At 51.8% G+C, this 70028-nt stretch overlaps 5 protein-coding genes and 1 non-coding gene across 6 annotated transcripts in view; 1 reads left to right on the forward strand and 5 right to left on the reverse strand.

Moving 5' to 3' along the window:
* Positions 1-5169: 5169 nt before the first annotated feature.
* LOC100909208 (adiponectin receptor protein-like) lies at positions 5170-6634 on the reverse strand. Its single transcript, XM_003741580.2, has one exon. The coding sequence runs from the start codon at positions 6632-6634 to the stop codon at positions 5504-5506; it is 1131 nt and encodes a 376-aa protein (XP_003741628.1). The 3' UTR covers positions 5170-5503.
* Positions 6635-8257: 1623 nt separating this feature from the next.
* Positions 8258-12212, reverse strand: LOC100905327 (probable lysosomal cobalamin transporter). The gene is made up of 10 exons (XM_003741555.1): positions 12054-12212; positions 11272-11512; positions 11015-11185; positions 10759-10910; positions 10413-10624; positions 10042-10270; positions 9778-9882; positions 9506-9656; positions 9181-9320; positions 8258-9067 (listed from the first exon to the last, which is right to left on the reverse strand). The coding sequence occupies exons 1-10, from the start codon at positions 12117-12119 to the stop codon at positions 8975-8977; spliced, it is 1560 nt and encodes a 519-aa protein (XP_003741603.1). The 5' UTR covers positions 12120-12212; the 3' UTR covers positions 8258-8974.
* A 373-nt stretch (positions 12213-12585) lies between these two features.
* LOC100909351 (uncharacterized) lies at positions 12586-15109 on the forward strand. Its single transcript, XR_003777091.1, has 7 exons — positions 12586-12807; positions 12905-13068; positions 13196-13361; positions 13454-13668; positions 13769-14218; positions 14327-14738; positions 14927-15109. It is a non-coding gene; the product is annotated as an uncharacterized LOC100909351 (transcript).
* A 490-nt stretch (positions 15110-15599) lies between these two features.
* Positions 15600-16492, reverse strand: mRpL30 (mitochondrial ribosomal protein L30). The gene is made up of 3 exons (XM_018638834.1): positions 16301-16492; positions 16038-16202; positions 15600-15911 (listed from the first exon to the last, which is right to left on the reverse strand). The coding sequence occupies exons 1-3, from the start codon at positions 16403-16405 to the stop codon at positions 15630-15632; spliced, it is 552 nt and encodes a 183-aa protein (XP_018494350.1). The 5' UTR covers positions 16406-16492; the 3' UTR covers positions 15600-15629.
* A 9309-nt stretch (positions 16493-25801) lies between these two features.
* Positions 25802-52248, reverse strand: N (neurogenic locus Notch protein; the record flags this gene model as incomplete). The annotated part of the gene is made up of 4 exons (XM_003741582.1): positions 25802-28343; positions 28512-31974; positions 38726-40026; positions 52151-52248. Coding segments are annotated over 4 exons (7404 nt in total), but the record flags the coding sequence as incomplete, so codon positions are not given.
* A 15562-nt stretch (positions 52249-67810) lies between these two features.
* The window catches only part of LOC100905619 (FGGY carbohydrate kinase domain-containing protein), a 4828-nt gene continuing 2610 nt past the window's right edge, over positions 67811-70028 (reverse strand). Inside the window, exons 4-9 of the mRNA XM_003741557.1 lie at positions 69886-69952; positions 69503-69794; positions 69027-69397; positions 68614-68916; positions 68289-68522; positions 67811-68170 (exon numbers count right to left, since the gene is read on the reverse strand). Coding sequence (XP_003741605.1) covers positions 67980-68170; positions 68289-68522; positions 68614-68916; positions 69027-69397; positions 69503-69794; positions 69886-69952 — 1458 coding nt within the window. The 3' untranslated portion in view covers positions 67811-67979. The remainder of the gene's footprint in view (positions 68171-68288; positions 68523-68613; positions 68917-69026; positions 69398-69502; positions 69795-69885; positions 69953-70028) is intronic.

Below are 70028 nucleotides of genomic sequence, written 5' to 3' on the forward strand. Positions count from 1 at the left end.
TCTCCACCCCTCTGGAGTCTAACTAGAAGGAGTACGTTAGAGCGAGGACACTGTGGACCAATCGCTTAAATTGAGCTCACCATTAGAAGACCTATCACCACGTTGTAAAATACTATCGCGGAACGCGCTCTGCACAATATCAGCTGCTCGATCGGCTGATTCCTACGATCTCCGCCAGGGGGAGCACCTTGATTCGGTTCCGTCTAATACTGAGCGAGCCCTGCCCGCCAATAGATTCCCTGCACGGTGAAGCAAAATGAGCTGGTATTCGCGTCTTTGATTTCACGGGGGGATGTCGCGGGTGATCCTTCGGACAACCAGGGAATTCGTCGTGACATTCTACAGATATTGGGTCTGAACTTGGATTGGAGCTCGATGAGGGAAGCGGCAGAAATGAAAGATTCAGATTCAATCTGTTGCCGGCCGCAGACTCCGCTCCGAATCGGTGAACCTCTTACGCAATTTCAGGCCATATGACCATACGATTGACCGCGTAGTCCATACGAAGAAACCGCACCCGCCATGAGGTTCCCGAGAGCCACCTCCCCCACCCCTTTCAGAGTTGAGAGCTTAAATTTTCGATCCTCGTGGCTATTGTCGATCGATTGCGGTATTAGACTGTGAAAATTTTCCTAGCGAGGCTCTTCGTTGGTAAATCGAATCAGTCTCTCTCTCCCCGAAGTTTTCCAGTATCTCTTTTGACGTCGAGGAAAGATTCCGATCGGCGGACACCAGCCGCGTAGGGTTCGTGCGATTGACGTCATCGAGCAAAAGCACCGGGATCGCGACAGGTCGAAATCGAGGAATCTTGAACATTAATTTGGAATCACCGAGCGTGCCAGTTCCCCGCTTCCAAGATCATGAGACGAGCCTGGTGTCGGGAGGGGGACGCACGTGCGATCTTCAATCCTGTTTCTGCTGTGCTAATGAAGCTGCCCATTACGGATAGGAATTCCTCCCACTGAATATCCCATAGAGGCATCGCGAGCCAGCTGTTAACTTGGGTTGATAAGCCCTGGAGGAAGACCGATTATTATTCGTCTTCGAGGACTCCCTTCCTCGAAGAGAAACGCACACAGACCTCTCGGAGAGATTTTCCTCGTGAGTTTTCTCACAGCCGAATTCGGATAGTAGCGGCTATCCTGAGCTGACTCCGGAAAACCGTGAAATCATCGCGAGACACAAGACTTCCGTCGGACAAGCAGACTTTCTGGAAATTTGACTCTTATATTCTTTATAAAGTTCCATGTAGAAGTCAATCCGCGCCTCCACTGACGGCGGGAGTCAGAAGACGGAGACTTGAAACGCGAGGCTGTACGAAGCTTGAAGCGCAGGAAAGAGTTTATTTGCGTCATTTTGCTTGCCCCGTCACAATTCTCTTTTGGCCGCTGAAAAAAGCATCCTTCAGATACAGGGGTTTCCGATGAGCGGGGTGTAGCTCTCTCTCGGATGATACGTCCGTATTGCTATAGTATGGGAGCGAGTCGCCACATTGGACTTCGTCCCGTGCAAAGACCTGATCTAGCCGCCCGCCCCTCCTCCCCTCTCATGCAATGTCCTGAGAACGCCAGTGGCTGCGAGCATGGTCATGGATCATTTTGACGTAGTGGTCGGGGCCAAGAAAAGCTCAGGTAGCTTCAGGGTATTGCCTCTGGTCCCATTTGGAGGTGACTCGGGATGTCGCCTTCCCCTCTCGGCGATAGCCCGAGTGAATTCTATTTACGGAAGACTTCTCAGGGATTAGGAGTGGCGCATGATTGTCTCCAGCGACGTGGGAGATATGTACTATTCCAGGTTTCCTGAAAGAAGAGACAACGTGGAAACCCGCACCTATCTCAACAGTCATGCACCTATAAAGATAGCGAGACTCTAAGCCTTTCTGTCTGTCTCTTTTTGACCGCTGAGCTTTGATCGATCGAACTTCGACTCTTGACCGTTGACGTGCTGACGCAGAGTTGTATGCGGCCTCGAAAGGTGGGAGAGCTGCACAGTTCAGTGTGGCTTCTCGCTGGGGAATTTGTATCTCGACGCGATCGATTCGAACGGATTTATTTCCATTGCGGCTTGACGTCACAGCAGCCGATGCCCTACCGAGCTCCCGGAACGCTGCCGCCCGCTTCGTGCAACGGGCACGTCCGCCGGCGAGTGGAACAGATGGTGGGGAGTCTCACGTGTTGAGACTCGTCGCTTATCGCGCTGAAGTACCGGGCGATATTTTCAGGATTGCGGAGAATTGTCGGCCTCGTGGGGAACCGACCTACTAAGCTCCGGAAAGTCTTGACCGAAATCCATGGAAAGATTATTCTTCCCTAGCTCACAGACGAATGTAGGTTTTTGGCGAGACATGGAGTTCACTAACCGACATCCTTGGCCCAGAAAACTCTTCGCTCCGCACTCGTCTTTGTATATCCGGTTGCACCATTCCTTAATTATTTTATCATTCACAATCTTCAACTCAAGGCAATCATCTAAGACCGAGCATTATCGCCGCGACGCGTCGCGCGGAATTCTGGCACATCGGAGATACAGAGATAAAAACTGGTCTGGTCAAAGGATCTTCTGCACTCGGGGAGCCCAAATCGGGTGATGTCCGAGCGAAACGCTGACAGAACATTTCTGCTTCGATCTATTCATTTTTGTCCGAGGCTAATGCTCCCAGGATGGCTCCAAGGCCAGAAAGCCGGACTAGGTTACCCGCCACGGAGTCACGAGAATTCCGATTTGCACATTCCCACGAGGCCCACGATTTGCGGGTCCGTGACAGGATATTTCGTAGCTCTTGTTCCTTGCCCACCTCGTATTTAGAGGAAAGGAAGATTCTAACACCCCGCGCCATATTGAAAACGTTCCGATGAGTTGCCGAGCTGGTTTCTGCAAACGAGCACTTATGCGGAACACTTATCATCTATTGTTAAACGAAGACTTGGTGTGCGCCGAGGAAGGCCATTGATTGAATGAGTGCCACCGCCCGGGACGTGCGTAAGCAGCCTTTCTCGGAACGAAATCTCCTCATGAAGGTTGGGGACGATAGCTTCCGTGGAAATAATCCATGGAGAATCGCCTACCCATCCTGAATCGGAGTCGCAATGACGACGTGGTTGTTATTCCCGCGCGTGAGAGCGTCAGAACGGAATAATGCAGTGGTTCACGAGGAAACATCCTGATAGCTCGCGTCTCTCGAGGAGTGCTTTGATTCATCTCTAGGAACTCCATCATGAAAGACAGATGGGTCTTTCCCATGGATACAAAGCTCCGACGTATATACGGTTACACAATCCGGGAGCCGTGAATTCTTGGTCCAGAATATTGGATCATTCTTCCGAGGGTCTCCCGTCCCTCGTGACGTAGCAGCACAGAAAATCCCTTTGCAACACGCAGCTCGGTAATGACAACCCTTTAAGAATTTCAATTCTGTGATCCCACGGCGTCAGTATTCCGAAACGTTCACCCGCGTGATGTCCTTCGAACCATTTGAGGAAGCCGAGCCACGGAGGTCGGCAGAACTTCTCAAAGACGTCATGGATGTACGGCTGGAACCGACAGGAGTGATGCGCCGTCAGAATAGCATAGTCGAAAGAGCACGCCCGATTCGACCACGGACAGCGTGTTGACCATTGAATCGGAGACTAATAATTATCGACAAGACAGGGTCAATGGCCTTAGTATCTCGAGGAGGAATTATTGTAAAGGCAAGGCTCCCTCGAGCGGGCGGGTGGACGAACCGGCGAGCGATTGTACGGGCACCGGTCACGAGAGAGGCTGTCAGACACCGGTTCTAAATTGGCGCAGCCAACCCGTTCGAGCGGTTCCCGAACTTTGTCAATGCTGCTTATTTTTCTCCGGGTAGTCATTTGTTTTCAAGAACCACGGATGACGTAAACACTCTCGACCGCTGCTCCGCCGTTCGCCTCGGAGGGTTTGGCACATCTCGAGGAAATACCTCATGTGATAGAATACTGTTTGTTGAGTACACTACTCCAATGCCGCGCGTCGAGTTTCTCGAGATTTCTGGTCTCGAGAACGCTACGACTCGCAAGGATTTTTGCATTCTGCTTCGTTCGTCCTCGTCAGCGAAGCGTCAATCGGGGCCAGCGCGTTCCGACATCGGTCTCCTGTTTTCGCGAATTCCGGAAAACAACCTGCCCGCAATCAAGTACTCTGTTTTTCTTATTCGTCGATTGGACGCCGTCTCTGCAGAATATTCTGTCATAACATCTCTTCCGCTCTGTAGACTTGTGCATAATACAGACATCGATGATAAGTTTCCGGCAGGAAAACCCTCATTGGTTTCGCATACCTCAGCTGGATATGAGTCGAGGATTCGGAAGCGCATATTATGCTTGAAGCTCGATCTCTAACGCCGAGCGCGATTATCCGCTTGACCTCTTCGGGTTTTTCGATAGGAATTCTCGGATGAGGAGCCCTCCCGTCCCTCCCGGAGACCACCATTGTTCCGATCGCGTGACGAATTCGGGCACTTGGATGCGTTCGAAGCGAGCGAGGCAGCGGATGGAAAGTTTTCTGGAGGAAATCCAAGAAGAAAGAAACGAACCGCGAACTGTTTCTAGCAAACGAGTTTTATTTTTCGTATAGAGCTTCCTCCTGCGTCAACTGTCAGTGACGTCACTGAACCATTTGTTCGCTTTGAGCCACTCTTCGGATGCACACGGTTCTTTTTTACAGGTTTCTCCGCGCCGCTGCCGGCGGCTCCCCCGACGGGGCTCCTCTGACGTTCTCCGACTGCACAGAATACATACCTACAACTTGTATATGACATGGGAGCTCGATTCGACGACGATAAGCCTTTGTTATCATGGAATGAGCCGCGTGTATGTTTATTTTCTTCTTCACTTTGCGACCTTCCGTACAGAAGATCACGAAATGAAATCATGGCGATTGCTGCTGTTGAAAGCTGCATTTTGTTGTAACGGGAACGCTCCGCGTGACCTTGACGCGACCCGCGGAAGGTTCCGCAAGTCCTGCGAGCTTCGTAGTTATTTTCTCTCTCAGCCTACTACATCTACTACTGCTACTACTACTACCTGTTACTCAATACCTTGAAAAATTCCTACGGCTAATGCTTCTCATTTGCCTCATCTTTCATCCGCGTTTCCTCTTCGCAGAGATAGAGACTTGACTAAAATCACAAATTCAGCTTGGCTTCCTGCTGTCGCTCTGTCGAATGTTTTTTCTCGATGTCGATCGATTCACTCATTCGCGAGGAAAGCGCGCCCCGTGAAACTCGGCGAACTTCCAATGACTTTGGTCGACCGAGTTTCTGATAAGATGCAAATCAACGAAAAGAGCGTTTGTTTCCTTGAAATAAAGTCTTGGGAAATCGCGGCCCAGCGAATTTTTGCGGCGTGATCAGCCGACTGTCCGCTAAGTAAGAGAATACTCATCACCACGTGACGGAGACACTCGTCTAAACACACTTCGTTGGACCCCCTACGCTGAATGAGCGGGCATGGACGAGCGAACGAAAAAAAAAACGGCGATCTCTTTAAAATAGCATGAATCGATCGTAATCGCTGGGACAGAGCTCGCCGTCCCCGTGTCGGAATCTAGCCATCTGGCAGAGGCAATGCAGATGAACGTACGCTCCGACGATGACGGCCACATGGAAGAATTGATGCGAGTGACACCAGACGTCGAACTTCCCCGGCATGAAACGCTCCGGAACTCGCATCGCGTACAACGCTACTCCGAACATAGCCACCGCGAACATGGTGAACAACCAACCGAATGCCAGATCCACGAACGCGGCGTATAGACCATGGATGAGCACGAAATGGGTTCCAGGGAAGATTGAGCAGCTCAAACCGAGACCGGTGAAAATCGAGGCTCTCAGCACACGGAACTGTGACTGTCCGAACTTCTCCCACATGGTCAGATTGACCGTCAGAACGCACAGACTGTAGGCGACCGCCATGTAGACGATTTTGCTCATAGGCGAACACCAGAACAGGTAGTGTATCCAGGGGGTGAAGCAACCCGCGATGATGCTGACGATTCCACAGTAATCCAGCCTGCTAAACACTTGGCTAACCTCCATCGAATGACAGTGCATCGTGTGGTACAGGGTTGAAATGAAAAAACAAGTGAATACTCCTAGGAAGAAGGCGGCGAAAGCCACATACTCGGCGAGCTCTAACCGTTCCGTCGCCAGGAACGAGAACGCGGTACACGCGAACATGAAGGCTCCTATCAGATGAGACCAGATGTTTACAGTCTCCGTGTGGATCCGGAAGAGAGAGTTGAAGCACAGCTTGAACGATCTCAGTGGTGGCCGGTGGCCGTTGAGCAAAAAGTCATTGTCTTGAAGCCAGTGAGGTAGCACCGAGTAATGGCATACCTCCCAGAAGCCTTCTTTGTCCGGCTCTATATGAGTTGATTCGGAGACCTGACATATCGCCTCGTTTTTCTTCAAAGTTGCACTATTGTGTTGGAGATGCTGTTGTTGGCAATCGATGAATTTATCCTGTATCTCCGCGGCGATTTTCTTTCTACACCGCGCGACGAGATCTTCATCGATCGCTTGTTTTATGATATCGGGTATCACAGGCACGGAAAATCCACTTGCTGTCAATTTCGTGTCGAGGATGATCCAGTCGGCGCACGATAGCTCCTCCATGTTGATGCAGTTTGAAGAAAATCACAGACAATATCCTAGAACGCGAGGACGCACGCGACGCGACTCCCCGAATGCTCGCGAGTTCACTGAGTTGACGACGAGGTAGGCTGGCTCCAACTTCACTCACTCGCTGTCACCGCACAGCATTCGGTCGGCTCGCCAAGTCTCACAAGCTGGATTTCTGGAATGGTAGAGGTCCGTTGCGTGAATCACGGCCGATCGTCTGAAGGGAAAGGATTGAGTAACATTCGCGGCGGCCCGACGCACAGCCAGGCGAACTGAATGGCGGGCAGGCGGGAACATAGACAGAGCGACAGACAGATCGACCGACCGACAGACAGACAGACAGAATGAACCCTCGCACCAACAGGAGAAAGTGAATGTGCCGTTGGCCTCTTGCGAAAGCTCTGCAGCGAGCCAAGGCCGCTATCGTCGTACTTAACGGACGAAGTACGAGATCTGCAGCTCTTGTTCAAGATGAACAGCGCATCCCGGTGTTTCGAAGTAGCTTCGATAAATTGAGAAAAGTTCGATTTGGGGTTGCCGTGCACTTCCCGCACAGCTGTTCGATCTGACCGAGAGTGCGTTCGAATGGTCGACAGTCGGAACCGATCGGTTGCCAGAAGTCGCGGACTCTCGAAATTTTCCCGAGATCGGGATGGGATTTTTTCCGAATCGGGCGAAAAGAAGTTTCGAGCTTGAAACCGACAGGAATTATTCCCTGAGATCATCTGAGTGCTACGACTTGAATTACGAAAGATTTGGAGCAAGTATCAACGATTGCCTTGGGTGAACTTCCTTGATCCTTGCCCCTGTAATACCAATACGGAATTGAGTCAAGGAGCGTATCTGTTGCTTACTTTGCAAGGGAATACGTCTCTTCGGAAATCTAGCAACTCATGGAAACGGTGGGTGTCAAGCAGCGGCGACGCCGTAATTCGAAATCATTCCGTCGGTCTCCGATCCGCGAAGAAGCTCCCGCTCAACTCTGATCCCCTACCCCGAGATTCGTCTTTGGGTGTATAGGGTCCTCTCAGTGCGCCGAGCAATCGGATACCCCATCCATCCATGATTCTCATGGAGAAAAAGTTAAAACAGACTTCTCTGGTACTCCGTGGACGGTTCTATGCCGAAAACTGCCATCGGCATTGAATTTCATCGTCAAGATCAGAACAAAATACGCCGGGCGATTGCCTAATCCCGGAGACGTGATGATAGACGCGGCAGTTTCACGTCGTTGGTCCAGAAAATCGTTACGTGGTCGTCAGCAGCAGTTGACGGACACTCGGTGCGATCAAATCGAATGGTTCCTGTTCTGGGAGACGATTCCTGGTTCAGTCAGAGCGAATCGATCGCCGATATCGCTCCACGAGTCGCACTCACGAATGCACGATCCAGAAGTCAATGTCATCTCGATAAGGAGCATCCGAAAAATCCGCGAGGAGGAAACGCCTCAAGACACGCCTTCATTATCGTTTATAAAGGGAATAGAGGCCATCGGGACGCGAGGCTCAGATAAATTGCGTGACTGCGCTCCATTGGAAGCCTCGAGAGCCCTGGAACAGATGGAAATCATTTCCGCTTCCGGAGAGGCAGATATACTTTAGGGAGAAACAATTCTACATCAGGTCTGTTTATTCAAAACTCGATGGATACAGTAGTCGCTTGAAATCGAGCTCTCGCCCAGCAGGTCCATAAATCTACATTTCCGTTCCCGGAACCTCGTTACCGGCCGTAGTTGTCTTGTTGTACAAACTCATCTCCGGCCTGAAAATCTTGAATACTGAACACAAACACCGGGGACAACTCTGAAATGCTCGATCCCGATTTCCAGTATCAGACACCAAAACTCTTCTCACAGACGAGTTCCAGAATCTACACCAGTTCAAGCTATCGGAGAACGAGCCCTGATGATTTATCGTCTAAAATGGGAAGAAAAATATATAAGCCATCAATCTGGTCTCAAGTGCCCTGTACGGAGACCTGAACACGAAGGAGCGCGAACTTCCGTCCGTTGGAACCTGAAGCTTTCTTCTTTGATCACAGTGCGGGAGAATTAAGTGGAAGTCTGATCATTTCCACCGTGTAAAGCGAGCGAATCGGGTGGTCGGGGTTTGAACTTGGGAGACCTTCCCACCATTGCTATCCTTTGATCGCAAATCACGAAGAGCAGTTATAAGCACTATTTTTCTCTTATATCGCTGATTTGAACAAGGATAGTGTTCCCGCGGATTCACCTAGGTTGGAACACGCCTGGGAGAATTTCCATCCCATAGAAGCGGAGCTAATCAACCGGAGTTCGGTCTGTGAATTAAGACGGAGATTGGCAGGAGTTCCCTATCACTCCATCAGATCGTCTTCCTCCTCGTCGCGCTGACCGGCAACAGATATCCGGCTCCTGAACTGGAACACAAAGTAACCCCCGACGGACACCTGGAAACAAGCAGACCGTGAGCTTTTATCGCGTGTAAATTATTCGAAGTCAGGCGGCCGTTGCGCAACCAGGAACTGCCTCCGACCTTCAGAATGGCTTCGCAGTTGCTTACCAGAATGAATAACCAGGAGAGCCAATAGTATCCGAAACCAAAGACAGCCATTCTGTAGTTGAAACGGTTCAGCAATGAGGTGGCCCTCGTCTGTATACATTCGTGTGGCGGAGCGTCGAAATCACACGGCCTAATCGTGTCTACAAGGAAAAAAATACTTTTAAGTTTCTTCCGTAAGTGACACATGAGCGAGATGTGATAGCCCTCGGGGAGTCTCTGAGCGCACAGCTGTCACGTCGTGGGTGCCGGTAATGTTTCCGCATAGCTCCGAGCGTAGCCGTCCTCATGGTCGTTCGTCTATCGCGGAAAGTCAAGGCTGACCTACCGTTCAGAATGTAATGTTGACTTCCGAATGTCGTGTATTGGGGAGAAATCGCGTAGATCAGGATGTTGAGTCCGAAGACACAAAGAATCAGGATACCGCACATCATTATCAGGGCCTGCGGGAGCGTACGCCCTCGACGGATGGAGTAGGCCTGGGAGAAAATATGCTCTTATTCCGAATACCGTGTTCCGAGAACTGTGATTCTAAGCTCCGATCGGACCTTGCGTCAGAAGTCATCAATCCATGCAGTAGTATCGATAACTCGAGCTCACCTTGAAACAGCAGCACCAGATGCCGAATCTCTGGATCGAGAAGATACAGCAGACAACCAGGTAGGAGATCAGAGATCCGAAGAAAACGTAATCGAGGGAGAGGAACTGTGAAGAGAAAAACACATCAGTCAGAGTGTCTTCTTTACGGACATTGCAGTCAGATCTCGATCCTCGACCTTGCATGCTCAACCCCGAGAATCGTCGACCTGCACCTAAGAGAGTCATCCCGGGAAAAGCTCAGAAAAATCCCGCTCAGTCAATCACCTTTTGGCATTCCAAGAGGATGTAATCTATCGGGTTCGGGAGCGTTGCCAGCTTCAGAACGTATCCTGAGTTCGCGTCCGAGTTGGTGACCTTATCGACGTTGGACAAGAGCAGTGAAACCACTACCAACAGCGACAGCGATAGCCCCATGAAACCGAAAATCATTTGTACGGGACGGATCATCCGGCGGAGTCGATATGTCCAAGTGGCTTGGAACTCCGCAACGTATCTGCAAGAGGAAAAATCCGTTCATTCGGAGCTAGAGTCGATGGCTCAGGGAATCGACCTCTCGGAGTACTCGAGAAACTTGGGCCGAAACTTGGGTTCTATTGACTAGGAACCGAAGGACCACGAGTTCTCACGGTACAGACCTCTCGTGACGAAGGAGCTGGGCTTCCTCTTCCGTGAGCTCGGCGAGAATTTGGTAATCTTCTTGCGAAGCGTTCCTCATCTGAATTCGACCTTTCAGGACTGCTATGCGAGCTTTCAGATTCTCCTGTTGCTCGCGGAGGTTGACGCGTTCCTTGGCAGCCGATGCGAACCCTCGAATGAGAGACAGTGGGAAAGCCATCATTCCGAGACCCTGGGGAGTGGAGAGACGAATAATTAAGTAATCGGTAAAATGCTCTCGAAGGAAGTTCAAGGTTCCAATCCGAACGTGGATCCCGATCTGGAGCCTAGAATTGGCGGGAACTTCCTGTTTCCTCCAAAACTTACGAGATACAAAATCAGAGTGCAGACGCCGAGAGCGGAGAGGATCGAAAACGCGAAACCAAAAGCGTCCTGACCCTTGTTGTCGACGAGCTCGTGACGGATCCAATCCCAGTCTGTCGCGTTATGGGAATTCTGTCTCATGGGAATGATCGCCCCTGCGAATACATATTAGGAGTTAAGAATCAGTCTTGAGGATATTGCAGTCTGCATCACTGGCGTCAACGAAGTAGGTATGTTTTCGACTCCACGTTCTACCGACCCATTGTTAGCATAACGCCGAGTGCCAGCGGGAACACCGAGGTGTAGAGAATGGCACGCCTGAAGCTCTGGGCGAACGACGACTCCAGTATCGGATCGGTTTGGTATTCCGAATAGAAATACACAAACGGTAAGATGAGGAACAAGTAGATCAGTACAATGGAGTAGAACGCTGCAAGAGAAAACTTCCATTGATGAATCGCGGCTCGAAGCATCCATTGGAACCCCACGAGGAAATTTCGATAGCGGACAGCTCACCGAAGTAGGTGCCTTCCAGCGTGTCTTCGACATCCTGTAGCAGGGTGCCGTTTTTCGCCCAATCCGCGAAAGTTCCATTGTGGAGCTTGGCGTAAGAGGCGAAGAACACGTCGATCGGTATGAGAAGACACGTCAATAGCGAGAATGAAAGCCCGCTGATCACCGTTATCAGCGACAGGCAACTATGCTGCGTTTCGGACGCATAACGCCGAGTGTAGAACCATGCGAAGGATACCGTGAACTGGAAATAGAGAATGAGTTTGTAAGTGAGTTCCGCCTGCCAAAGCTCACACGCTCCGTCTGTACGGGTAAACGAAGCCGCCATCACATTCTCGACGGCTCCGCGGCGTCCGTATACGAAGACGATGTGTCATGCCCCAGACGTTTCTGGAGCGATGTAATGAACACTGTAGCGCACAGACACGGTGACGAAGTGTTTCACATTCTTGACTACACTTGTCTTCTTTCGCTTAGCATGAAGAACAGGAACAGCGTCCGAGAAGAAATGCAAGAGAAAGCTCCAAATATGAAGCTGAGCTTCATCGGCGCTCCTGGGGCAGGTGCCAGGCGATTATTGGCCAAAATCATTTCGCTTTCGAGTATCTGACCCTGTTCCTATGTGTCAGTCGTCACAATGTCCCCAGGGCTCAATTCGCCGCTCTTGGGATCATCGTAAAGAGTCCTGGGATCGCAGAATCTATGAATCTTCCAGGTGACAGAAAACATATGATGATGCTTCGCGTCGGACAATCTGGTGTCTCGAAGCCTTACTCCCTACTCACCAGAATGGTCAGTGCCAGCGGCAAATAACCGCTGAAAAGCACAATCAACGTCCAGTGATGCGCCATTTCGAAGACTTGTCACTTTCTGCTGTTTCAACTCGAGACACAGCTCTAGTCCGCGCTCACATGATAGGTCCGCTCGGTTTCTACGCAGAGACTGTCTGTTGCTGTTGTTCTTCGTCGGAGTTCGAGAAGCAGTACAGACAACACCAACAAACCTCTCGTTGCGACGCTCAAGCTGCACCCGGAAACAGCCCCTGATGTCCGCTTATTTTCGCATGAAAACTGATCAGCGATGCGCATCTTAAGTGATAATGTATCTCCGAGAAATCATTCTCAGAAATCAAGTCCAGATCCGCTGGCTGATCTTTCGACAGGGCACATGATCTCGGAGCACCCGGAAGTTGAGACCGAACGGACAACTTATCGAGGGAGCTTCGATCCTGGATGTCGGCGGCTTACTCAACCAATTGCTCTGGTGGAAACTGAGGGGAAACTGGAGTCCAGTTCGTTCTTCCCGTCGATCGGCTCTACTGTTGCGGAACTCAGATTTCACGCAGCTTGCAAAATAGGGATAAAACGTGTCCAGAGAGAGCTTGCCAGTAGAGCCCCGGGTTTCGGCGGAAGACTCGCGATGAGGTTGACGTCGACTAGAAGTAGAGTTGTCCACATTGTGAGTTTGAACTAGAACGCGGGGAAAAGTCGCCGCGAAAGCTGAAAACCTTATCCCGGGAACCCTAACTCGCCCCGCTGTGTGAGTATCCTTCGAAAGCCGAGGACTAGAATTCTGGAGTTTCCGTTTCCAGCTATGACCCTCTAATTTCTGCTTATTACATTATCGGACACATCAGAGATACCTCTGGTATTGATCCGCGCGATCCACCCGTACAATGTCGACAGCTTTGCGTACCTGTTGCATTCCGGGATGCAAATCCATGGGTTTGAAAGATGGCGAGAAGCTGTGCGCGTTCCCTCAAGCTCTGGATAGAAGACAGACGTGGATCGAGTACATACGGTAGGGCTACACGAAACCTGAAGACTATCCATTTCATCCGCATCTCAGCCTTCAGGGGATGTCTGCGAATTTTCCATAGATCATATTCATTGCATGATCGTTCAAACTTTTTTTTCTCGATGCACAGGCAGAGTGGTTGTGTCGCTTCCAATTGGGAACCTGCCGCGGCGAGCTACGTCTGTCAGATCCATTTCGAAGACTCGTGTTTCATACAAGAGTCTGAGACAGCGCCCCCGAAAATGGCCAGGGGGGCGAACCCTACAATTTTCCCGGAGAAAGACTCGGCGCCAAAAGTGCTAGGCAAGGTGAGTTCACCTCCGACGCATACAGAACCGGGTCGAATGATGAGCATGAAATGTGATGACTGATGACCTGAAATGCGAAGCCATGAAAATACTCCTTTCAGCCCAATGTGTCCATCATCCGAACTCGGAGTGCGGCCGGAATCCTTCCGAAGCCCAAAATTGCTTTCGACGCCGGTTTCGACGTGAGAACGCGACGTGAAAGTCCCCAGTCGGGTCACACTTTCAAGCCGGTCATAACTCGAGCAACTGGCGAAGTTCGTCCAAGCATAGGTGAGCCTCGTATGCATCTAATTCCGCGCTTCATGGGAGAACTTCCCCTGGCGAGGTCCATGGAGTTTCGGGATCCGTGTTCGAAGCACCGCCTTGAGTTCGTTCGTTCTTTGTTTCTCAGTGAGTCCGAAAACAACCTCGGTTGTTGTGATCGCCACCGATCAGCCGAAGCTCGCGATGAAGAGGATGCTGCCGAATGTCAGCATCGCTCCTCCGAAGAAAATCAACATGACTTCGTGCGGAAATTGTCTACAAATGCAAGAGAAACTCAATCAGAAGTCCACAGTCATTCGTGATCTCGAAGTGAAAATCGCTGATCTCAAGCAAGAGCTCAACCAACAAGACAGTACTCGGGCGGCTGCCGCGAGTAAAATCGAACGCTTGAAAGAGAGTCTCAAGGAGATATACACGAAGCACCAGATGGCTCGATTGACCGACGGAACAACCAGGGGACGTCCCTGGGACATGGAGACCGTCCGCCGAGCTGCCAAGCTAGTTCTAGCCTGCGGCAGAAACGGCTATCAAGAGATTCTGAATCAGGGTCAGCCGTTCCCATCGCTCAAAACACTGAACCGGTAGGCAAATCGATCGTCACCACCCCTAAAGTCGTCAAAAACTTTTCCGATCACTTTGGTCGGATCCCATAGATTTCGATTTCGAGCTGAGAGCCCGTTGTCTTCCAGGCTCCTGTACAAACGTCGATATTTGAGCTCCACCCTCGACAATCCGGATCCTCAGATCGCTTCGGAGCTCCGCGAGGAAATGTCCGAAACGGATCCAGAAGACGAGAGCGAAGGCAGTGCGGAGGAAATAGAGGAGAACATCGTGGCTGGTGAAGAGGGACGGATCCTGAAGAAGAGCAGAAAAACAAGGAAGAGCCGGAATTCCCTTCAGAAATGCAATGAAGCTTTCCAGGACATCCAGTCGGCTCAAGCAGTACATGGCCTCGACGCGTCTGAAGCCGCAGTTCTCGAAGAGGTCGAAGGAATTACCGAAGGGCAACTCTTGCTGCAACACATCGATCCTCTCGGCGACATCGTCGAAGCCGATGCTCAGGCTCTGGCGTCTCAATATGGTCAACTAACGGTCATACAGGTATATATTCGGGATAAAGGCGATTTCTTCGAGAGATATAGATTCAGATTGGCGGTTCCAGAGATATCGACAGAGATGATCTGTTTCAAAGATCTCACCATATCGCGATTGAGATATTCAAAGATTTGCTGTGCCCTCTTCGTGAAGAACATGAATGGAGCTGACGTTTTCTCTTTGCCGGGTTTCAGGATAGCTCAGGCGCGCCCGCTCTCTCTGGCGAAGTAATCGAAGACATTCTGAGGGCTCAAAATCTCACGGCAGCGGAAGTGAAGGAGATCCGAGTAGAAGGCTCTTACATCACAATTGTGAAACACCAAGAGAACCCGCTGCAGGAAGACGACGGTCTCATGTCCCAGGACATCATCAGTTGAGGAATCCAGTCCTCATGCTGCGCATCTGATGACCATATCCCGCATGTTTCGGAAAGGGTTCGATTCAGGGATGTATAAAGTACAGGATGAGGTCTAGGATACGGGCTCCTTGGGAGCGGACGTATGTTGCGTGTAGTGCATGACGCAGAAGTGAACCATCAGAACCTTGTATAACCCACGCCCATCAAGGCCACAGATTGTGAATAGAGGGTTCGAAATAAATTAAGATGGATACGGATATACAATAATCATAGAAAATTAAGCTAATACAAACTTATGTCGAGAAAAACTCCGGTGCCCTGGTCCCTCAGGCTCCTCGTCCGATCGGTCACGGGTTCCGGGAGATTGTCCGATCTCCGACATTTCCCCCAGAATGAATTTGATTGTCAACAGCGAAGTCTATGGGATTGACTTCGTCCAGAGGTCCTCATCACGCAGAGGCTCAAGATGGTGGCGTCCCGAACAAGATGATGATACATTGAGCAGAGCATGTCCGAGAGACTATTATTTATTCGACAACTTAGAGACTGTTCATCCACTTCAGATGCATTGGTTTTGCAATCTCGCGACCCGTGAGAGTGGCTCTCTCAAGATCGGGGGCGGGGGCGAGCCTCCGTTCATCTACTTGTAGGCTTTGGTCAATCCGGAAGACTCCGTACCGATCGAGATGGGTGCCGGTGTACTCTTCAGGGGTGGGAAGTCCGTCGGGGAATACCACGGGCTTAACCCGAACCAGATGTTTGATCCGCCAGAGCAGTTTGCATACGTGGGGTGTATTCGGCATCACCACGTACGTTCCTATCTGCAAATGGACGTTCGAATCCACTATAATTCATCGAATAATTCGGCAGCATGGGTGCGGGCTTCCGATGGAAAAAAGAATCATGTTTGGAGGACTAGCGGTGGACAAATCTCCATTGCCTCTCACCTTTTTCTGTATGGAGCAGCTTCTTTCTCTCCTCGAATGTGACAGACCCATGAGCTCACATATTTTCTTCTCCCAGTGAGGCCGATCCCTCAGGGTGGCTATTCGTTCCACCACGAAGAGTTTCGGAGGTACATGCTGGTCGGCTGTTTCGCGCAATTTCCTGACCTGCGAGCAATGAAAGGCTCCATGATGACCCGGGTCAATCGTGACTTACCTATATCACTCGCATCACCCTGTCCATCAATTTTCATGCTGAGACTCACCCTCTCGAAGATTTCATTCGCTGCCCTCTCGTAGGTATTTATTCCAGTCTGTCGAAACTGTATTTGCTTCGGTAAGAATGAAAGAGTTCTTCTGAGAACGTTCATCCCTCCGATCGCGCACACGCGAAAATCGTGTGTGTTGGGACGACGAAAATTTCTCGCCGGAGTCGTCGAGTCGTCTCCTCAAAAACACTATTGATAAACAAGACGCATGAACGAATTTCTCCGGGACCTAGCCCGGGCGCCCATCTCCATGGATCTCTCCTTCTTCGCCTTCGAGCTCTCATTCTGATCGAGGTATCGAAGGTTCTTGCGGAGAAAGGTCTGGGCGTAGGCCTGCAAGACTGGACGCCGATCTTATCGGATATCACAGATGAAGCCCGTAGGCCGGGCGAGAGGCGCGGCGCCGATGCGAGGACTCTTTCGGAAATAGCCATGAAATAATGATCTCTCGCTTGGGCGCTTTTTGGCGTATTTGAGTCCACAGATATGTAAGATGTCAATTTAACTATAAAATATGCATTAGGTTCACTAGGGGCATAATTATAGAGGTCATGGCGATTCGGTATCGCCATCTTCCTGCTACAGCTCTTGTGAGATCCGTAAGGGGAAGCATGCCTGCAGTCATGGCCCGCTTCAGGGGGAGTGGGAGCAACGAGCTAACTGACGCTGTAGGCGCAAAGCTTCCTGACATGAAGAACGCTACCGATATCGCTTGGATTCGGATCCGAACATTCAACGCGAGTGATGTTTCAAACCAGCAGTTCGGTGAGGCCCGTGTCTCTGCCTCGTATTTTCGGGATGTTCTCCGGCTCCGGGTCCGGTGTATCTGGGAGAAGTTCGGAGGATGAATCGCTCCGGTGAGACCACGGCCCATTCCGGGAGGCACTCCGAGAGAGGTACTGACCTTGACGAGGGAGAGTTTCAACGAAAATGATTCCGCCCGATCTCCATGACTCACGATGGAGCGAGATTGATTTCTCCCGGGTCAGCTTCCAATCCGGTTCACGCTCCCGAAAAGCCCACTGTTGGACACGGGTGACCTCTGCAAGACTAGCTCGTTCCGGCAGATATAATTTATTTCCGCACAGTATCAATTATCGGGAGCAGATAGTTCACCGACCGTTGATTAATAGCGTCCTAGTCACGCCTCCGGTCTTATAAAATCATCACGCGGCTCGGGACCATCTCAGTCCTAGCGGCTTTCGTTCAAAATGATTTGGAAACTCGCGGATGGACTCGTATTTTTTTTGTTGTGTGCGAGACTTACGGAAAGTCAAATCCCCGCAGTGCGCCTCGCTACTTCTGCTCCACTGGTGACAGCAATGCCGTTGCTAGTGATGAAACCGGACGATTTCGATAAACTGGAAGCTCAAAAAGCCGAGGAACTCGCCGATCAGCAGGCTCAGTTGAACTTGGCCAATCCACCGATCTATGAGCAGCCAGTGCCAGGGAACATAATTTCGAACCCTAAGGAGGCTCCCCCCTCGGCAAACATCAATCCAGGGGAGCCTGATTCTCTCTTTGCTCCTGAAAGGGGTCCGGCCGCCCCTCCCTCGAATGGTGAAATCCAGAACGAGGTGCCCGTCGCCCCCACGCCATTGATCGCGAATCCTCAGAATGTCCCGTTGCCCCAACCCGAGGAGCCTGTGGGACCCCCGCTCCGGGCAGAAGCTCCGCTCGGCGGCGAGACCGACGACCGTTTCGTGGTGATCAAAAAGTCCCACCTGATGAAGCTCGCGGCTTGCTGTTCAGATCATCTTCACTGTCTTGCTCCCGATGCCCGAGACAAAGTTTTATCACAAGTTAGTGATCTGCAGGTCATTCCCTTGGGATTCGATTTGGGACCGGAGCTGAGCCCAAAGATGTTCGAATTACTTTTCGGAGTGAGGCGTAAGCCCCAAAGCGTCAACCAAGGTAATCATTCTCTCGACTGAGGCGAAAATCTCGAAGATGAGTTCCTAGGAGTGCGGCCTCCGATCGAAGCTTGACTAGTGTCTCACCCACGTAGGCTCAGGGGCTTCTGAGTACTTTTCTGCCGAGGGGTACAAGGGCCTTCGATTGGAGCGTCACAACGTTGACAGTCACGTTGCCGGCGAACCGAGAACTCTGAAGAATGAGTACTTCCAGGTGCGCAAGGCGATTCGACTCCCGCTGATTCTTCACCCATTGGTGACATCAGTGGCGTAATTGACGTTCCAGAAGTGGGAACGCATCGATCCGCTCCCCAACCCAAGGATTTAGGTCCCGACCAGACGGACTTCGCTTTTCCGGGGGCATATGGGAACTCTGGTTCAACTTTCAGAGGCCAAGTGAGCGACCGAGAAATTGTGGGATCCGGGAGACAGCACGGATTATCGGTGGGCGAGAATAATCTCTCAGAGCATGCAACCCCAACTAATTCGAATAATCCGCAGGGCACTGTTCAATATGTTTTCGGTCAACCCACTCATCCTTATCCTGGATCGGAAACGCAGCATACCATCCAGCTCGATGACGCGAGGAGAGGTAGGCTCGGTGGGTCCGATGGGAAAAGAGTTCTCCGGATTGAAGTCTTCAATTGACCGTGCAATGATGAAAGATAGTTTCTCGCGATTCCGGCCTCACACGCCTACGATTCGAACCGCACCTTGATATAAATAAAACAGCTCCGAACTTTTCGATAGAGATGAATTGTTTATCGTAGGTAAAGGTCACGCAGTCGGGAAGGATTATCCTTGTGCACTGTACGTCACCCGACGTCTTCTGTGCTCCGCAAAGATTTCCTTGGATCCGATCATTCCTCATCCCTTCTCCTCTGTGACCTTTACCGACGATAACAAATTCATCGAGAGTGGACGGTTTCTTCACTGTGATTATAAGTCAAGCTCGTGATCGTGAGGCACCCTGAAGAGAAGGATGAGCCATCTTACCTTGTCTCCTTCACCCATACCCCCATGTCGGCGTCGATCGGTAGCCGTATCGGGTTATCAGACATGTCGGGACGAATATTTTCCCTCAAGGGCATCGAAGAGTTCGAGAACCTTTTCTTATGAACCTTTCTTGGTTCCCCAAAAGGAATATTGTCTTTGCATCGATGACGTTCATTCCCCAGGAGCTACGGATTCCCGGCTGACGAATTCGGCAATTGAGGCGAAATCGTCCCCAGACGGACAGAGTCTCGATCCATTCAGCCCACCTGCACGAAACACGGTGCTCGAAGATTCTACCGTGGAGTCGCCGGAGATCGATTCGAGGCCGCGCCTCAGAATTGTCGCCGGGGAGGGCATTCGAGGAAATGTGTGTGTTGACCCTCTCCACTTATCACTCGACTATCCAGGAGAGGATTCATCCTCGGATAGAATCAGTCTCGGTTTTCTGAAAGCTCTCAACACTTCACAGGCTCCCTCGATGACCTTGGTCGATCCGGCTGCTGGAAGTCGAAAAGAAACGGAATCCGGTGGAGTCACCGCCGGCAGCCGTGGAGGGCATAGATTCAGGTGTACAATCGGTAATCATACTTATCGGCCAGTCCCCAGGACTGTATCGAGAGCGAGTAGGGTGCCGCACGCGCAAGAGCTGCAACGGACTCGAACGATCGCACAAGCCCCTCAGCTGCCTGGAATCATCGCCACTTCCTCGGAACGAAAAGACCCGCGGTATTTTCGCTCTCAGACGGACCGAACAGGATCCAGCACGGTAGAGACATCAGAAGAAGCCCCTTCGGGTGGAGAAGATTTTTCCCATCGAGGTTGGGCACCAGGAGGCTTGCATTCTTAAAACGTGACTTCCGTTTCAGCCCAGTCGCTCCGGATCGAACGACTTCTGGGGAGCAGATGACTCCACGAGATTCGGTCCCCGGTCGGAAAATCACGGCGGACCTTTAACAAACGCGAGGTTGCCGCAAACCCCACAGCAATTGACTCCGCCGGGAGGGGATGCTGTCGGAGCCGGAATTCCCCTCCTGCCACCAGATGAAGGAGCGCCGCCTCATCCCCCGGCCACGGATTCCGTTTTAATATTTGGAGCTTCGGAGCTGCCATCGTACGAATTCACGGAAAGTCCCTCAAACCAATTTACGGAAGTTTCCTCAAAAGAATCCACGGAAGTTCCTTCCTACGAGTTCACGGAGACCCCTCCACACGTGTCGACTCAGAGAGCACCGATCGATGTTCATAGCGTTCCGCACGTGCGGGGACCACAGACTGCTCCCGGTGTTCAGGAAGAGGACCCGCCGTCGACCCAGCTTGTTGACGCGGAAACCGGATATACAGAGTCCAATGGCTCGGAAGCGGCGTCTACAGCCGATGACGTGGACACGATCAGCCGCACGAAGAGGCGTCAGCTGAACCTATCAGAGCTCAACGATGACACCGACGCTCGGACCAGCGGTCCCGACCTCGTCAGAACCTCGCTCCCTAGCGAGGTGTCCGGTGGAAGCACAACGAGATCCCCTGAAGCGTCGAAGATCAACCAGACCACAACTGGGAATCGCGTCTCCGGAACGCACGTGAAACTCTATTGCACCCGGAATGAAACCTGTAACCTACCCCCCCGTGTCAATCCGAGGCCTTTCTCTGGTGAATCCTCGGACGGAACGGGCTTCGAAAGTTCCCTCAACGGGACCGTCGCGAACTTGACGAACTCGGAGAACTCAGCCTCTGGTCCTACTGTGACCGACGAGTTTCCGGTGGAAATAATCGATACTCGAGGAAATCTCACAACGGGTACTGCTACAGATGGAATCCATCTCGTACGTCCGCAGTATACCGGTTCCGATGCAAGGAACGAAACGGATGCGGGTGATGCAAGGACAGCCCGATTCCTGCCGGCGGGTGGTGACGGATATAAGAACCTGTCAACTTCTATGAACGTTCCGGACGACTCTGGACTCGATGCTCGCTCAGACCGGAGATCGGCGGGAGCGTCTCTCATCGACACGCCAAACTGGGACCCGAACGTGACCAACGTCAAGCCTCCCTACCTAAGCGAGTTAGAGTCTGAGGCTCGAGCGCGGGTCATTCCAAAGTCCAAAAGTTTTCCCGCTGACGCAGAACCTGACCCGGAAATTCACGAATCCGTGGAGGGAGGGACCGCCCATGCCAGTGAGCAGGAAGTGCCCGTGTTCAATGAGAAGGAAATGCCCGCATTCGATGGTGAAATGCCCGAGATTCCTCCAGAATTCGAGAATTCAGCCGCTGACAGAGAGCCGATATCATCAGACATCCGTGGAGATCTTGGAAGGATCCGCCACTCACGATCGGAGTCCGGGAGTAATCCAGGAGAGTCTACCGATCAAACGCGACAAAGGCGAGCGCGAATCAGACCGATCAGGCGAGTCATGTTCGGAAAAAACTTCCGGGGGCGGTTATGAGCAGAAAGAGAAGTAAAACCACAATTGCTTTTTGTGACTCTCGCGGCTTCGGGATATCATCCCTCGGGCTACAATTTGCTCTTTCCGTCGATCTGTCGGTGATTATCGCGCTAGTCGGATGAGAAACGTGGAGAACCGTGCGAAGGTCTATGGCTCTGCACCCTCATGACTACTTAATATCTCTTTCTCTGAACTTCGTCGTATTGTTCCCGCTCTTGGCGAAGGTTTAATTTTGGTGCGGCCTGAATGAATTCCGCCTTATTCGAAACCGTTGACATCTGCTTGGGTGATCGATACCTCACGGGCTCCACATTCGTGATAATAATAGGAACGGAAAAAGTTCCGGATGTTCATTGCCCATGTTCGTGACCGACAGCCCCGACGGCCTCCGGGTGGAATCGCTGCTTTCTCGAAAGTTCGCCGCATCAGAATATGTAGAAATTCAGCATCGGAGGCATCCTATACGGAATCGGGACGATCGCGAACGAACAACGACCGACGGAGCAAACCCGGCTGAGCGGGAGTCTTCGACCCTCGAAAATTACCGATTTCCGAAAGCAATAGTGAGTCTTTCGACTGCCGAGTTAATGGAATGGAACCCTCTCAGGCTCATCGGATTATCTTTGAGAGACCAGAGTATAGACCTCAGCATGGGAGATTTCGAGCGAGAGAAATGTTTGCATAGTCACGGAAACATTGGATATAATTATTTTTGAAACTGTGAAAACCACGGGACGCCCGACCCAACAATACACAATGGAAAATCAATCCCAGTGCCTTTTCCATTAGCTTGGAACCTCATATTGTGTAAGCTTTCATCGAATGCGCGTCCGGATTCAGCTTCGAACGGAGTCTACTCGAAACGCGCCAAAAATGCTCCACTCTCTGGAGACCCGGTGGTCTCGTCCGCGCTTCAAACCAGGACATCTGCCTCAAATCGCCCGCTCGGCATCCAGCGCTGAGGCCCCACCGCGACTTCGAACCCAATTTCTATGAGGTCTAAGAACGCGGCTCTCTGCCAGAAAGCAACGAGCCGGTGTCTACCTGACAATGAGCATTTAGTGGGGCAAAATATTCGCGCGAGATACACATTCATTGAAGCATTCAATGCCTTCTCATCTACGGTACGCGCTCGATTGTTGTATCCGGACGGGAGTCGAAGAAACGGCGGTACGTGGACGTGTTCCAGGGGCGATTCCCCCGCCGATGTGATCGTCGGTCCTCGCTCTTGCGAAACGGAAAGATATTTATGAGATGTCCAAAATTCAAAATTTCTTAGCATTAGCTGAGATAATTATTGCAGAATGGGTCAGCGTTGAGACCGTACGCTCCCGCAATAGTTCGACAGCGGAGCTCGTCTGCCCTCCCATGAGACATCCCACTGGAGTAGCGGGATATCGACATGACGAAAGCAAAATCAGTGATAGAACCTCGAGCGAACATTGCGACTTTTCATCCCTGAACGTTTTCCCCTAGGACATCTTCCGGAGGGTCTTACACTTAGGTCCCTGGGATGGGATTGGAAGAATGTTCTCTTCGTCCGCGACTGGTCCAGGATTCAGAGCACTTATGCTTCGGGGCAGCCTCTCCGTAGGGTATGAAGACCAGAAGGCGATTCGGGGCTTGGTCCCACAGGTACTGCTCGCGACGTCTTTTCCGGATACACGCGACTTCGAACGTATCGGCATACTCTTGACGGAGAATTCGTTATTTGGTATGGAGTGATTGGGGATGAAAATATCCTCCTAGTCGAAAATACATACGTTTGTTATCATGACACCTCGTAAATTGTATTTTCTTCGTCTTTGATTCCGTGAGCGGGAGCATCCTGAAACCTAGTGGGAAGTCATTCCGTATCATTTTCCTAAACATCTTCACGTCCCTTCCTTTCCAATTCTGTCTTTGATTTCCTCCAATTTTAGGGTGTTTCTCGCGAGCCGGCAGCGTCATTCGACCCTATTCGACGTCAGCCCGGAAGCCTCGATTCGCGCATTTGCATCCGTGATCCCAGGGAAGCGCAGCCCATTCTCAAGAATTTCTTGATAGCTCCTCCTTCCTTTGCCGTGACAATCCCCAGGGATGTCTTCTACTTTCCAAGCCGTGATCTTTGGACCATATCCGGGAGCCGCCGGATCCTTCTCAGCAAGGGATGACTCATACCAGAAATCGACCGAGTCATACGGGCTGCGGTATCGGCTTCTTCAGAGATCGGCAATGAAACCACGCAGCAGCTCCGGATCTCATACTCTGCTACAGAGAATTTTTCAGGGAGCACCGGCAGGCTGCATTTGCCCGTAGAAACAAAATGTAGCCATATCAGGCTCTCAGAATTACGGGAAAAATTTGGTCTGTGCCCCGGTGGGAGCACGGCGCAATAAAACTTCCGCAACGCTTCCAGACTCGGTCCGGTCCATACTTCGCGCGTCGTCCTCGGAGCCATAAACTCTCATCACTCATCATCGATACAGCAAAACGGCCTTCGGCGAATACTGCGCGATGAGGGAGACTATCTCATGGTACTACCCATTATATGCCTCTGGCCTCTTCAATAAGCTTTTAGTGATAATAGTGATAATGGACGGCTTTCCCGATGGCTCACGCGAGATCGCGACGTGCAAGACTTGTCCGTTGGACAGCTCGTGAAAAGACTGTTCTGAATTGGCTCGCTGTTGTGCGAAGCTTCCGGGCAGAGGTTAGAATCGGGCTGTAGAAGTGGACGCGATTTCCCTCGATATGTTCGAGACGGTACAAGCGGTAGGGTTCTAATTCCGAAGTGGACCTGAGGGGAGTCGATCGAGTATGGTCTGCCTCCTCTGGGTCGAACCGGAGCGTTTTCTTCTAGGGAGTGTGGGCTCAAGCAGCCGCTTCCTTAAACGGCGATGAGTCTCTCAAGCCGAAGTCGAGGTGTGCTCAACTCTATTGTACAGGCTTCACCTGCTTTCGATGGATCCTGGATGGGGAGATTCCTCCTCGGAATTTATGGCTCATCATCTTCATCTGTGAACGATGACTGCTATCATTCGATGTGCCTTTAGTCATTATCTTTTTTTTGTTGGCGATTTCTTGAGTGCTGCTCTCATTAGTCACTCCGATTATCGCGTCCCTCGTCGCACATTGAGGCGTCGACTTTTTGACTTTCAAAGCAACTCATGTATGCTATCATCTGGTCGACGGCTCCATCTCCCGATTTGAAACGAAAAGACACCTAATAGAGGTGAGAAAATGGTGGGTCATGGGTCATGGGTGATAGAGATCCCGATGCACGATCCGTCCTAGTCATTGTGACTTTGGATTTCGGAACAGCTCCTCTTCGAGTCTAGGCTCGTTCTGCTGCCTGGCCTTCCCGAATTTCCTAATGGACGTTCCAGCGCCGGCTCCTTCGGGATGCCATCGGAAGAGAGGAATCGTAGGCGATCAAAAAGGTTGTGTTCGAAACACCGAGCAGAAGCTCTGTGAAGAGCGGAAATGCCCCAAACCGCCCCTCGGAAGAATTGCCCTGCAATCGAAGGCTGAGTATTCGGCTCCGAAGAACCTCAAATACAGATAGCTGGGAATAGTCTTGAGCAGATTTTTATTCGAGTTATAACAGTCCGATTCTTATGACGAGACATTCTTTACATTCTCATTCATTTTCAACATGGAGCAATCCGTCACGCTAAATCCTATCAAGTGGGTCCCAGATCGACGTTCACGTCTCACATCTCAGCAATCTTGATTTACAGACGATTCCGTATCTTGCATCAATGTTAAATAGAGCCTCCGCTCCTTTATTCGTTCCGCATTTATTCAATGACTCGATTCTTTCTCTACCCATTCACTGGCACGAAGATCCGCCTGCTTGCAAAGTTAATCATATATTCCGGAATAATTACATTCTTTTTTTATTTTGTTCCTCATAGAATTATTATCTTATTCTTGTCGAAATAATAATAATAGTAATAATAATTATAAAATAATGTACCTATGTACATCTCTTTACACGAGACGGACTCGATGAGCATCATGAGAAGTCCCTCCAGATAACTATTATATTTTTTCGAGTTCTATTACATCGGAAAACAACTAATGACACCGCCCTGGCCTCTCTTACAGTCAACAAAAGGAGATCAAATATTGTATTCGGTTGTATGCAAAAACAGTGTCACTTTTCATATGAAGACGGCATCTGGATGCGTTTTTTGCGGCGGCTGTTGTACTTGCTGAGTCGCCTGCTGTTGTTGCTGCTGCTGCTGCTGTTGACCTTGTTGAATGATCGCCGGCATGTTCGCGAAAACCTTCATCTCCAGCGGTGGGTGCGAAGGACTGTGGATGGCGTCGGACCAGTCGCTCTGAGCCGATTGCGGACTCGATGACGACCATTGTCCAGGTGATTCCGGTGACGGAGTGAGATAACTCGGATCGTGCGTTGAGAAGTGCTGAGGTGTTGGATGATCTGAGTACTGCGAGACTTGAGAGACGCTAGGGGGCGTAGGGAAATGATAAGCCGGCGGTGTCGTCGTCGTTGGCGGAATTTGGTATTGGCTGGAACTTCCCGAGTAAATGCTTGTGGGTTCAGACTTCATTGGGAACTCGTACGCCGAGCCGCTGCTAATCTTGGGTTTATTTTGAGCGTGTTGCTGCCGCATTGCCAACATGTGGGTCGGGCTCGTCGGCAGGGCGGGCCGGTGCTTCGTCGGCGAAGGAACCGGCGGAGGCGCGGAGAACCCCGTCGCCGCTGCCGCTGGCAGGCTCTGCTGTCGAGAATGCACGGCCGGTTGAGGTTGAAGAGGAGGCTGCATCGGCGCAGTGTAGATGTTCGTAGAATCGAGCAGGCCGCTCGGTCCGCCGTACATGCTGGCCGTCATGTCGTAGATGCCGGACGCACCTTTGACGCAATCCTCGTAGCGAGGGGGCTGTTTGGTATCGTTGAGTCCCGTCAAGTTGGGCTGACTGACGGCCAATGAGTGAGCGTGGAAAAGACTCGACGATGGCGAAAGGGTCGCCGAACGAGGGGACCCCACGGAGCTCGGACTCAGGATCGGAGCGCTCTCGAGGTTACCGAGCACGACGGGGGATGGGGGTTCCCGTTTCTTTTTCATGCTCTGCGATCGGCGCTTATTCGATGCTGCGGCACTTTCTGCCGACGGTGACGCGGGCTCTTTATTCTGCAGAGCGTTCTGGTTCCGTCGCACAGCCTTCTTCAGAGGTTTATTGGCGGGACCTTGTGCAGAAGTCGCCGAAGAGATCGCGTTCCTCGGATTACTGATGAGCACTGGCTGGGTGATCGCCATTTGCGGAAGATTGTGGTTCGAAGGAACGAATTCGTCCAGTAGCTTCACCATGTCGAGGTGTTTCCGCTCCGCCGCTATGTCTCGCGGCAGCCGATCCATGTGATCGGTGATGTCTCTGTTGGCTCCGAATTCCAGCAAGACCTTGGCCGCGTCCCGAGCGCCCTCACGAGCTGCGAGGAACAACGGCGTTTCTTCCTTGTGGTCCTGGGCATCGCGGTTCGCTCCGTGGTTGAGCAGGATCTTCACCGCGTTGTCCTGATTGATTGCTGCGGCCCAGTGCAGAGCGGTCTTTCCGTGGTCGTCGGCCAAGTTTACGTCGACCTCGGCGTTCAGCAGGTCCTCAACCATTCCTTCGACGGCCATGCGTACGGCCAAGATGAGCGGGGTGGTCCCGTCGAACATTTTCGCGTTGAGGTCGGTGGCGCGATTTCGGAGCAGAATTTGGAAAACTCCGACGGCATCCGCGGCGACAGCTGCGTGCAACGGTGTTCTTCCGGTCGCATCTTGAACGTTGGGATTAGCGCTGTTGTCCAGGAATCGCTTCGCGATATCCGAGCGTGCGTAACGTGCGGCGAGATGGAGTGGAGTCTCTTCAGTCTTTTCGGTCCTGTTTGTCAGTTTGGCTCCTTGGTTGAGGAGATCCTGGATAACGTTGGCGGACCCGTCCTCCAGGTCCTCTTTAGCTTGATCCAGTCCGTTCCCGCGGATAGCGGCGCACATGAGAGGCGTGAGCCCTCCGGGACCCCGAACGTCCACATCGATGTGCGTCTCGTAGTCGTAATTGTTCTGAGGCGGAGTCATGGCTACGATGTCCGGATTACGAACGTCGGCGGCGTTCAGATGCCGCTGAGTCCACGTACGGGGATCGGTATCGTCGTAATCAGCCGAGGACATCACGGTGTGGGTGTCGCCGTACGATGATTCGGGTGTACTGGAATGGGGTCTCATGCGTTTCGATGGAGGGTTCTGAAGCTCGTCATCCGACCATTCCGACATTCCGTGATTATCGTTGGCATCCAATCGTTGAGCGGACAGTTTAGAGATACTGTGCATCTCCTGCCCGTCAGGACGACGTCTCGGTGGGCCGGTTCCGGACCGCATTGGGAAGAAGCCCTCAGGGAACCAGGTGATGCCTCGAGCGCGTTTCCTTTGACCCGCCACCATTACGCCCATGAGGGTACCGAGAAGAGCGACTCCGATCAGTCCGGTGAGCGTAAGAGCGAAACTCGAGCCGGTGTTTGAGTCGCCGGCTTGGATATCGGAGGTTCGAAGACTTTCGATCGTGAAACCATTGATGTCGAGAGCTTGTTTCGAATGGGCTGCGGATATGAACTCGGCCGCTTTCGAGGCCGTCAGGAAGCATTCGCCGTTGTTGGCCTTCACGCACTGCCGGTTGTCGATCTCGAGATGGACGGTGGTTCTGAAATAAATCGATCGACTTATGTGGGGAATGGGCCTTTCTCGCGGAGCACGGGAGCAATGAATTCTTTCAATAATAGTTATTAATTATCATGTAATGTATTATGAACTATTTCTGGAGAGCTATGGTTTGAGTATACGAAGTGAATAGTTTCGATCCTCTACCCACCCTATTTCGATCCGACCGATCCTGGGTGTGTCGGATGAGTCGTCGTTGTTCACCACCCAAGGATAGATCATGTCCTGGTTGTGATTATCCTTCTTGATGCGGAGATTCGTTTGGAGCTTCTTACTCAGAGATCGCACGAAATACGCGCTCCGGTTCACAAAGTCTTCGGGAGATTCCCTCAGCGTCATGATGATCTCGCCGTCGGCGATAAACGGATCCCCTTCTTCGCAATCCAATCCGTCCCAGTTGCACTCTTTGGTATTGCAACCGATGTCGCAGTAACCGTTGCCGTAATTTAGCAAACAATACTGATCGTAGTCGGGTCGACACTGTTTCTGTTTCCGCATACAATCGAAGCCGTCGAAGAGGCATTCGACGGTGTTACAGTCCTCGTTGCAGATGTTGTCTCCGAACACCTCCCAGCATTTGATCGGAGCGGTGCAGTTCTCCCAGGGTTTCAAACCCAGCGAGCAATCTCCGCCGTCGAAACCGCAGGCCGGCATGTTGCATTCCGTGTTGCAGACTCCGTCTTTTGCTTTCTTGGGACAGTTGTTGTAGACGCAAGCGCGAATTTCCTCAAGTTCGGCCGCCGAGCTTCCCAGCGTATCGAATTCGTTGAATGGTTGGCCTGAGCTCCCGGGATGATTGACGTCGTAGATCTCACACTGGCGACCTTTGAATTTCCTCGGGCAGAAACATTCATAGGTGCCGAGTTTGTCGACGCAGAGACCGTTGTTCCTGCAGGGAGCCGAGAGGCACTCGTTGTACGCGTCGTAATCGCAATGCTTCCCTCGGATTCCTTGGGGGCAAACGCACTCGTAGCCGTCCGCCGTCGGATTGCAACGACCGTTGTTCTTGCACAATCCAGGATAGCACGAGGTCGAGTTGTTGAATTGGCATCGGTCCCCACTGAAGCCTTCGGGACACATGCAGTTGTGGCCGTGCTCGGTCGGAATGCAGAAGCCTCCGTTCAGGCAGGTGCTCGGTGGGCAGAACTCGACTTTCGCGTCGCAATGCCGCCCGGCGAAACCGGGTTTACAGTCGCAACGGTAGTCGTTGACCAACTGCACGCAGTCCTGGGTTCCGACCGCGCTGCACGGGTTCGACAGGCATTCGTTAATGTCGCCTTCGCAGCGGGAGCCGACGTATCCAGGCGGACATTCGCATTCGAAACCGTTGATCTTGTCGACGCATGTGCCGCCGTGATGGCAAGACGACTCGGTACAGTCGTTGAGATTGAACTCGCAGAGGATGCCGTTCGTCCCGGGAGGACAGATACATCTGTACGCGTTGACCAGATCGAAGCAGGTGCCCCCGTTCTGACAAGGCTTCGGATGGCAGTCGTCGATGTTGTATTCGCAGTTCTGACCTTGGAAACCCGCGGGACACTCGCAGCGGTAGCTACCGAGCAGATCGTGACAGAGTCCGCCGTTCTGGCACGGCTGGGGAGCGCATTCGTCGATGTTCTCCTGGCAATAGCTCCCTCCGTATCCTTTCGGGCAGATGCACCGATGGCTGTTGTGATAGTCCTCGCACACGCCGCCATGTTGGCAGAGATCGTTGATTTTCACCTTTTTGCGGGTGGCAGCAACGGCGCACGACACCATCTGTACGTCGCAGTTTTTGCCCGCCCAGCCGGGCAGGCAGGTGCAGGTGTAGGTGTTGTTGAGTTGTTTGCATGTGGATCCATTCTCGCATGGGCTCTGCTCACACCAGTCGACATACTTTTCGCAGTTTCTGCCGGTGTAACCAGGGAGACATTTGCAGTCATAGAATCCGTTGTCGTCGATGCAGGTGCCTCCGTTTCTGCATGGTCCAGAGTCACACTCGTTGATGCGAAACTGGCAATTGGTGCCAGTGTAGCCTGCCGGGCATCTGCATAAGTATGAGTTGATGCCGTCAACGCAGGTGCCTCCATTCATGCAGGAACTTCCTGTGCAGTCGTCGTCGTTGGTCTCGCAGGTGGCGCCTGAGAAACCCAACGGGCAAGTGCAGGTGTAAGAATTGACGTAGTCGTTGCAGGTGGCTCCGTTCTGGCAAGGTTTGCTGGAGCATTCGTCGGTGTCGATCTCGCAGTGCTTCCCACCGAAACCGTCGACGCACAAACACTGGTAGTCGCCGACCTCGTCGAGGCAGGTGCCGCCGTTCTTGCACGGGAAGCTGGCGCAGTCGTCCGTGTTGATCAGACAGTCCTTGCCCTCGTAGCCCTTGGTGCAGTTGCAGGTGTACGAACCGAAGGTGTTGTGGCAGGTGGCGCCGTTGCGGCAGGGATTGCTCACGGCGCACTCGTTTATGTCCTGGTCGCAGAGACGTCCCGTGAAGCCAAGTTTGCAGCTGCACGAGAAATCCATGTAGTTGGAGCTGGGCGAGCAGATGGCGCCGTTCTTGCACCTCTTGGCACCGCACGGATCAAGACGAACGTCGCAGGTGGGTCCGGAGAAGGGAACGTCGCAGACACATTGGTAGCCGTCGACGAGATCAATACAAGATCCGCCATTGTTGCATGGAGCACTGGCGCAATCGTCGATGTTAATCTCGCAGTTAGCTCCGGTGAAACCGCGAGCACACGTGCAGGTATAATTAGCCAATTTGTCCTGACAGACGCCTCCGTGCTGGCAAGGGTTCGATTTGCATTCGTCGATCTCGCTCTCACAGCGATGGCCCGTGAATCCGGCCGGGCAGTGACATTTGTATTTGTTGAGGTCGTCTTCGCACGTTCCACCGTTATGACATGGACTGGAAGCGCACTCGTCGACGTCGGAGTTGCATCTCGTTCCGTAGTAGCCCCTGGGGCAAATGCACTGGAAGTTGTTGACGAGGTCGACGCAGCGAGCGTTGTTCTCGCATGGGTTTGGCGAGCACTCGTTTATGTCGATTTCGCAGTTCACTCCGGTGTATCCAGGCTTGCATTTGCAGGTGTACTCGTTTATGCCGTCGATGCAGGTGGCCCCGTGTCGACAGGGGTTGGACAAGCATTCGTTGATGTTGTGCTCACAATTTTTGCCCGTCGTTCCTTCTTTGCAGTGACATTTGTACCCACTCTCGAAGTCCGTGCATATCCCGCCGTGCTTGCAGGGCTCGATAAGACACTCGTTGATTTGTGTTTGGCACAGAGTCCCCGTATAGCCCGGTTTGCAGTTGCAGTGGAAAGTTCCCACGCCATCGACACAGGTTCCGTTCAGACAGGGGTTGCTTCGGCAGTCGTCGATATTGACCTCGCAATATTTTCCACTGAAACCGTTTTTGCAGTTGCAAACGAAGCCTCCCACGAGATCGTAGCAATGACCGCCGTTCTGGCAAGGGTTGTCCACGCAGTCGTCGACGTTGATCTCACAGTTGGCTCCTGTGAAGCCTATGGGACACGTGCATCGGTATCCGTTGACCTGATCCAGGCAATAGCCTTGGCCGCATGGGTTCGAGGCGCACTCATCGATGTCGTTCTCGCAGTGAATTCCATGGAAACCTGGAAGGGTAAAGGAAAACGTTTAGTTGTAGCGAGTCGGCGATGGAATCCCTGACTCCAAGCGAGCGCACACAGTCGATGTCCGGTAGAATTTCGCTACGACTCTCGCGACCGAAGGCTTCCATTTGACCCGAGGATTGACGGATGCGTCGAATCCATCAATCGTTACTCCTGTCTATTAAAAGAGCCAGGCTTCGGGATCACCGCGGAATGAATATCGAGATATTCAGTAAAACGAATGTCGTCGTCGCTCAGCCTATTTTTTTCTCTTTTGAAAAATGCTTGGTCCCGGTCTCTCGAAACTAATGACAGTCGATTACAGGGTTGAGTCAACATTTCGGTAATTGTAGCCGGCATGCGCCTATCGATCATGTACATCTCTCGCTTCAGGGTGTTCAACAGAAGCATAAGAGCAAAACGAAAAAGACCGACGCTTGATCACTCCCATACTTCAGTACCTAAGCGTTGTGAAGCTGCACGCGAATCGACGGTCGATTGACTCCGGGGAGAATTTCGAAAGCCTCGTATTAGAAAAAAAAATCGAAAGTCGTAAGCGTAGAATAATTGTTGAAAAACGGCTGTCGTGCACTACGGCGCCTTACGTATACTGGCCGGTTCTGCGGGGCACAAATAATTTTTTTCGAATATTTCGATGAGTCTGCGGAGGATAGAATTACGCTGCCTTCCGTATGACTCGACTTGCGGACATGCCTACGAAGAGCGTAGAGCGTTTTATGGTTTGAACTTTGCTCGAAAAGCCAAGTTCGATACTCGGACAAACGCGCGACCCCCATCCACACTGAACCAAGTGTTTCGGATGGCTCCCGCATGTCTGTACGAGCGTCCGTCTGTGAATAACTGTTGTTCATAGGTACCCCAATAATCTAGTAGGTTATCGCCAGAACGAGCTGTTGGGCGACGCTTTCGAGTCTATAGGCACCACCGGCAATTTGTATCTGTCTAGTCGACCAGAAAAAATGCTTCAGCCTTTTCTTAGAAAAGGAGAAAACGCCGAATAGTTGTCTTCTACCAAGCAAGTGATGCCGCTCTCGTTCCCGTGAGCTTCTCCGACGAACGTGATAAACCGACAGTCCACGGCCTCTTAAGGCTATGTGCGTGCTTTGAGGGGTGTGATTCGTCTGCGTGTCTTGGACGGGACGCGTTCCATTAACAGGCGAAACCTAGGAGCCAAATCACGGCGTTTCCATGTTGATTCCCTCCCCCATAGCTCAGGTGACCACGGGCTCACATCGAGATCGGGGTAAACGTTGGAACGCTTCGAACTAGCGAACCGGCATCGCGTTCAGCAGAATATCCCCGAGTCACCGACCACTTGAGCTCTCGAGCGCAGACATGTATATCCAGACACTGTTTGTCGATCGAGTGAGTAATCGAAGATCATCGACAGCACCATCAAAAGCGGAAGAGGTGCGGCTCTCGCTGGAGCACTAGAGGTTGCCGGTTGGGTCTACTTATCTGCCTGTCCATATCTCGAAAGATGGAAGGAAAGCGCCAAACGATGCTGTTCGAACCCATACTCTGGGTCAGGCGAGGACGATTTTCACCGCATGATCGCTTTCGTCGACAGATGTATGATTCAAGCATTTCTGACCGTTCTTAGAACAAAGTGACTTTTCGTTCTCGAACGTGAAGTCATGATCTCGTCTCGTATTTAGGCACGCTAGATATCAATGTCACCGGATGCGTGAAATCCGCTCCGAGATCGACAGGTCATTGGAGATTTCAGCACTTGCATGAGGCTAAGCTCACTCGGTGGGAATTATTGACGGAATGAGGAGCGTGAAAGCTCATTCCGGTCGAGACAGCGCCTTCTGAGAAACACTCGAAACACACCGAAGTGCTCGGGACGGCGAACGGATCAGCACGGTTTCCATTTTTCTTAATCGTACATGGTCCGTCGATCTCGGGACGATTTTCTAAATTCTCCGAAAGCTGGGCGCGCATGAGCGGTGTGGTCATCTGAAGCCGTCACTCATGCATAACTCTCTGAGCCGCTGAGCTGAAAGTCCGAATCGCGTCACAGTCATTCCGTTCGAGGAAGAAAATTCCATGATATGGAGCCAAGATCGTTCTGTTTATCCGATTCCCGTCACTTCGTTCTCCGGGGCAGCCTTATTTCCACCGACTGGAATTCTCTAAATTTTCAGTATGCGGAAATTAATCCGGTGTTTATGGGGGAGAGAGTCGTTCCCGATAAAATCAAGCGATGACGTTTCGCGGCTGTTCTTTCTAGTGGTCTTTTGTTACATGTTCCTACGCTATTTTTGTAGGCAAAATAAACAGAGGATCCGCTGAGAACGGCTGCATTCTCACGCTTGTCTCATTCACTGCTGTCTCCTTCCCCCAGCACAACAACCACCACCGCCAAGATCATCTCCGAAAGCAGAGATCCTTCAGAGACTGCTGCGGCCGGTGGCGGCAGCGACGACGACGACAACGATATCCATGTGGAAACAGGAAACCGTTGGAACGAGAGCTCTATTTATGACCTCATACCCCTCTAGCTCATAGTCGGGCCGGCACAGGTTCTCTTCTCCCTGATCCATTCGGTCTGGGAGGAAAAGTCGAGCAGCGAACACCCTAGATTTCCCGGAAAAGAGAGCGGTGTATAAGTCCATGGAATCCGAGACAGACACTTGTTCCGCTCTTGCGCCCGCGAGCTTAGCACGAGGGCTTACGAATTTTCGAGGATCAGAGACTCCTTACCCGTGCGGGGGAAATCCCACACGGATTTATCAAGAAAAAAATTGCCCTATAAAAAGAAGGCCGAGTTCGAAACTGTGAGCCCGTTCGGTCGACTTCTGGTCAAGCGAAAGTGAACGTTCCCAAGGTGAGCACTCCACATCGCTCTGCGGCAGAGTCGTCATAAGTAGACGCTAGGTAAAAAGTTCATCGTAGTTTCCCATGACGGGAGTCTTTTTCTCACAGAGGAACTCACAGTCGAACCCCCGTGCGAATAGAGGCCCTCCTCCGGATCTTCTTCTCCGTGGATCCTTTCTCTTCGGATGCTGCTGGTGTACCAGAACCAAGAGCGGCCGAGAGAAGGACGAGAGAAGTCGGTGGTTATAGTGTGCTTTCGCACACAGCCACGCAGGAAAGCCCAGTCAGCCAATCTACTCACATCTGCACATGTCTCGAAACACATGGGAGCAAAAAGCAGTGCTTCCCGCCTAGCTTCCGGGTTTGTAGTGCGCTCACGAACCAGGGGATTCAAGTCTCGTCCGGAGATAGCTGGCACGCATCGTGCTCGGTACCGTCTTCTCGGTACATAGAACGATCGCACGATGGCCGATTCCCGTCGGTATCAACGAGCTCCCTTGATTCACAAATTCAGGCAGAAAGCGAATCGCGATTGCTTTTATTTATCTTTTCTTTTCTCGTGTTCGTCGTCTGGTGAGACCTTGAGTTTAGTCCGCGGCGGCGGAAGACAGAGACTTCGGGAAACCGCGTGTCATTGAACGTTATCAGCATGAAAGCACAGTACTGTGCTGAACGTCCACCTCAGGCCGTGGTATCGACATAAGCCCGAAACGCAGACAACAAAAATTGAAAAGAAGAAATGTACTCGAGACAAATCAAGACGAAATAGAAAACAGGAGCAACCACAGTCGTTGTCGTCGATGCGAGTCAGGAGAATCGAGCAGCGGAGACGTCAAGCGACCACAATCGGTAGTGATGGTGTCGATGCGGCATTTTGAAGAATTTCGCGATTAAAGGTGCGGTCGACTTGAGATGATGCGAGGGAGGAGCGCAACTCACCTCATCACCTCGACTGACATCGCCCTTCGGCATTGTAGAACTCAGACAGCGGTTTCTTCAGAACGAGCGGTCTGTTCTGTGCGGTCGACGCAACACCGACTCCGGTAGAGCGATGGATTGGATAAATGCTATTTAATTTTTGCAGCGTACGTGTTCGTGCGCCGTCCCGCGGAATCGACTCGGTTCCAGTTCGAGTGAACAGGCGAACGAGCTTCGAATAGCATAATCATGTCTGGAACGCCGGAGAACGGCACCAAGAACGTGTGTCACATCTTCAGCCAGCGGCCTTACTCTCTCCCACTTTTTCCCACAGAACCCTCTTTCTCTGTCTGCTGCGGCAGCGTCAACCATGGCGAAGCGTTGCTTTGAAGAGGGTACGCCGACAAAACGCGGCGCCGCTGCCTTTTTCTCGTTGTTGGACGACTAAAGTACTCGTAGCAGCACGAGTACCGCCGATCGAGCGAGCGAGCAAGCGAGCGACTGGCCGGTCGGTCAGTCGATGATTCGCTCGGCCCCGCCGTCGTTGGAAGCGCCATGCGGCAGCGAAAGGACCACGAACTGTACAACCCCGCCAATCAAAACAACAAAGACATCGACAAGAAGATCTCTTGTTGCACAAAATCAAACCCAGGTCGCTGCTCCTTCACATTCTTCGGAACCCAGTTCGCGACACCGCACGGAGTGTCACTTATGCCGGTGCCGTATCACTCTCGGAAGATACCGGTAGTCTGTGTAGCCGCGATATCAAGTCCTTTTCAGGAATGACGCAAACTTTCTGTCCCGCTTTGTCTCCGGTATCGCGACCTGGAGGCGGGTAGAGCCCCCAGGGAATTGATGCCCCCACCGATCAGTTACCTTATCGCGATTCTCGAATCTAAAAGCACGGCGAGCTATTGATCAAACACTAAATTCGAGGCGAACAGAACAGAGAATCCAAAAATCGGCTGGAACCTGTTGCGCGTAAAGCGCCTCGTATTATTGCTCGACGCCCTGTCTACGACCACTTCGAAGCCGCGTAGCGCTTCGTCGTAAAGAAGCTCAGTCAGTCCGAACAAATTTACATTCTGCACAATCGCCACGAAAGTCACCGACGCTGGGGATCGAGCCCTAGTGGGAGAGAAGGGAACTCAAGAATCTTCACGGGAGTGCGCTTGAAATGACATCGCATTCCTCCCTACAAATCTAACCCTTCGGAGCGCCTGCGGGCCCGTGCAATCGTCAGCTATCAATTCGCTAGGCTGTCCACGCCTAAAGTCGACTCCTCAGATAAGCTGGAGACAGCGGTAATATCGACGCCGTTTATGACAGCTGTAGGCGCGCAAACACGCATATGAATATCGTTTTGAATCTTGAGGAATGATCCAGACAATTTGTGCCGCTCAAAGTATTGGAGGTATGAAGTCAGATCGATCGACAAGCCAATTCAGCACGATCCCTACGGCACGACATCGCCGACGGTGGCGGCGGTGCCGAAGGGAACAGCACCAAGAAAAATTCGGCTTCGACAGTACCATTCATCAAATTTGACAAAACTCGAAATGAGATTTCGTCGTCGTCGATCTGAACGAGGCGGTGTGGCGATCGCCGCTGGAAGAGATGCCCGAAAGTGATTCGTGCTTTTCGGCACCATGGAATCGAAATGGAAGCTCCTCGGACCCATCGATAATGACAACGGTAGAATACTACTGCGACGAAGTCGGTGGTGGTGGCGGCGGCAGCGATCGAACATCTAGGGGGATGTACAGCTCGAGCGAGCAAGAGAGATACCGCATTACAACAACGATCCGTTTGACGGATGGTCTGCCTCCGATGACAAATGCATCGGACACTGCCGATCGTCAGAACACGCCCTGTCGAAATAGGATCGGACTCGTTCGCGGTCGAAGTCGTTGTTGCCGTCGTTGTGGTCGTCGACGACTGCGCTGTCGGCGGACACATTCGAATTCGTCTTGATTGAACGGCCGTCACTGATTCAATTGCTTCTCACCTCGGTGAGATGATCGGACCTTCATGCCGAAGCCCTCATACACGAACCCACGATGATCGTTGCAAAAAGCCCCGTGTACAACATGCTTTTCTCGCCTTCGAAACGATATCAGCTAGCGGGAACAGGAGGGGAAGACTCAACGACGACGACCGGACACGGTGACGACGACCGCAACAACAGACGACCGAAGGTGGTGTAATTTGTGCGAGAGAGACTCGTTCAGAAGCCATTTCGAAAAGTAGACCTGGAAAGTCTTCAACCGCGTGGGAAAGTCACCCACTTGCCGGACGCGTCTATTCTTTTCGGTGTTCTCTATTCGGTAGACTCGGCCGACAGTCCACTCATTGCATTTACATAACAACTACAACGCCGTCCGCGCCGGTGACGACGACGACAACAACCAATGGAAGATGAGTCGGCGATTGTTCGCCACTGAGTCCCTGTCGCAGAAGTCGCCGCCGATGAGCTCGGTCGATCTGGGTCGGACCAAGCAGACGAAGGCTATTCCAACGGCCGCCAACCACTTCGACGACCGGAGCGAGTCATCCAGGCAGGCTTTCTGCCCGCCTAACTGTCGCTGGCTCGCCTGCTCGGTCGGTTCGTTTGTACGTCCGTGGGCTGAACGGCAAACCGCCGAGGAGGAAAGCTGACGGAGGGATTCTACCTTCGACTTCGTTTATCTTCGCACCTTCGCCGAACGCCAGATGTTCCTCGCTTTTCTTCATTCTGATTGGAATTTCTCCCGGTCGATGAAGGAAATTCCATTTTCGCTCTTGCCGTCTGCCGTCCTCGGACGACAAGCCACAACGTATCGTCAACGAGACCGACGCGTTCACGCATCCCTTAACGCGCTCGCTACCTATCCATCGAATCTCAATCTCGCGCATCATCGATCCCACAGTCTTCCTGCGTGGGCCGGGTCGCGGAGAAGAGACTCATCGCGGAAATCACTCGAGAGAAGAATCAAACCAAGAAGTCACTTACCAGGCATGCAGATGCAACGATACGCTCCTGTCTCATCCAGACACGTCCCGTCGTTCCTGCAGGGGTTCGGTTCGCATTCGTTGATGTTGACCTCGCATCGAGGACCGGTGAATCCCAGCGTGCAGTTGCACGCGAAGTACCCAGGCGTGTTGACGCAGAGTCCACCGTGCTCGCACGGGTTGACGTTCCCGGAGCACTCGTTCAGATCTTCGGAGCAATCGAGACCCGTCCAGCCGTCCTTGCACGAGCAAGTGTATCTGCCGTCGACTGGGCTCGTATCGCAGATGGCTCCTGCGTGGCAGGGGTTCGAAAGACAGGCGTCGTCGATATGGCATAAGAGACCGATTTTCCCCGGTGGGCATTTACAATCGTAACGGCCCACGCGATCGACGCAAGTCGCCCCATTATGGCAGTTCGCTCCAGCGCAATCGTCGATGTTCTCCGAGCAGTCCGCTCCCGTCCATCCGTTGACGCAGGCGCACGTGAAACCGTTGAGGGTGTTCGTGCAGGTGGCACCGTTCTTGCAGATGCCGGGATTGGCGGCGCACTCGTCGATATCGATCGTACAGTAGTCGCCGGTCATCGTCGGTGGACAAGCGCACGTGTAACCGTTGATTCCGTCGATGCACGTTGACCCGTTAGCGCAGAGGCTCCCGATACAGTCGTCGATGTTTATCTCGCAGTCTTTGCCCTTGAAACCCTTCGGGCACGTACAGTTGTAATCGTGCTTGCCGACCGGGGCGCAGATGCCGTCGTGCAGGCACGAGCTCGGTTTGCACGGTACGAACTCCTTCTCGCAGTTCTTTCCGGTGTAGCCGGGCTTGCACTGGCACGTGTAGCCGCCCATGTGGTTGGTGCAGCGGCCGCCGTGCACGCACGGATTCCGTTCGCACTCGTCGATGTCGTATTCGCATTTGACGCCTTCGTAGCCTTCGTTGCAGATGCACTCGAAGCCCGAGTCCGTCGAAATGCACGACACGCTGTGCTTGCACGGAGAGTTCGCGCAGTTGTCACGTTTCTCGCAGTGTGAGCCGCGGAAACCCGGAGCGCACTTGCAGACGTAGTCGTTGAGGGATAAGAGTTGACATTCCGCCCCGTTCTCGCAGGGGTTGTGGTCACAAATCGAGGGCTGCCGATGCTCGCACAGCGAACCGCTGTATCCGATGGGGCAATGACAAGTGTAGTCGATGCCGTTCACGGAGACGTGGGGCTCGCATGATGCCCCGTGACGGCACGGATTGCCTTGCGCGGTGCACGGGTTCTGATGCTGGCAGTATTCTCCGGCAAAGGAGGGTAGACATCTGGAAGGAGATAAGAGAGGGCGTAAATGCTTGCGTCGAGTATCGCTGTGCGCATCGATAAGAACTGGTGGTCGGAAATCGTGGTTCCCGGAAACGAGACCGTGCGTGAGAATGGCGATCGATCGGGAGTGAAACGCTCGACGTCGCAGATCTCTGGGAAGGCAAAGAAAACCAAAAGGATTTACCGCTGATTCAGACCTAGGCAGAATACGAAGCACAACAGAGTACGTTTCGATGTTTTGTTCCTCTTGCTAATCAGCTCCATCTCTAGCCCACTCGCGTTCCCCTTGTGCTTTCGTTCTTTCAAACTGACGAAATCACACGGAACCGATTCCACGAAAGGATGCTGTAGAGTACGAGATGGAAGGCGATATCGCCACAGAATGAATTGTGCGAGGAAACACCGGCCGGTGTATGGATCGGAGCATTTCCGATCGGTCTTGGCCCTCCAGCCCTCGTTCTACCAGACTCAGTTGGTTGTTCAATCTCTCAGAGAACCTCCGGAACGGAATCGCTCGATTTCCAGCAGTGACCCGACTTGATCATCCGGTCTCGCAGAAATTACGGAGCGCGGGGCGCGCGACTCCAGAAAGTACTGTGGCTCGTTATCAAGGGAAAAGAGTCGACAGAGACGGAGGAATGCGAAGAGCAGCGTGAACTTTTTTCGTTCTGGCTGCTCGATCTTGGCGCTTCGTCTGATTTGCAATCTTCGAATCGCCAACATCAAAGGCAACCCCGGTGGGCAATAAATCTATCCTACTCGAACGGTAAAATCAGCTTGGAAACTCCGTAGGGAAGAACCGCGAAGAGGAAAAAGAAAGAAGACAAAACGGAATATCCATAGAGTGAGCATCCAGTCGCCTCGATAACGCTTTCTCCGGTGCCCGCGTCAGGTGGCGTTCGAAACAAAGAACCATTCCGTGAACCGCCGAAAATGGATTTTCGGCTCATTGAAATACATCGATAGAAATTGGAAAGGGATCCATCCGAGTTCGAGCAGCCTCGCCTCGAGGATCACAAAAATTGGATGATCGAGGCTCATGTGAACTCAATTAAGTGGAGCCGATGGCTACTGTTGGAGCAATAATGGAGGAACCGCTGGTCGCCCTACAGAACAGTGGCGAAGTCGTGACTTCGGCCCCTCTCGTGTTTCCTTGTGTTTTCAGAGGCAGAGTTCTTCGTTTTTTCTCCCCAACGAACTCTTCCTCACACAATGGCATAACGGCCGAACGCAAGCAAAAATGAAAGCACACACCGGCGCTAAAGATCTCCGAATGCATGGCCGAAGCATTGAGTGATTTTCTTCAGGAGCGACAACAAGCGGCGCGGTTCTCACAACGGCCGCCCACAAACCACTCATCGACTGCATCATCGACATCGTCAGATTTCTCTTGACTCTTCCTGAGACTTTCCCAGAGACTCCTCACGTGTACCTCTCAGATGCTAGCGAAGGCATCTATGAGACTTCACTTGTCGCAGGCGTATAATTCGCGCTGCCCGTCTCACGCGTCGCTCCAAAGGTGGGATTCTCAGTTCACTCGATCAGATACATAGGTCCCGCCGATTGCGCGAAGCTCAGAATACCGTGAGAGTGGTCGGCAGGACATCTATCGAACTTCCTACGGAGGCGAATGTTGTGTACCCGTTCCTAATTCAATCCTTCATCACGATTATCCCAATGCGAGTCGGAGTTTTCTTTCGTCCTCATCAGTGAAGGAACGATTATACGATTTCAGCCTACCCGTGTAATTAACGAGATTCGGCGACAGCGAAAACCATCGGCGGAGCATCGATATGTCGAGGAGTCCAGCGTTATTTTCTTTGGCGTTCAGCGAGTTCACATCGCATTCCCCGATTTCTGTCGGTCATGTACCGTCGTCCGGGACGGCGACAGCAAACAAGAACCTTCCGTAATCAAAACAAAAATAATACTTCCCGCTCATTCGGAATTGTGACCGCCGAGAGTCTTTGTCATCGTATCCGTCCGCAAAGGCCGAGAGAGAATAATCGACTAATATATTAATTGAATAACTGAAAGCACGATAGTTCTAGCCGCATTTCAAGCCTTCGGCAAGGACTCATATGCTGTTGTTTATTGCTTTTCTCTCGTCTCATGCAAAGATGGCTATGGAGCGCCGCTCGGAAATCGATGCGTGACAATCGGACCGAACTCGAACTTAATCTCTTCAATCGCCATAACTGCGAGAGGCTCTGTCTGAGGTTTCCGGTAATACCCGGCACGGAACGACGCAGACAGAAGAGCGGCTAGAATTTCGTCGTCTCTGCGCAGGACACGGTAAACGGACGCCCAAGGGAGACAGTGACCAGCAGTGGTTCCATCCGGATTCCGAGATATGTCTCCGCGATAAAAGTGCTGTAAAATTTTCTGTCGCTCCCCGCTCACAATCGACCACTGCATCACACAGACCGGACAAGAACGAGGAAATCTGAGACAGGAGGTTTTCCTCCCTTCACGACGGCCTTATCGCACATCAATATCATCATCATCGTTTTCGTCATTACACCAGATTACTATTATCACACAAGCAACATCATTTGCTGGAAACAACCACGGCGAGATGATAGATTTAAGCTACCGACGTCGCAGAAGTTGAGACTTTGCAAGGGAGACGTCGGATCGACGAAACTTGTTGCCTTCTCTTCCTCCTCATGTTCTCTTCGGCTTGAAGGGAGAGCTGAATCTTATCGATGACAGATAAATCATACATATGACCGTTCAGGCGGCTTCCAGTCCCGACCACGGCCGTGTTATCGACCGTTTTTATTTGTCGAGCTCATGCTCAAAGTTCTATGGGGGATCATTGTTGAAGATGAAATCAAACATCGAGTTTCTCGAGCCAAGGGATGGAAGGTTCGCCTTAACTTCCAAGGTTCGCGATTGAACTTCCTGCGCGAGCGACGTGACATCAAACACCATCACGGACTGAACTTTCTTGTCGGCCCCGTAGAAAGAGGACTGTTAGACCCGCGACAGCTTAGCCTCTGGAGCGAAATCTTTGCCCTCAAAAGCATGAGTACCGAAATATATGCATTCATCTTCATGGCAGGCATCTCAGAAATTCGACGGTTCTTCTCTTTCTCCGGCTCGATAGGATAGGGCCTTCGAAAAGAAGAATAGAGAAGTCAGACACTGATTACAGAACGGCTCCTGTTCTGTCGTTAGACTCCTGAAAACACATTGTATGTAAACGGGATGCGGGCGGCTGTCTCACGAGTTGAGACAGCGGCGAGCGGTAATACGTTCAATTGTCTTGTTTTTCTTACAGCAACGATCAGAATCGTGGGAATGCCGATGACGAGCACTTCAAGAGGTTTGACGTCTCCAAATCGTTCGCCGAGGCTCTCTCTTCGTTATTTAGGACAAGTGTTCGAGGAGCTATGAAGCCTTTGGGGATTATGATAATAAAACCAACCGAAATCGAGTGACTGACAGAAAGCCGATGAGAAGCACACAGCTCAAGCGCGATGCTCGTTGGCAAAACGCTTCGACGCCCGACGCGGCGTGGCACCTTAGGTGCCCTGCCTCCCATCATAAACTTTCATTCGAACGGGGTTTTCGGCGCTCAGACGGGACTTTGCATTGATGAGCGGCTGTCTTAGGAAAATAACCTCCAAACATACACAGGCAGAACGCGTCAATTGAATGATATGATTGGTCTCTTCCGGAATCCGATAAGACTCAACTGAACTATGACAAGAGCCTCGCGTGGCGATTTGAGATGATTGTGGCTATTGAATGCGTGTTTGAGTAGCGCCCACAATTGGATGGTAATGAATTGGATTCACTTGTGACACGTCTAATTTGAGCGCTAATTGTCGCAAGACGTTGCGGTGTCGGCACGATGCGACACAGTGGTAGCTCGAAATCTCTTCGAACAATGTTTGCTTTCGCTCCGGGCATTCGCTTCGAGGAGAGAGTCGAACCTTTGTTTCAATTTCTCAGCGCTGTTTCGCTAAGAGTTCGACAGATGTGAAGACCATGTCGCCCGATTCTCGACTCGAAAAAGTGTAAAATCAACAGAAAGCATCTTGTTTGCCGAGCCACAGAAGACCCCTACGCCCCGTTGACGAAGTCGGGACTCCACGTTTGTTTGCCCGTTTTCATCTTTCTGCCGCCCAACTCGATAGTGACGTCACGGATACCTCCGATGTGGACCATCAGAGGGAGGATTGTTTCCCTCGCTCGATCTTGAGTCTTCAGTACGAAGACACCGGCTACGAACTCCATCTCTACCGAGATCTTCGGCTCTTGTCGTCGGAAGGAACGCTGAGAGGTTCAACAGCATGTTCGCGACGAGCCCATCGACAGCTTGATTCACTCAGTATGCTCCGAAATCGGGCATCCGAAGATGAAGTATCCTTTCTGTCATAATGAACACTGCAGTCGATCTTCTTAAAGATCCATCGGTCGATGTGTTCTCTCGCTCGTCCCTTCGCTCGTTACAGACCACACACGCTCACTCGCAGCTAGGCAAGTGGTAAGACGGACGATAGACAGAAAGACAGATCAAGAAAGAACTTCCATTCCATAACTACCGTATGCCAAGTAGCAGGCCCGATCGCGTCTCGACCGATCGCGACATTTCTGTTTCTGGCGATTCCGCTGCTCGCCTGCCTGCCTGCCGGTCGACGGGCCGGTCGGCCAGCTTGCCTGGCTGCCCAGAAGTGATTGATAAACTCCGAAATATTACCTCACTATCTTCGTGGGAACATTAAACTTCGTCGGATTTCTATTCACTCGTTCTTTCCCGCCGACCGCTTCGTCCGGTCAGGCATTGTCGTTGCTCTTGTCGGTCGGTCGATGTGGTTTCGGCTCCCTTTTGATTTCTTCAGATGAGACAGAGTCGAGAGCTCGTCAAACATGCATCCGCCGCCGGCCAATATCGCATTCCACGAATCGTTCGCGATCGAAAACCGCGGAATCGAAGCGAGAAACACGAGAAGGACACGATCACAACGAATCCATGTGTGAAGCTTGATTTGAATATTTCGTAATGAGAACGCGTTGAAGATCGAGATTTGGAAAAAGATCGGAAAAAGACAAAACACACACCACCGATAGCCCCGTTAATTAGCGATCGGAGTTCACTGTGCTTCGCTTTCCGAAGTTCGCGAGAAGATCAAAGATGCGCCGGTTCGGAGCAAGCCCACAACTCGCTTTTCCCGGTTCGTCAACACGCATTGGCGTCAATGACGACGATTCATCGACGACGTTAACTTTTCGCGACCCCGTGCTGGACTACCACGGGAAGTAAATTGTGATTTTCACTCTTCCAAGGAAAGACGACGACCACGCTATTTACCATAAGCCGCGCTAGACTTCTGGCCCCCTTTATCATCGGCAATTATAGTCCTGATTGGTGATTTACAACTTGGGCTCCGCCGACGATTCTTGCAGACTGTGTGGGACCTTTGTCGGCTCCGACTGAGCGATGAATGCATGTCGGCGAGCACATTCCCAAGAATTGTCACGACAAGGAAAAATACGTGGAAAATGAACGTGACGCGTTTTATAATACGGAAAGTACCGGTGATGTATGCAGTCATATCCGACGCTCTTTGCGCATTCAAGGGTTCCCAAAACTCAGTTTCAGTCAGCACCGCGTCATCCATTTGCTTCTTCGTCGATTGCGTTTCAAGAGAATCGGTGGAAGCATGAACGCTCGGAGAGCGGCGTTTCAAAAGGGAAATCCAGTTTCGGCAGGAAACTCTCTTCTATGCATACGGATGATCGTGGAGTCAGAAAGCGGCGCAGAAAAAGTTTCTTATTGTCGGCAATGTCATCATTAGTGCCGTTCCGGTCGTCGTCGTCATCATCCTTCTCGTCCGCGGTGGCGGCAGTATTCCCCAAAATAACGTTAGGTAATTCGTCGAATGAAAGGACAAATCGCTCGCGAATAGACGACTTTTCCTATAATTCCGACTGCTGTGTTTTTCTTTTCGGTCTGCTTGCATTGTTAGTTTGCCATCCGTCCAGCAAGCCGAGCAGACAAGCCGCCGTCTCACCATGGTGATTACCCCTCCGATTCTTTCTTCTCCTCCCTGAGATTGGCCGAATTTCTGTACAAGTACCGAATCAGCAGCCTTGTCGCCAGGTGCGGAGCAGTGTTCTCAGGCTCAGATCATGACGGCGCACCGTCTCCGCGGCGCAGGGAATGATGCCCCCGTCAGCCGTGGGAGAGACCTATGGGAAAACAGGCTACTACGCGCAGCTCCGAGAAACGCCTTAATCTACAGTGCTGACTGTAATCTCAAGGAAAGGACGCAGGCCGACAATGAGAATCCGATGTTCATTTCATTATCGGAAGCGGCTCCCGATCCGCTCCAATCGTTCCTGGATGTCTGGCGTTCGGTGATTTTCGAGCCGACACGACGCCTCGACCACAAGAACAACAGGAAGCACTGGAAGCAAAACCTTGAGTGCTTTTGTGGTGCGCGGGTATGTTAGGCCTGCCGAAAACAGCGTCCACGAGGAGCGTCGTCCGCGAGGAGACCAAGAAGCTCGTTTGAATTTCGACTCATGAAGTGATCTTGTGATGCCCCTCCTCCTCTCCCATTCATGGGACAGCGATCGGTCGAAATTCGTGTCTAGCCCGAACCGGCCGTCGAAGTTTATTGAAGACTTTTTTTCTGGCAGCCACTACTGTTAGTTCGGGGTTTTCCTGGTCGTAGCCGCGGCCCCAAGCAAACTCACAGTCTTCTCGTTCTCTCGGCCGCCGTCGACGCGTTCCTAGCCACCGACGTAGTCCGTATCGTATCCTATCCCATCCTACGCTATCGTATCTCTTCGGCCCAGGTTTCGGTACCCCCGCGCAGCCTTCAGACGCCAGATGCCTTGTACAGCAGATGGCCTACGGAAGGAAATCCACCCTCCGAGTCTAGGCTGCATTCTTGCTCGTCAGAAGTTCTTTCTATTCTTCTTCTCCGATGTTGGCCCCCTCAAAACTTTCTGATCTTTCTCGCTGGGTCGGATCGCCCATGGCGATGACCGTCGTTTCTGGCTTTTCGAGGTGAAAATCTGGAGGAACTCCACGCTGCGTAGACGATTTCGGCATTGAGCGTGCGCGTGAAATCGATTCGCGGGAGTGTCGATCGACTCGGCGAAGTAAACAAGAAAGCCCGGTCTTCCATGTACCTATCTGTTACCTATTAGAATTCGGAGCGGCAACAACAACACATCATTAAAACTGTACACTGCTTCATCGGGGGAAGGAGTGGTACGGCCGGCTCGTTCGGCTCTTGTTGGTGGTCGTCGTCGTCGCGGTGAAGGAGGAAGAGGGATATATCACAGATACTCTGCAACACGTCATCATAATTTCAGATTATGTCGTTCGGGATACACCTACTCCGCGGCGGTGGTGGCGGCGCTGCTCGCTCTTCGGCATCGATGAGCGGGAGAGTTTGACGACCGTTCTTATGGAAACGAGAAATTTGAGGATCGTCGAAGAAAACCGACGGCTAGAAGATCGGCGCAGATTCTTCTGCGCTGAGGTCAGTCCGCAAGACACCGAGCTGCGCCGATATTCGAAGATCCCGTATGCACGGGTCGCCGAGACTCGACTGATATTGAAGCGATTCGTTAGTTAGCCGAGACCGTCATCGAAACATGATGGCGATAATCGAATTATGGCTGAATCGGTGTTCGTTATCAGCACGAGAGGTGCGACCGTCGGCACCCTCAGCCGGGTGAAGCATTTCGGACTGACTGAGAGCGACATACAATTCAGCGAGCGCGCGAGGCACCGAATGCACAGTCTTAACTAAGACAGAGTATTGTTGATGCAACAAATTACTTCCTATTCAATGGCTTCCCAGGTATCCCTTAGTCCCTCGATGTCCCCCGGCCTCAACGCTTCGTGAGCTTGCTGGCTCGGGGGAGCTTGCTCCGAGCGTGGGAACGACTTCAGTCTGCACAAGCTAACCTGTTTCGCTGGGGGTGACGCGGCTAGGATCGATTTGCTCTTCGCTGATGCGCTTGCCGGATTTTTTCGGCCTTCAGACTCACCCCGCCGGTGCCAGTACGCGCCGCCCCCAGAAGACCCTCGGGGAGTCTCTGGCTCGCGATCTTGTTCCGTCGAATTCCGCCGCGGAATTCGAGACTCGGGTCAGCCTGGCGTGCGCGGGATACGGGACTCTCCACAGTCATTCTAGACTCAAGTCCGAGTCCGATTCCGGTCCAACTTCCGGAAGCTCGGATACCGCTTCGAAATTTCATTGCGGATGGGACTCAATTCCTCGACACCTATCGTCGAACTGCCGACCGATCGATCCATGAGTCGGGTCGCGGACCGTCGAGCGATTTGCGCCACCCTACACGAATGTGCGCGCAGCTGTGTGTCCCTTGAATGGCGGAGTGATTCGAGCTCAAATTGAGTTGAAGTAGATTCAGAACTGAGACCAGAATGACAAGCAAGCCAGCCAGCGACCGAGCGACCAGACAGTCGACCCAAGCCACAACCTGCGTGCCCGAGGGATTTCATTCGCATGGGAAGAAAGCAACACAGGTTCAACCGATCGTTGTTCTCGTCGTGCTCAGCTTCATCTCATAACTGACTGAGATCGCTTCGGTGGGGATAAGAAAAAATCTCAATATCGTCCTAGCGGCCGCGTTTCAGCTACAAGTCCGCCGTCCATTCTATGAATGACCGAGTCAACGTTTATGAATCAATCGGAGCACGGTCGGGCATTCCTGAGCAAGCTACCGCAGACAAGATGGTGACGAAGACGAGTCTTCCCTACCCCTGAGAACGACGTCTAATTGAAGGCCTCCGATTCAGATTCCGTCTTCTCGAAGATTGTGTGGCCAAAAAGTTGTAACCGGGAGTTCTTTCGCATTGGGGGGTAGCAGAAAGCGTCGTCTTTCTCGTCCATGTTTTTCCTCCATCGCGGTGGATGCTAGAGGGGCCGCCAAGAAGAAAATTCTCAAAAAACAACACTTACATCGGGACTCGCTGGTACGGTCAAGCCACCGTCTGAGCTCGATCGGATCAAGACCCACAATGCGGGTTCTCTACAGGAACCGTTGGAGGTTCTATAGCCGGTCCGTTTGGTCGAATCCCGATCTGGAGCCGACCTTCCATGATAAATGCCGAATGGGACAATTCGTAAATGACTCAATTGGTCGTATTCAATTTTCTTAATTTCGCATTCCTCGGCAATGAACGCCATGAACCATAGGATTGTCACCACTGAGGGAAGTCGCAATATCGCTGTTCTGCCGCCGGAACGGCTCGTTCGCTAAAACTTAAGAACAATCATTTACAATATTACGGTTCGACAATTATAGATTTCAATCCCCCGAAGCGACTCTGTTGTCCGAGACAGCGACAGAAGAAAATCTATGGAGAGAAGGCTCGGCGCGCCAAGTCTTTCTACCGACTTGGTGCCGCTAGAATCCTCGCGGGCAGATCAGTTGTACTTCAGACCGTATCCTACGGTCGAAGGTCTTTTCTTCGTCGTATTTTCCTTTCTTCCGATCGATATCTATTCTGAAGAGGCAGGTTTGCCGGTACGCATATCGCTCGTAGAAATGGGGACGTTCTGGAACATTTCGAGGAGCTCCTCCGAGTTCCCTCATGATCGCCGGGCGGATCATTCGGACGACAGCGATCATTATTTATCGAGCTCGAGGGTGATTCTAATCCGTCGTCGAAAAGTCATCGAATGGGTAGAATGTCGTCGAGTTTTCAGCCATCGTGTGGTATCGTGTGTGTTCGGATAATATCCAATCCATTCTACTGTCGATATTGGCGCGGCTTAGCAACATAAATACTGATCGTGGCCGTTATTGTTGCTGGCGTTGTAAAGACGTGCAGCAGCAGCTTCATCGTGATCTACGGATTGTTGGCTGCCGCTGCAGCGGCGGCGACAACAGCGTTTGTCGAGACTACTGAAGACCTCACAAGGCGGGCGGGGGGAAGGGGAGCAGACGGTCACAAGAGATACGATCTCTGACCAAGCAAGGCTCGTTTGCTTTTGTGCCTTTCTGTTTGCCAGTCCGATTGCCTCTCGGGATGCCGCTGGCTGTCGTTTCGTCGAAGAATCGTTGTACACTTTGAGGTCGTTCCGCCTATTTTGACGCCTGCATGCCGACTCAAGAGTAGGTACTTGTCGAACGGTAGGCGGGCAAGCGAGGACAATCGTTGTCTAAATCGAGTGCATTGCTCTTTGCATCCACCAGTCACTCAGCCAGTCAGTGGCTCGGAATATTCCGCCATGACCGTGGAGTCCGTCGCGGAGTTTTCTCGCATTCGGAACCGACATGCTGAGAGGAATCCCCTCCTCTAATTCAAGCTCCAACGATCCCGACGCGACGCCCGCCAAGCCGTCGTTCCCGCTGCGAGCCAGAGTAGGTACCCACCACTGTTAGATATTTGTGGAGTGGATTTTCGACTCTACATGGTTCGGGTGCCGCCCGGAGAGGCTCGAAGTCGAAAGCCAAAGTGGGAAAGATACAGAAGGAAAAGAAGGAAACGATTATCTGCTCTGAATAATCTCCATCGTCCGGACGGCATCAATCAAAGTCGGATTCATGGGTTGATGCCTCGGCCGTGTTGCGCCCCGAGTGAGGATTGTCGCTCGAAACAAGCTGCCCGAGAAGTTGACAAAGCGGATTTCTACGGAAGCCAGATCATTCGAGGTAAGAGTCGACTCGGGGCGAAGTCTCGCATCCACTCGAGAACCGAGAATATAAGTCGTCGCAGACCCGAGTCCCGGGTATTGAGAGCAGAGTCTTCTTCGCAAAATCTTCTGCGCTTTTAATTGAAGTAGGTTTAGGTCCGGCTTACCAAGACGCAACATGCTGGGAGCTATCTGATCTATCTCAGAAGGTGGTCGCATCGACAGCAATCGGATTGCATCGACAAGACAAACAAGAAGGCCCCCTCGATTTGTTGTGGTTTGCACCATCGATCAAGTATTCAATAGGTCTAATTTTCATTCTGATACATCGCGTTCTGGGTCAGTCACGTCAGCTCCCGGTAGCTGGTCTGCGGCTTCATCGTCTTCTTGTACCTCTCAGAACCCCTGTGACCGCTGGCAACATCGTCGCTTTGCTGCCTTCGCATCATCTTTTTGATTGTTCTGCTTTCTACAGATTTCATCGCAAACAATAAAGACGACCGAGACCGCAACGAAACGAGAATACCATGGCAGATCGATCGCACGGACGAGTAGGTCGCTATCGACGCTCCGTACGGGACGAACGAGCTGCCTTCGGAAGTTGATCCAAATGTCCAGCGAGACATGATTTTATGGCGAGATATCAAACAAGGGACACACTATAATCCGTGGATCTGTCGTTCGCCAGTCCAACCAGTAGCCAGCTTTCTCCGGAGCCAAGGTCTACTGGTTAATTTCATTTGTTTTTCGGTTGAGTATAATACTGGATTTGCCTTGTGAAATCACGGACGACCGATCGACCGGAACACGTATTAGGCGAAGAGCTCGAGAAAAAGATTGTCGACTCCGAAGCGGTAAATTACGTGATAATTTGCCAACGATCTTCGGAACGCGATCCCGATCGACATGGTGCGGATTCATGCCAACTTATGAAAGCGGACGCCCTAAGGAGGGGGACGTTCCCATAGGTGTGACGCTCCATATTTTTCCAACCTGTTGTCCCTCGACGGCCTTGGACTTTGGTAGCAAAAGATAAAGCAAATTGAAAAAGCCCAGATGGTCGGACCGTTGTGGGCTGCTTGCTGCACCAACATAACAGCAGAGCAACCCACACCCAGCGAGCTTCCATACTCACGCATGGCTCGCTCTCACACAGTCAGAGGTCCTGTACGCACACTCCGGCACAGGTAACTCAATGGTTTTATGACTCGGAGTGAGCGGGTGAACGAGCGAGCTTTCTGGTGTCTCATCCCAACTTCTAATCGCCATAACTCTCCCTCTAACTCCATCGGTTTCTTTTCTCTAAATCGTTCTCAAGCGTAGGTACTCGGTGTACGGTTCGGCAATAGGTCTGACTCCATCCGGACAAACAAATAAAATTAAAGCTTCGGGCTTCTCGCCGCCCCAAATTCCCCAACGGTTGTCAGGGCAATAGACCAGTGCGAAAGGGGAGAAATTAGTGCGAGAAACTCTAAGTACTTACGAGCATTTCGATTGTCCTTTGGGAGCGAATTCGCATTCGCCGCTATTTTGGCATGGGTTCGGGTTGCACGACTGGAAACCTGCAATCAAGAACACATTCGATTAGGATACTCATGATCGATGAAACTCCATCAAGATAATATTCCCACCGGCACATGAGAGCTGACGTCACCGTTTTCGAGCTCGTATTTCGAATGACAATTCGATTACAAAATCACAACGCCTCTCCGGGGTCCACCTGATCTAAAATCGGCACTTTATCGCGGACAGACTGCTTTCTTGTCTAGCGGAGCTGTCGAATTCAAAAAAACAGCGCGCATGGCGGAGACACCAACAACGTTGGCTGAGTATCAGAAAACAGGGCGCGGTGAACATATTTCATGGATTTCACTATGGAGTCCAACTGTCAACGCGTCCCCTGATCGCTATCTTCGGAAGGAACTGTGTTTGTAATGTTGTCTCTGTATTCCCGTGTTTCGCTTACGCCGTCGTTCGACTTATTCGAATTTATAATTGAATCTGTTGCGTCTTCAGCACTCTGCGTGGGAACCAATATGTAGCGGCGTGTCAGCGACCGCGACAACGGAGAAGAAGATCGCCGGATCAAAGCTGGCAAACAGAATTTCGATAGCTTCGAGCTCTTCGACAAAATGCCCGATTAGCGCATTTTTCGGCGGAGCTGTCGAAAAGGGATCGGATGGTGTTCTGTCGACACGAACGGGAAGAAAGCGATGGCATCGCAGCATCTCAACGCAACGAAGCTGGATTGGGGAGCTCCGACTGAGAGGACTCTATCAAAGCCGGCGACACTTGATAGAGTCTCAAGGAGGATTCGAGGGGGAGAAATTCGACAATAGGAGACCATGTCGAGTTCGGCGTTCTCATCCGCCCCCCATTCTTATCGCTGATCTGGACGTGCCTAATCGTAGACTCTCGCCCTTCGCATGGATCTACGGAACTTGCTTCTCATATCCGGCTTCGTTCGAATGTATTACGATCCTATTCAGGCCGACAGCTACGGTACCGCGATACCGGGATACGAGTCAACATAAAGTTGGGGTGAAAGAATTCTAAAGTTGCGTAAGTCGTAAATTTATCTGAGGTGTTAATGCATTTGGTTGAAAAAAAACCCGCTTCCCTCTTCAGCGTAGAAAATCTCCCTTCTCGAAAAGCGTGTGTGCCGACCCGAAGCTATGCCAGCGCGATGTTTTTTCCTTTCCCTTCCGTTTTCGCGGTAACGTGTGCGAAACCTAGGGCGCCTCCAAGAACCGGCACCCAATGCCCGCGGTGTCTCTGCGCTGGCTGCTGCAGTTGTTGGCATCGTCGTCAGCACCGTCGCCGTCGTCGTCGTGGGCCGACGTCAAGAGGCCGCAATATTATCAGACGTATCAGCGTGCTGAGCGCCGAGACCCAAAAAGTTCAATCCTTCCCTCGGAATCGATCGACGAGAAACCAATGGTATTTTTTGAAATTTCATTCGATCGGGATGCTCACGGAGGCATCACTTGTCCAGAAAGGAATATAGATGCGAAGCTCAGTTTTGATTAGATAAGAGCAAACCGTCTGCGAGATGAGGACAAGAGAAATGCATTTTTTCCGCGATCACGGTTCAAACTCAGATTCCTGCGTCTTATCATTTCATTGACTGTTTCAAAAAGATTGAGATGCTCCTGAGGTTTCCATTGAACCTCAAATTGATCATTGGACAGCAGCGGACCAGTAGACGCAAGAAGGGAAATTGCTTCCCAGGAGATCATTTCAGATTAGGCGAAATTTCACGGGCTTCCGTGGGAGAGCGCGCGAACGAATTCCGCGATTCGACCAACAAAGGACCTCTATGACAAAGCTCGTTGCCGAGCGGCCGAGAAGAAGAGCAAGCGAACGATGTTCTAAATGGCGGACGACAAGGCGAAGAAAGCCGTTTTGAAACCTTTATAAATTACCGTTTGCACCTTCTTTGACTTCTTCTTCCCCTACTTGGTCTTCTTATGAACAATCATCAACGTGGCGGAATCTGGGAACCGGCTGAATTCGCAGCACCGTTGTCGCTCGTTGCGGCAGGACCGCTACTCCAGCACCGACATTTAGTCACTCAACAAGCCAACAACGTTTTAATGACGAAGCCATAATGTGTTGCGTGAGACGCATGTATGAAGTGTCTTCATCGTCTGCGCCGTCCACCGTTTCTCTCCTATCGATGGCCTTCCATAGGAAAAGCAATCGTTCGGTCTGGTTTATCGACCTCGCCGAACTCGACGATACTGATCAATGTCAGAACCCTGGGACAGTTGGTGTAATTTGGCTAGAGCCACACGGAACGAGACAGCGGAGAAGAAACGCGAGAGCGAGCGATCAAGTCACCACTCGCACGTCAGAAGCTTCCCGAAACGTATGCACGTTCCGTGTCGTAGGAGCAGCGACACGGCAGCTGCACTTCGGAGGCGCTCTCGCTCGACGCGGAACCAGAAGCCCTAATCAGCCAACTATAACAGAATCGACCGGCGGCGACGACGAGGATGTCGGCGGACTCCCTCTCCCCCTCTCGTCGGACCGCTCTCGTTAACCGGTCGTCATCGTCCAAGAGACATCGAAGAGTTCGAAAACTTCTGGTCACTCATCTTAAATGAATGTGGTGGCTTGCTGCGATGCTCGACGCCGTCGCTCAGGGAGCTCGCGTGCCGGATCTTCAGCATCGCTTCAGTTACCACTCGGCCTTCCGAAGAAGAAAGTTACTGAAGGAATCTAACGAAGTTGGCGCACGCCATCATCAGCACTGCCTTCGACGCAAGCTCCAGAGATCGGTAGAACGGCGAAGAAAAAAAGGAATGGGAGACAGCGAACCGAAGGAGGAATCGCCGTCAATGTGGTTTTCTATGAATCGGGTTTCCTGTGATGATTTAAAAACCGAACGGACCGACACGGTCTTTGGAAAAATCGAATGGTGGCTTGGAGTCGCGCACTCGGGACTAGCTTGACGAGAACGACCGTTAGGCATTATCCAGTGATAAACGTCGATGGCCTTCGGGCACTGGCAACGGAAGATCCTCAGGTCGAGCGATGTTCCCAGGCTTGCAAAGACGACGCGTCGGGGGCGTCATTCCGCGGAAGATGGAAACTTTGTAACAACCGATGAGTCTGTTCTTTCGGTCTCATCTTACAGCGGTTATCCGTTGGATCGGCTCTCTTCATTTGAATACACCGTAGTATTCTTGCCTAATCGAGTGCATCTCACGTCATCGGTTCACGCATCGCTACTGTGCTCCCTCGAAAAGCCTCCATGCAAATGAGAAACTCGAGACGGATGCGCAATCGCACGGCGGTGACCGATACGGAATTCCTTCCGCAAGACCGAGGCAAATGCACGATTATTCGGAAAGACGGAATGAAACAGAGACCGGAAAATTAGCTCCGCATTATCGAGTTTCTCACGGTGTGTAGACTCAGTTTTTCCCTTCGATCTCTGACGAATCTTTTAGTCGTTGTGGGAATAACCGAGAACGCTGAGCCGAAAGCGCCACAGAAAACTCAGCACGAGCGAAGAAAGCGAAAGGAAAGACAGACACAAAAGAAAGAGACAGAAGAAAGCGAACCGACGTAACGGATGCTCGCAAAGCGTTCCAACGCCCTGTGCAAAAACTCAATCGAAGAAAAAACTCAATGACATCTGTCCGCGGCAAGTAGCAGTTCCTGCATATCGACCAACATCTCCGTTGACGCAGCGATCAAAAATGGAATCGTGAATGGTTGTGAGTAGCTGGAGGCCAATCAAGGCACTACCAGTTTCGGGACTCCAGGCAACCAGCACCGAGAGCATCTCGAGTCCATACTCCCGGTAGAAGCGAGCTGGCAGGTTGGTTCGAGGTCACGGAGGCTGTGACTAGAGGAAGTTCCCACGCTAGAGCTTTCGACCAGTCGTCTAAGACATAACAGACCCACTGACTGCGAGTGAGTGTGAGAGGCAGAGCGAGAGAGTGCGACTACCAGCTTTGTCGCCTTCTTGCTCGTTTGCTCCTTTGAGCGGAATCCTGGTTGACGACCAGCGAAAGGAATGGAACGGAGAACATCCATTAGACATGCGCCCGTATTCTCTCCAACTTCCATCGCGACCCGGATTTCTCATTCACGCGGCACGCTCGATATAATAATCGATCGTATATTGTATTCCCCCGGAAGATTTATACTGCCCATATGAATCGGGGATCCGTTCCTCGCGTGCGAACGATCTGCCCCACGCTACTGAGGTGTGGGTTCCCTTCTCGTACGGGGAGAGTTCCCCTATTTTTTAAGATTGATGTCATGTTCTCCGACCGGTTTTCTAACAACGGAATCCTCAAGAGTCGCGGCGGAGAACCGGTTCGGAGAGGCATCTGGAGCCCACCTGCCTCGAGGCGCTACTCCCCAAAACACAACAAGCGCAATCTCGACGAACTCGAGGAAGACTGTCGTAGGAAGTAGACCGGTGGCGAGGAGGTCCTGGGGCTCGATTTCCTCCTCTGAGCATCTCTCCCAACTCGATCAGCCACAAACATATCATAGGCGAAAGGATATGCTGACGAAGCAGAAGAAGCTTCCAAGAGAGTTCCAGAGCGTCAACGCCAGCAGCGACATCGTCAGATCCAGCTTTCCTTGAGGCTTCACCACCGTCTGCACCATGGAAAGATATTCAAGCGTTATCAGCACTTTTTCTGAAAAGTCTGATTACGAACAGGTGGCACGCCTATCGCGGTGTCCGCGAACGGGCTCCGGATTATCTCTGAATACTTTCCGGGAAATGTGTCACGAAGTTTTCTCCTATCATCGGAATACGGTCATCAATCCACGGTGGCGGAATGCTAATAGTTTGATATGAGGGCAGAACTCGACAGAATTCACTGAATGAAATACGGATCGATGGGAAACAAAGACGGAACCGCGGTTGGGGACCAACAAGCAATCCGAACAGAGAAGAAAGGCTGAGGGCTGAACAGAAAAGCCATCTGTTTGCGCCAAACCTCCTTCCAACGGTTAAGAGGAATCGATGCCGCTGTACTTTATCAAGGTACAACTGATTTACAGCTCGATCTATTTTCTATTCTTCTTATCCTGCTCTGGTCGAAATCTTTTTGCTCCGTTCTTCGGTCTGCTCCAAACAAGATCGAGGATTCGCCTAATCTTGCTCTTCCAAGCATGGCGGTCCTCGCTTTCGAGTCACGTGGATCATATGCAGACAATTTGCGTGAGGCTCGTTGAAGGCCAGATGGGAACTCGGTCGAGTCTTCTCTGAGTAACAATCTTGTCTGGACAAGCTCGAAGCACCGAGGCAGTCGGCATACTGGATTCACGTCTTGTCAGAAATCCTTTCGCATTCTTCAATGGTCCGGGGCTCTCTCCTTCTGAGCATTCCAATGTATGCATGAGGAGAGTTCAAACATCTCAGAAAGGTCGTTCGTCCGGTCATCGGATGGCCGACGAGTCTGGCCCGCTCTCGAAACGGATCCCTAACCTTTTTCTCGGGACGATCGTCTGTTTTCGCTCGTTTGCTTCCCAGCCGGCGTGGCTAACCCGACGGAGAGGGCGGACGGATCAGCAGACGGACGAGCTCACATACTGACTACTAGGTAGATTGGTAGAAAGCTGTTTTGTTGAGTGAGAGGCACCTTACGACCACGGGCGAGGTACCTCCTCAAGTTTTCGAGCTCGACCTACTCGTACTTCAGCGGCGAATAACTTCGCCGAGTGCCGATTCGGCGGTACATCGAAGAGATGGAACGCAGAGAACTCGTCTTCGGTTTTTTTCATTTTCTTGCTTTTTCCGCTGTGTGGCCATCCGCGTTCCTCGTCGTCGACTCGCTCTTGCTGGTTGCGTCTCGTTTTACGACGAAGCGCACGCCAGAACGACGATTAGCAGACTCCCGAATGCTGAATCGATGATTACCGGGCCGTTTTACTATTTTTAGTCATGCGGCAACGACATGTGGAATTTATCTTATGTCGCCTCGGCCGATAGATAGGTCGTCTCGCTTTGAAAAGTAGACGAATGATAAATTCTTCGAACGGGAATCGATTCCATGCTAGCAGCATGCTTGCTCGATGGTTGAAATGTTAGAAAGCGTGTGTGTCCCGAGACTCTTCAAAGCCGAGAGGTGATAATCTTCATACCACGAACGCTCCTTAGAGGCTCGATGAGAAGCGAAGGAGACATAGAGTGACTTGGAGAGTCTCAGCTCGCTCTATAATCGAAAACAAGACGAACCGAACTGCGACTCGATCAGCTATACGCTGAAGATGCGCTCGAAGCGAACGAATATCACATTACGTCGTTACAGAAGCATAACAATCATAGTTTCATTGGTCGTTGTCATCATGACCAACAATAACATGGACAGGAGGAAAGGATGACCGAGCTAGCCGTCGATCGTGTTCCGGTCCCGGAGCTTCTTGGAAGCAGCTCGATTAGACGAGTCATCTGATTTCCCCTGGTGCGACGGGAAACTCGACCGAACGCGAGCCCCTCCGGCCGTTTCAACGATCGTCTCTCGACTCTGATTTTCCTCTGCATTGGTTTTCTCTGCGAATTTCCCCCACTATCAGAGAGAAGTGGACTTTTGTCCCGATGGTTCACTAGACATAGTCTGTGTGTTGGGAACCAGAACCCCGAGCTCGGCCCCGGGGCTTTGATTTCTCGGCCATCATTAGAGGCATTCGACGAACACCAAATTGAATGCGTATGATTTCTTTGTACTCGCTCTCCGCCTGCTCATTGCGGGTGACTTTCCTGAAATGTGCGGTCAGGAAGAGACCAACGAGTTCCCCCCAACACAGAGCGTTCGTGATCAAGCTTCGGAAATTTAATCTCGAGCTTATATCTAGCTTCAAGACATTCCGAAAGCCGTGAGAAATGCATCACATGTTCCAAAGTTGGGGGTGCCACGGCTTATTGCGTCGCTTAGCTTTCGACGCAATCAACGCCAACTCCGAGACAAGACACAGCGCGCCGTTGGAAACCGCAAAAAGGTACCGGCACCCAGTACATATCCTCATCATCGCTGCGGTTCACAGCTGATGACAGGAGCTGGAAATCGACGGCAGGCATGAAGTTGTCCGCATCGAACAGTCAGGCACAGCACCCCCTCCCAGACTCCAACGGTCAGGACCCCCGAACAGCCCAACCCGGCCAGCGGCCGCGTCTACTCTAGCAGCATCGATGAAGTAGCTGCAGCTGCGACTTCACAAGCTGTCGTGCATTTCGACTATGCACCAACCATCGGAATCGGCAACTTTTTGGCCTTTATTTTTTCGACCGCTCACAGTAATTATCAATCGTGTGAAATAACGAGTCTGTCGGAGCGAATCACGAACGCGGACGAGAGTGTTACGTCGGGTCGCTAAGAATAACGCTCCAGGGTCGAAAGAAGTCGAGACCGCGGAGACCGAGAGTCCACGACCCGATTCGTGTCCCGTCCTCTCATTGGAATCCTCGCAGGTTTGAATCGTTTGCGAGTCGAGTCATCGAGTCTGAAAAACATCGCAACTTTCGGTTTTCTGAGGCAGAGGAAAGTGTCGTAAAAACGAGCGAAACAACTTGAGCTCAGCTTAAGCGTACGAGGCAGTCCGCGACAGAATAAGGTAGATCGCTCGCACTCTGGCGTCCGGATCGACGACACTTCGTAGAAGCCAAACATTGATCCAAAGAAGAGTGCTCGGCGTTTTCGTCGACGCGCGGACGAAGTCGGCCGTCTTCGATCGGCGGTCGCCGTCGCAGAGAAACACATATCCGAAAGGTGGCTTCCCTTCTCAGTGCGCCTGCTTTGGCCGAAGAACCGGTATCCGAGCAGTGGTTTTCGCCACGGAACACACACCGAAAGGAAACGGTGTATTCCCATGTCACTCTGCGTCAGCGTCTTCTGGACCGGATATTCCACTCTGATGAGATTTCAGTGCTTGTTGTCTTTGCATGGAGGAGGGTCGTGTCAAACAAGGTCTGCTCTGAGGTTCCCACATGTGGGAGACCGCACGGCCGGTCAGTTGATGTCTGCGGACAGAGCCGAACTTTGGCTGACCATAATGGCCTCGACACAGGATGCTTACCTCTGACTATAGGTATGGCAACAGCTGCCAGAAAGAAGAGTGTCTCGAACTTCATCTTCATCCAAGTTCAGATGTCCGAGAGACACCTCGCACACTACACATACACACAAGAGGAAAAAGTTATCTCCGTTGGTGAATGCTAATCATTTTCACAATTCCATCGCGTTGACTCGTCCAATTATTTCCTCAGTCAGCAGCATTCCTCGTTCAAGGATTGAGAAAAACTATAACTCCGGTTTGTGTACGCTTTCACTGACGATGCTCGACGCGGATCCACCGCGGTTCACATTCGACAAACTTCTGGTACTGTGTCGAAAAGCGCGCCATGACGCTCACCAGATGCTCCTCCTACCGGCAGCTGCAGCGCCTCTGGTGGTACGAACCGTTCTCTTTCGTTGTCACTAGTTTCCTCGTGAGCATGCGAACGATCCGACTCCAGAGGTCTCTGAAGCTGATGCTGCTTGAGCCGCTGGCTGCCGATTGCGGTGGTGGTGGTGGCGGCGGCAGCAGCAGGAGCAGCCGCAGCCCCAGTGTACATATGTATGTGTGTCTGGCTGCACGAGTACTGCGGCTCCGCTACTGCTCGAAGTTGCTTCGGCCGCGCTCGTCGTCGAGCTCTGACCCCAAACAATGATGGGCCCACAACTGCGGGTTCTTCGAGTCGCTAGTCGGCTAGCGGTTCTGGAGTCAACTTGCTCAAGCAGTCACCTCACGTCAGCTGAAGACTCGAATGGTCTGAGCTAGGCGCTCATTTCAGCTCCCGAGGACTTCATCGCTCTCGGAGAGCAGAGATTTCGGAGTCTCGGGCAGATACGGGACGGGAATTCATGCAGATCCCGGGAGATTCGTGAGGGAAATGATTGCTGATGTTTCCGCATGCTTCGGATAATGTGATCCATGAGTTATCTTGTGACGAGAGACTAAGGACGATGATCCTAAATTTTTCTCGTGGCTATCCCGGAGAAGATCTTGGACGATATCTTGATGGATATTTCTGATGAATCTTGTGACGAAATCCGCCCCTTTCATATGTGTACTCTTCTCTTCGCTCCTCGACGGTTCAATGATCTTTTAGAAGTTTCTCGGTAGTTGTTCAGGATGCTGCGTGGGGGTATTCGGTCAACTCGTGATGTTCCTATGCTCCTCTGTCCGCTGTAGGAGTGCGCCAGCCTTCCCAGAGTTAGTAATCACTCGTCAAGCACTGCTCGTATTCCGTGACCGCTGAAGCTTCCGTCAATCATCCGCATGCGGTCTTTCGCGCCGGATGAATCTGGCACGTCGTGTGCTCTGAACCCTCTGGGTAGAGTGGGCTCTTGCACCGACATGTTCCTGGGAATAGACTTCTTTCGAGTTCTAGCCACGATTTCCTGGAGTTTCACATCGGCAACCGAGTCCTGGTCCCGGACTGGAGCCCAAACTTCCCCATGCATAATTCCGAGGCTTCCAATCCTCCCTGACTGGATCCAGGAGCACAATCAGCTCCGCAGGGGATCGAAGAGAGTCGGCAGTGATTCTGGATTCCCGTAAATGGGAAGCACGAGCGGCTCCGATTCACGCGTACGAGCAAGTATTGTATCTCTATGTTAAGCACGTCGATACTCCGACCAATCGGGATCGAGACCCTGAATTTCAGTCGCCAGCCACGATGCAGTTCTCATCGATCCAGAATCTTACAGGTATCCTCCGGACTGCTTGCTCACGACCCGGCTATTCCCCCGGGAAGCGGGAAATTTTCCCTCGATACCCGTTCGCCCAGCAGGGAATGCCCCCGCTGCGCTGCTGTCCCGAACCACGGCCGAACTCACTGTTAGAGTCCTCAAAAGCGTTTCGGAGCTCGCAAATTCATTTCTTCAGGTCCCTTCAAGAAATTCGTCTCGCAAAAGTACCGATAGAAGTTTCTCGCTACCGGAAAGTCGTTCACGAGAGTGAACTGAAAGCTCTGAGCGATTCCTTATGGTCCCGGAGCGCCTGCGATCGAGGCCAGCGTCTCATCCCTGAGGGAGTTTCGGGCCGCTCGAAGTGTTTGGAACCGCTGGGTTCCACCGATGAAGAAAACGATGTAGCTCAGGATGTACCCTCCTCATCTCCCTTTAATCCTGCGTCGGAGGTTCCGACATGTCTTCAATCGCGGAACAATCTTCACCATAGTTATTCTACGCTTTCTGCTCGTGGATATTGATTAACAAACGACTCGACAGGTGCACTATATCTGCCTCCGACTCTGAGTTTTCGAAGAATCTCACGATTCCAGCATAAAGCGCAGCGACATTTTCGAAGCGCCTCCCACATTTGACGTCACCAAGTAGCCCGTCAAGTTGCAGATTATGTGGACGGAAGAGAAGAAGAGAAAGGATTCCATTTTTGCGCCTCCTGCGTTTGTCCCGCTCTTGTAAATCTGCCAGAGCCAGGGCAAAAATGGACCGGTCAACAGTAAATTCTTGACTCGGGAACAATAACGATCCCATTGATCTCAGTCTTACTCTACGGTGAACTACAATGAGGAGGGCGTTGAGATTCCATACTTCCCGAGGAAATCCCGGGCCGAGTTCGGGTCCGAAAACTTCTGAACCAGAATTCGGCGTCTGTTGATCGTTCCGAAGACCTAAGTGGCGGAAGAAAAATGAGGTTTAAGCCGCTAGGACTGAATGCTCTTCTCTATTGACAAAGGGATGAGTGCTTGAAGGGATTAGAGGGAGAAATATTAGCCCATCCATTTCGATTTTGGGAGGACTGTCAAAAGAAGACTACAGTATTCGGTCATTGAATGCGGAAGAACATTTGAGAACGAAGGACGAGCTCGATAGAAGCGATTTTGGATGGGCATTCAATTAGGGTTGATGACCGAAAAAATGTTCGCGGAGAGGCACCAGGTGTCTTGCATTCGGGGGTGCTCGACGCACTGGATGAGTGAGCCGGATTTGGTCGTCGGAGCAATGGAATCGAGTAAGTGAGAACATAGCTCTCGAGAGTTTTGTTACCGCCGGCGCCGTGGCCCGGATACCATTCTGAATTTCTCCACCGAGTTTTCGAATTGTGCGCACGATTGCTTCCATTCCGCCTCTTGAGATAGTCGATATCGAATCGTGGCCGGAAGAAAGAAGAACCGACGAAGAGAGTGCTGAAGCTAACAGAATAATGAAGGTTTCTATAGAGCGAAATTGGATATCAGAAGAGCAGAGACATTGACTACTTACCACATACGGATTTGCGGGGAAGGTGCCGGGTGCAAGATCTTATTGTTTTTCCTGAAGGGGAGCTTCCCTGTTTTTCGTGGACAGAGGCTTCCTATTCCCCGACTATTTTCGTGGGAAAAAGAGGGCGAGGAAGCCTCGCGACCAGTGACGCAACAATCTTCTGAGTGGGTTGTCACGTCTCGGAGCGATGTCAAATGTTTCTGGATATCAGCTGGAAACATGGGATCTGGCAAAAGGCTCCTCATTAGAAGAAATTCCAAGCATTCTCTAAAAATATTCGAATATCCGGCCGATCGATTATCCTTCGAAAGACTTTCGCAAGGCAGCTCTGAAATTGGCATGTCGTCAAACATATGAGCTCAACCCATTTGATTTATCTCAGGCGACGGAATCACTACCTTCCATCATCGATATCGCGAAATGGACCCCGAACATTCCCCACAGAGGCGTCACCCTCAGCTGCTACTCGAATTTCGTTTACAATTCGACTGCAGATGCCGAAAATTTTCTTAACCACGACGAGAGCAATCGGAGATCCGCAGCGAGTCCGGAGGCCATTGGCGGCAACAGCATGCGTTTTGCGGAGCAAGAAGCAAAACACTGCCGTTCTGGCCACTTCGCTCGAGCGGCGAGATTCGGAGACGACGGCGACGTCACCATAAACGTCGCGCCGTCGGCGTCGTTCGAATCGTGGTTGCCTCTTTCCGAATTCGCTTCCAATGAAAAAAGCCACAGGCTTTCCTGAAGTATCCGAATGCTTTGTTATCGGAACATTTATCACCATGTGACAGTTACGGTACCTACGGCGGGGCCGAATTGTTCCGCAGACGGAAGCAAAACGCAAAGCGTGCACGTTCTTTCGAGCTCGACCGCAACAGAACGCGACGAAGAATACGTGGGAAAGGCGTCATGCTCATTGGTACGGTCGATCTGAGTCAGGAACGCGAGCCCCACAGATCTCGGTCGATGATCTGTTCCGCCTGGATGCAAACCGCAATCAGAGCGGAGGTGTCGATCGACACTCCGCGAAGATCAATCAAACGCTCAACTCTGGGTCGCAACGAATCTGATCCGTCCCAGATCCCGAGTTTCTGAGATGAGAGGATTCCGCGTCCGATGTCAATGTGATCCCTCGATCTCAAAAAAAGAAGACATTTCCGGTCAAGTTGCATTCTTTCGCCTCTGATTTGCGGATTGAACATAATGCGATCCGTCCGCCAGAAATGCAACTTCGGGGTACCCGTATTTCATCAATCAGGCTCCAGTCGAGTCCTCGAAGCCGGGAGAGGGGCGATGCGTATGTAGCTCAACTTTGGAATCGATCAAGCACGTCGTCCCGATTCCAATATGGCCATGAAGTTCGAGGACAGATTTTTCGGCGGTAGGCAGAGCCCTCGAGACGATTCTCCCGTTCGCAGAGAAAGGAGAATCGTTTGAATCTCTCGCCCGCTACAACCCGGAGGGAACCACGAAGTCCCGGGGGTTCTGCCTCGGGAGCCAGAATTGTGAAAGCCCGAATTGTGAAAGCCAGAGTTGTGAAAGCCCGAATTTATGGAAGCCAGAATTGTGGAGGCCACAGTTATGAAATTATGAATTTGTGGGAGCCCGAATTGTGAAAGCCCGAATTAGTAGAAGCCCGAATTCATGAGAGCCGGAATCTCTGGGAGCCCGAGTTTTAGAAAGCCAGAATCCTGCCGAGCGGAGTGAGCCCTTACTCGATCGAGACTCATTCGTTCAGGAGGAACTCGACTACCCATCGGATCAATTTTCTCTGACGTAGAGACCGCCATTCGGTGAAGCTTGAATGGCCCTTGTGCGACTAGTCGCAGTGGTGCTCATCTGGGACCTCAGAGGAGACGTTCATATACGAAGGTAAGACGAGCGGGACTTATCGACAAGGTCGTGTTGTGTTCCAAAGCTATGGGTGTGTTTGGGAACTGTGCGTTCGGAGATGTGCTTCATGAGCAATAAAAGCTTGCTCTCGAGTTTTGTGTTCTGTACGTATCATTTTCCAGCGATTGGCTAGAGCCCCGGTGAGCCCCCGGTGTGGATTATCCTGAGCAGCAGTAGCCGATCGGTATCCGTTTCCGGGATAGTCTCGAATACATTCACTCTCTATGATATAAGTCGAGAGGCTCGCTGTTCGTACGCGATACGTGACGGAACGTCCCCCAAAACAGAAAGTCGATGTTTCCTCTGGTGTTGTCGGATCCCGCTTCCTACTACTTTCTAGCTGAGTCTCCGTACGGAATTTGTGTCCCGTTCTGCCTCCTCGCTTCCCTCTAGACGGAGTTTTCGCGCCTTTTCGTCGCTGACAGTTTCTTGTTCTCCCCCTTGGCGCCATGAATCTGGGCTCTCATTAATTCTGGCTTTCGCCATTCTGGCTTTCACAATTCTGGCTTTCGCGATTCTGGCTTCTGAGATGGTACCCTTCCGGGACTCGGTCCCTTGTCCATGGAGTATGTCCCGCCGACGGATTTGGAAGAAAGAGCTCGCGGGGAGCCTATGGGGGATATGAGAGTCGTGCGAGCTTTCCAAAACGAGCATGATTGAGACGGAGTTTTATAGGCGGAACCGACCTCTTGTAGAGGGATCCCCTGAGTACTCAGTTTGCTCACTCAGATAATGAAATTCGGATAATCGGATCTATTGTGTGTCTTTCTTTTTTCTCATTCTCAGCAAAAGTCTGTCTCCTTAACGAAAACGGAGAAAAATTCTCGATTAATACCCATCGGGAGGTAGGATATATCGGAGAGAACCCTCGGAGGAACACGGGCTTTCTCCAATACGTGCTTATCTCCTTGGAAGTCAACAACGTGGAGTGCGATCGTGAGCGGAATGCTTGAGGGGTACGGGTCTCGCACTCCGCCTTGCAGTCGAGGAAAATACGAGGGGTAGACTACTGCTAAATCGTGCTGAATGAGCTCGTCATTCGGTCCGTTCCTTCCGAAAAATGGCCGGGCCTCAGAGAGAGAAGCAGACCACCCGATACGTGTGTACATTTATGTATACGAGCACTCCCTTACACAGGGCACGATTCCGAAGCTGGGAATATTGAGGTCACAACCCATTACACATCAGACGTACTACGGCATGCCGTGAGTAGGGTTTGCAAGGAAACGCAAATTTACCAGAGAAACCACTGACGCCCCATGTTCAGCTGGGACTGCGGATCGCCGCGCGTCCATGGGCAGCGGCACTCCAATCTCCATGATAGTCGAAACGATCATCCTCTGGAGCTAGGGGAACATATTCCTCTCGTTCAATCTCAATCGAATGTCGGACGACAAGGAGGACTGAGCTCCCTCAAACCACGACCGAGTCCGTTCAAGCTCTGCGGGCTCAATGTGAGACGGTGAGATACATACTTCATTGAAGTGAGATGCGCCTCTATTCCAGGATTGATTCACATCTCACGCTGACTGAAACTTTCACCTGACGGGAATGGGAGAGCTTTTCCGCTCTTATGAACGTCGTTATGCTCATCTTCAGCGGTTTTAATCTCTGGACCATCCACGCGGTACGATCGCTCGACCAACGAAGCGACAGCGAATCGTAGAAACTTCGTCTGATATTCGAGGACCAGGATTGATGAACGGAGCTTCAGATGCTCGAATCGAGAAACTGACTGAGTCCCCGAAACCGAGTGCTGATGAGTTTCCCCCCTCGTAACCGCGCCCGGTCCGCTGGCAAGGAGCCATGCTTTGAGGATCCCCTAATCGTATATTGGCAAGTTGCGGCGTCTTTGACTACTCCGTCCACATGAATGAGACATCCGAGAAAGCGTCCAAAGGAGCCTGTCGAGCGAGATGGCAGAGAGGCTTATCTTCAAGAGAAGTATCAATCCGATGGGGGAGAGCCTGGCCCTCCACAATCTCGAGTCGGAGGTGGTGGTAGGGCTCCCGCGCATTTCGAACAGTGCGACGTCAAGATTCCGGCCTGGAAATATTCTGCGACTGTACTGTTTATCTAGTGTCGTCTTCGGCGTTGTCGTGTCCGCTCGCGTTTCATCCTCCAGAAAATGTGGGAATAAGCGCTTTCCCTACGATATCGCACGATATCATTGGTGTCAATAATCTCCACCAGAGAAACTCTTGATTCGCGGAGCTCCGTTTCTATGCTTCCGCCAAGCTCCATATTTTCATTCGGTTTGCCGTGAATCCTGCTTGCATCAGCAGCGTAGGATGGAGCAATCGAGAGCGAAAAGAGACTGCTTGCCAGAACCGGGAAAATTTGGCCTCTGCGTGCGAGCAGCTGTCCCTAAAATTCATCGATGGCTGCACGTTGACAGCTTCGGCACAGCCTCGAATTCTCTTTGCAGCAAAAAACCGATGAAGACAGGAGAATACATGCGTAGAGTGAAAAGATGCCGGATTTCAAACAAGGATTTTTTTATTCTACATCTCACTGGAACATTCCTATGTACATAAACGACGGAACGAAGTCGAATATCCAGCTGCCTTGAATGATCCTCCGATTCGGGATCGGGTTCGTTTTGGATCAGCCGGTCACCGAGACTCGGCGCTGTCTGAGTTGTTCTGGATCTCGATCCGCATGCGTCCATCCAGATCAATCGCTCATGATGACCCTCGAAGCCATCTGACATCGAAGGAGTTCCTGGTAAACTCTGTACTTCTTCGAATGGAAAGCCGCGGTACTCAGGTCAGGCCATCTCGCGGAAGCTCGTCCGGACATTTCTCTAACAGATTCGCGTAAGTCTTCAAAGCAACCCGAGGCTCTTGCTCCTAGCATAGCGGCTCCTGGAAGAGTCGTCAACCAGATGAAACCTCGAAAGCTTTACGATTCATCGGCGGAGTCGCTTCGCTCCGATGAAAAATCCCCCATGAAGTGGTCGCTCCGTCGCGGTGGCTTCCTTACCCAATAGAACCGCTTCCGGCTCTTCCGGTATGAGTACGGGTTTCTGCAGAACGTTGGCGTGCATCGTCACGTATAGCGGGTTCTTGACCAGACCTCCGCACATGACAACGCTGTCGACCCGATGGCCGCGCGATTCCAGTTTCGACACGATGTGCTTCGTGGAGTAGGCAAGAGCTTGGACCGTAGCGAGGAATAGCAGTGCCAAATCGTGCTCGCTATCCGACAGCTGTAGTCCTGCAATTAGATGCCCCGTCGAGATCCTGCTTGTTCAACATATCCCTCGGAGTTCCGTCGGTATTCCATCGCTCACGCAGTATCGACTCACCTGAGATCATTCCGCGCATCGAGGGGTCACTCAGCGGTGAACGGTTCCCGTGGAAGTCGGGATACACGTGGAGGTCCCTCGTGAGTTCGTCTATTGAGCATTTCTTTGAGTGCGCCAGATGCGCCACGACCTGCGTCAGATACTGCACAATGTGAACGCCGAATTTTTGAGCCGTTTCGGCGACGTCTCGATGTCGCGGGTGCGATGCGATCACATGGTCCAAGAGCATTCCAGCTGCTGATTGTCCCGCCTCAGCCAGATACATATCGGGAATGATCGCTCCTGCGTAGGGACCCCAGACACCTAATCAGAGGAACCCAATGTCAGCCAAGGCTCATTCAAAATGCAACGAGTAGGTACTTCATCGCTCAGTCTTTCCGATGGCGTCTCCGGTCGGTGTCGAGCAGACTCACCTTGTACGAATAGCTCGCTATCGCTGAGCAGCATGTGGCAGGTCGATGTTCCAGCGATTATGCAGAGCCGACTAGAAATTTCGGAACTGACATTCTGTGAGAAAACACCAAGCATTCCGAGCACCCCGGCATGTGCGTCTATAATTGAGTGCCCAACTCGAGTTGACGAGCTCAAGCCCAGCTCATGGGCGGCGGATTCGGAGAGGCACCCCACCATTGCTCCCGGGGCTTGAACTCCGGTTCCGATCATCGAGAGCTTTTCCGCGACCTCGGGGAGTCCGATTTCTCTCCAAAAATCGGTGTTCCAACCTTCGTGGTATGTCCATTTACACGCTAAAGAGCATAAACTCCGGGAGGTGGAACCGCTCGCTCTGGAACCGAGGGAATAAGGTGGAATTGCCCTCGCATGGGGCAATGAATGGGCGAGAGGAATATCCTGTTGCGCGAACATACCGAAATTCGGTGCCTTATCATACCTGTACGTTAGGTAATCTGGAAGATCGAACGCATGCTTTATCCGCGCGAATGCCTGTGGCATGTGCTTTTTAAGCCAGAGTAATTTGGGTGGCTCCATTTCGGGCGAGATTTTCCCTCCGACCCTTGATAAAACCGTGCTCTCGATCTTATTGATAGTTGCGGCCTCTTCCGAAGCCCGATGGTCACACCACATGATCACGTTGAATGCATCGTCTCCGTCAACCGACACAGACACGCCGCTTCCATCCGAGTCCGTAACAACCAATGAGCAAGTGGCATCGAATCCGATTCCTAGAATGGAAATATTTTCATTCCCAATATGTTATGGCGATGTCATCCGAGACGCCGTGGAACGAGTATAAATGTTGTGGACGGCTGATACCTTTGATGTCATCCACGCCGACTCCGGACGCCACTTCTCTTACGCACTCACAAACCGCTTCCCAGATCTGCAAATTAGGAGGAATAGTCCGAAGGTGTCAAGAAACTGGAAGCTGAGAATCGAGCAGGAGACTGCGAAAAGGG

The sequence above is a fragment of the Galendromus occidentalis genome, unplaced genomic scaffold (genome assembly GCF_000255335.2).
Source record: "Galendromus occidentalis unplaced genomic scaffold, Mocc_1.1 scf7180000077185, whole genome shotgun sequence".
Taxonomy (NCBI): Eukaryota; Metazoa; Arthropoda; class Arachnida; order Mesostigmata; family Phytoseiidae; genus Galendromus; species Galendromus occidentalis.

What these genes read in the sequence shown, in the direction of transcription:
- LOC100909208 (XM_003741580.2), bottom strand. Translation starts at nt 6,634, where the DNA reads ATGGAGGAGCTATCGTGCGCCGACTGGATCATCCTCGACACGAAATTG.
- LOC100905327 (XM_003741555.1), bottom strand. Translation starts at nt 12,119, where the DNA reads ATGGCGCATCACTGGACGTTGATTGTGCTTTTCAGCGGTTATTTGCCG. An exon ending in CGCTGGCACTGACCATTCTG is followed by an intron (nt 11,513 to 12,053) that starts GTGAGTAGGGAG and finishes CTCTATTTCCAG; the next exon opens with TTCACGGTATCCTTCGCATG. An exon ending in TCTCCTGGTTATTCATTCTG is followed by an intron (nt 9,068 to 9,180) that starts GTAAGCAACTGC and finishes GCTTGTTTCCAG; the next exon opens with GTGTCCGTCGGGGGTTACTT.
- mRpL30 (XM_018638834.1), bottom strand. Translation starts at nt 16,405, where the DNA reads ATGAACGTTCTCAGAAGAACTCTTTCATTCTTACCGAAGCAAATACAG. An exon ending in CGAATGAAATCTTCGAGAGG is followed by an intron (nt 16,203 to 16,300) that starts GTGAGTCTCAGC and finishes CATTGCTCGCAG; the next exon opens with GTCAGGAAATTGCGCGAAAC. An exon ending in GCTGCTCCATACAGAAAAAG is followed by an intron (nt 15,912 to 16,037) that starts GTGAGAGGCAAT and finishes GTCCATTTGCAG; the next exon opens with ATAGGAACGTACGTGGTGAT.